This window comes from Acinonyx jubatus, chromosome A3, assembly GCF_027475565.1.
Source record: "Acinonyx jubatus isolate Ajub_Pintada_27869175 chromosome A3, VMU_Ajub_asm_v1.0, whole genome shotgun sequence".
In the NCBI taxonomy this organism is placed as follows: domain Eukaryota; kingdom Metazoa; phylum Chordata; class Mammalia; order Carnivora; family Felidae; genus Acinonyx; species Acinonyx jubatus.
In genome coordinates, this window is record NC_069388.1 from 2,887 (window position 1) to 74,975 (window position 72,089).

At 45.7% G+C, this 72,089-nt stretch overlaps 2 long non-coding RNA genes across 4 annotated transcripts; one reads left to right on the forward strand and one right to left on the reverse strand.

Moving 5' to 3' along the window:
- Nucleotides 1-5,170: 5,170 nt before the first annotated feature.
- On the reverse strand, nt 5,171-58,882 carry LOC113596938 (uncharacterized). 3 transcript variants are annotated; one of them, XR_008288985.1, is made up of 8 exons: nt 56,327-58,882; nt 28,965-29,121; nt 14,344-14,410; nt 10,957-11,049; nt 9,706-9,951; nt 8,343-8,502; nt 6,715-6,877; nt 5,171-6,041 (listed from the first exon to the last, which is right to left on the reverse strand). It is a non-coding gene; the product is annotated as an uncharacterized LOC113596938 (long non-coding RNA). The 3 variants fall into 3 exon arrangements; XR_008288983.1 differs by lacking the exons at nt 5,171-6,041; nt 56,327-58,882 and adding an exon at nt 30,801-35,730 and having other exon boundaries at nt 6,740-6,877; XR_008288984.1 differs by lacking the exons at nt 5,171-6,041; nt 28,965-29,121; nt 56,327-58,882 and adding an exon at nt 14,758-16,738 and having other exon boundaries at nt 6,698-6,877.
- On the forward strand, nt 10,930-13,995 carry LOC113597294 (uncharacterized). The gene is made up of 3 exons (XR_008288990.1): nt 10,930-11,202; nt 11,803-11,958; nt 13,269-13,995. It is a non-coding gene; the product is annotated as an uncharacterized LOC113597294 (long non-coding RNA).
- Nucleotides 58,883-72,089: the final 13,207 nt, after the last annotated feature.

The window sequence follows — 72,089 nt, forward strand, 5'->3', positions numbered from 1 at the left end:
TTTTGCTCCCATGTTCATCATGAAAATTGGTCTATACTTCTACTTTTTAGTGGGATCTTTGTCTAGTTTTGGAATCAAGGTAATGCCAACTCATAGGAAGAGTTTGGATGTTTCCTTCCATTTCTATTTTTGGGACAGCTTCAAGAGAATAGGTGTTAACTCGTCCTTAAATGTTTGGTAGAATTCCCCTGGAGAGCCATCTGGCCCTGGGCTCTTGTTTTTTTGGGAGATTTTTGATTACTAATTCAATTCTTTACTGGTTATGGGTCTGTTCAAATTTTCTATTTCTTCCTCTTTCAGTTTTCATAGTTTGTGTATTTCTAGGAATTTGTCCATTTCTTCCAGATTGTCCATTTTATTTGGTATATAATTGCTGATAATATTCTCTTATTCTTGTTTGTATTTCTCCTGTGTTGGTTGTGATCTCTCCTCTTTCATTCTTGATTTTATTTATTTGGGTCCTTTCATTATTCTTTTTGATCCAACTGGCTGGTGGTTTATCAATTTTATTAATTATTTCAAAGAACTAGCTTCTGGTTACATTGATCTCTTCTACTGTTTGTGTGTGTGGGGGGGGTTGTTGTTTTTGTTTTTGTTTTCAGTTTTGAAAGCATTGATTTTTGCTGTAATCTTTATCATTTCTTGTCTTCTGCTGGATTTGGATTTTATTTGATGATCTTTTTTCCATTACTTTAAGGTATAAGCTTACGTTGTGTATCTGAGACTTTTCTTCCCTCTTTAGGAAGGCCTGGATTGCTAAACTTCCTCTTATGACTACCTTTGTTGCATCCCAGAGGTTTTGGACTGTGGTGTTATCAGTTTTATTGGTTTCCATGTACTTTTTAATTTTCCCTTTAACTTCTTGGTTCACCCATTCATTCTTTTTTTTTTTAATTTTCGTTTTTATTATTTACAATTTACATCCAAATTAGTTACCGTATAGTGCAACAGTTATTTCATGAGTAGATTCCTTAGTGCCCCTTACCCATTTAGTCCATCCCCCCCCACAACCCCTCCAGTAACCCCATGTTTGTTCTCCATATTTATGTGTGCCCTTCTTTTGTACACCTCCCTGTTTTTATTTTTGTTTCCCTTCCATTATATGTTCATCTGTTTTGTGTCTCAAAGACCTCCTATGAGTGAAGTCATATGATATTTGTCTTTCTCTACTAATTTCACTTAGCAGAATACCCTCTAGTTCCAACCATGTAGTTACAAATGGCAAGATTTCATTATTTTTGATTGCTGAGTAATACTCCATCACACACACACACACACACACACACACACACACACACACCACATCTTCTTTATCCATTCATCCATCAATGGACATTTGGGCTTTTTCCATACTTTGGCTATTGTTGATCATGGTGCTATAATCATGGGGGTGCATGTGTCCCTTCAAAACAGCACACCTGTATCCCTTAGATAAATGCCTTGTATTGCAATTGCTGTGTCGTAGGATAGTTCTCTTTTTAGCTTTTTGAGGAGCCTCCGTAGTGTTTTCCAGAGAGGCTGCAGCAGCTTGCATTCCACTATTCATTGTTCCATAGGATGTTCTTCCGTCTACAAGTATTTGTTATCTTTCCAAATTTTTTCTTGTGGTTGATTTAGAGTTTCATAGCATTGGGGTCTGAAACTGTGCACGGTATGATCTCTATCTTTTTGTACTTGTTGAGTACAAGTAAACATAAAATTATTTATGTTTATTTATTTTAGAGAGAGAGAGAAAGGGGCAGAGAGAGAGGGAGACACAGAATCCAAAGCAGGCCTCAGGCTCTGAGCTGTCAGCACACAGTCAGACACAGGGCTCAAACTCACAAACCATGAGATGACCACCTGAGCTGAAGTCAGATGCTTAACTGAATGAGCCTCGCAGGCACCCACTGTAGTGACATTTTAAATGACACCGTTCAAAGTGCACTTGCTACCTTGCAAACTCAGAGAGAGAGAAAGAAATGTGAAGAATCAGGAAGTAGTTAAGAGTTGGCTGCTGAGTTTTACCGTAATTTGGCTTTGGAGGGTTTTTGTTCATTGGGTGAAGTGAGCACAGCATATATGCCTGCCATTTACCACAGTAGACAGTGGGCCTCTGGGAGCCAAAACTCTTTCTGACCAATGAGCTGGAATTTTACTAGCACCGCCAAGATGAGATTTGCTATTTCAAGGACTAGGAGTTATCTTTTATTTTCACAACTCGGTAATTATCACATCATTCAACTCTGCCCTCCAAGATATGTAGAAAATACCCGAATATAGTTGAGAGAGAAAGGGTGATAGCCAAAGTGTATAATCCTTTCCCTTTAAAAAATATGTTTAAATTATGCTTTATGATTTTTTTTTAATTTTAGTGAGGGAGCATGCAAGTGGGGGAGAGGGAAAGAGAGAGAATCTTAAGCAGGATTCACACTCAGTGTGGAGCCCAACACAGGTCTGGATCACATGATCCTACAATCGTGACCTGACACAAAATCAAGAATCTGATGCTCAACTGACTGAGCCACCCAGGTGCGCAATAGTCTCTTTCTCTCTGAATGCTGAATAGTACATTTTCAACGTGAATGGGGGATAAACAGGCATACATACATACATACATACACCACTAAGAAAGCCATGAGTTGTTAGACATGAACTATTTTCCATCATCTTTGTCTTCTAGTTATATTCATGCCTCTAAAGTGTTTGTTGATTGCAATGCACGATCTTGCTGTGTGAGGTACAAATTGTTGTGTGATCAGTTTTCCGTGAAAGTCTTTCCTCATATCTGTCTTAACCACAAGGTGCCAATGTTGAATTCGAGGAGGTAGAGCTAAGAGCCTTGAGGTCCAATAACTGTCAACTAGAAGTTATATTTTCTGTTGAGGAGAAATCCCCATATGATGGCAATGACTTTGCATTGGTAAGGGAAAGAATACTTTCATGCCTTCATGGTTCTTGCGCTTTTTGTGTCTCACCAAAATCCAGACTCAGGTCATGTGCATGTGTATCATGAAAACACCTTTTTTTTTCCCAGAAAATAAAAACGCCCTGGAAGACAAGTGTAATGCATTGAGGTCTGTGAAAGCCACAAAGGAAGCAAAAGTCAAACAGCTGAAAGAGAAAGCACATAACCTGGAAGAATTCTATGAACAAAGAAAAGTGCCTACAAAAAAGGTAAGATGGGGGCGCTTGGGTGGCTCAGTCGGTTGAACGCCCAAATTCGGCTCAGGTCATGATCTCACAGTCCATAAGCTCAAGCCCCATGTCGGGCTCTGTGTTGACAGTTCAGAGCCTGGAGCTTGCTTTGGATTCTATATCTTCCTCTGGCCCTACCCAACTCGCACTCTGTCTCTATCAAAAAATGAATAAACGTTAACAAAAATTTAGAAAAGTAAGATGTTCATGTGAGAACTGTCACAAGGACCGTATTGTATGGGAGAACATGGCAGCCAGTAGAGATAATTGTATTTCTTTTGGAACTGGGTCCAGAGTATTTTTGCCCCATGCATTCAGTAGAATTGGACCTTCCCTTCCTACCTTGCTTTCTGTAATGTAACCTGCATTTTCCTTTCTCCTAAGTGCTTGCCACACACTGTGTCATGTTTTGGGGGCGGCAGAGGGAAGGTACCATCATTAATAACGTTAATACCTGGATCCACTCTGGATCCATCTACACTGTCCTATAGGTTTCAATCGCATCACACTGTTTTGTCACCCAGCAATTAGGTCATTTTTGTTCAGGACCAGACATGGGTCAAAAATGTGTGGGGAAAAAAATGAATTCTCTTGCTGCAGAAACAATGGAAGTTGCTTTATGGAAAGTGGGTAGGGGTACCAGCAGTACTGGATCCCTGCATCCATTCTGCCAGTGAGATTGCTCACTGCAGGCCCAATCCCTAAGAAAGTCAAGTTGTTTCCGGTCCCCTGATTTTTCAAGTGTAACTTTTCTGAGTCTTGGCCAAAGCCCGCAGCTTCACTAGGGATCATCTTTGCTGGCCTCCCCTGAACTACACTTGTTTACTTCTAAGTCTGTGCCCATAAAGTTGTTCAGCTTCTTTGCCATTCACATGTATGCACCCCACATCACCGATGAGTCCTAGGGAGTTTGGGTCCAACTGCCAGGCTGGCTTTGTCCTGGGCTTCCTTCTTCTCCATCTTGGTCTTATGGGTCTTCGTGGGGTTGTCAGATACTTGGTGCATTCAGTCACATGTTTCCTCCTTTGTACAGTATTTCCTTTTGTTCTCAGGAGGATATGGGGGACTTGAGAGTCCCTCACTCGTGTTGGAAAGTGAAGTCTTCTCTTCCCTGGTGACTCACCTTTATGTTCGTCCTTCCCACAGCTGGGGTTAGGGCTTGCTCTCACTGGCATCTTGTTTTTGTTAACTCGTAAGCTCTTTCTGTGAGTGGGTACAGCACCCTGACCACCTCTCTGTCTTCAACCCCTTACAACAGAGCCACTACATTACAACCACTCCAGCAAGCATTTGCTGAAGGACTGCCTGAGAGGCCAGAAGGAAATGCATGGGCCTTTCTCTGTCTAGTGCTTTTGTGTCATTTGTGAAGAGATTTTCAATTTTGCGTATGATTCTTGAGTACATCAAGTGTCAAGTTGAAACCATCTCAGTCAACACCACAAAGAAAATAGTCTGAGGGCAACACAGCAACCCAGCCTTGCCAAGCATTGCCTTCTGCTGCCTTCACTATCCATGGAATGAGTCTTGTTAAAGTAGATTTGGCTCCATGAAGTTGAGAGTTTTCCACCTGAAATCTCTTTCCTGGAAGTAAACCCAGACTGTGTGACAGTTCATATCAGGTTGTACATCAGGAGATGATATTGTTCTAAGAATGGCCTTTTGAAGATGGAGGCAGGGGTTGCAGTCCTGAACGCTAGCAATGTCTGGGAGTGAGCTGCAATGTTAGTGAAACCATATTCTGGAAGGTCGTCTTTCAGGTGATTGCCTGTGTCATGGTACAACTTTTGGACTGAGAATCAGGGCTCCCCACAGAGGTGTAAGACTAGTGATGATCCCTTGATTCATCCTAATGGGTACAGTTGGTCAGATACGGTTTTTCACTCACTGATGAAATGAGTCTTCACCATCTCAAACAAAAGACCAACTCTTGGAAGGCAGAAAGTGCAATATTATTTGATGACTTTATGATAAAGAGAGGAAACAAGAGAACTAGAAAGATAGTTCCAATAGTACAGACGTGGCAGCAGACAGAAGTTGAATTTTCTTGAACTTAAATGGAGTGTTCACTTAATTTCTCTGATTCGGTTGTCAGTCTGTGCATTTATGGGAGAAGTGGGGGAAGGGATATTTGCATAGGCCTTCAAGAGTGCTGGGAGGTAAAAAGGGGGAACTTCTGGACCTTGTTCCTGACTGTGTATGTATCTTTCCCATCTTAGGAAGCTTTAAATGACACTGTGAACTGGCGGCAAAGAAGAATCAGCAGCTGCAGGTAAAATTTGAAAATAGCTACAGAAGGGGCGCCTGGGTGGCTCAGTCGTTTAAGCGTCCAACTTCAGCTCAGGTCATAATTTCACAGTCCGGGAGTTCGAGCCCCGTGTCAGGCTCTATGCTGACAGGTCAGAGCCTGGAGCCTGTTTCAGATTCTGTTACATCTCTCTCTGTCCCTCCCCTGATCATGCATGTGCTCTCTCTCTCTCTGTCTCAAAAATAAATAAACATTAGGGAAAAAAAGAAAATAGCTACAGAAGAAATAAACAAGTACAAGTGAGTTCAGCTACTAATTACCAGGAACTCATGAAACCGCTGTTATTTTTTGGTTTTTAATCTTTTTGAAAAGTTTAAAGTCAACATATGCATAGAGTAGTAACAGATAAAAAAGGTAAGTTTTAGAAAGAGTAAAATAATTAAGTTTCTAAACATTTGCAGATCTGAAGTAGTGACCAGACTATGTGGAAATGTTGTCCATGCTAACATTCCTCAGGGGTGTTGTCAATTGTCACAATCTGTAGGAAAGCAGTGTGTCGTACAATGAATCATACCCATCAACGTGGTAGTGCCATTTCATGGCCCTCGTCTTTGCAACCCTGGGAAACATGGTGAGGATATAAGTTATAGAAGAATAGAGCTTTATGATAAAAGACACTTGTCACATGATGAGTTAGAGAAAGATTGAAAATGGGAAGGAATTCTATGAACTCTGAACCCTACAGGCATGGGATAATGAGTAAGGAAAGGATGTAACAATAGCTTTGATCCTACTGTACATTGATAATCATGGGCAAAGTGTTTCATGTGTAAGAATAAATTGTACCAGGGGACAGATATGAGGTTGTTGGGAACGTGGGCAGCTTATTTAAAATCATACCCAATATTGGGCCTTATCTGACAAGAGCAATTGTAACTCACAGGCAACAAATGGAACAAACACGGGAACAGCTGCAGCAGGCAGAGCTCACCTTTAGATACCAGGTAACCTGAGTTCTGCCTGATATACTGAACCCTTAGCACCTCACGCGGGTGAGTGTAGTGACCCTTGGAATCCCTAACCACGGGCTTTTCATTGTTGGCTTTTTCGCTTGCAGTTCATGAGAAGAATGCTCAGGACAACGAGGTAAGTGTTTTCTTGTTTCCTCCTCTTTCTTTGGTGCACAGTGTGGCACCAGCTTCCGACTGAAGGTGGATGTGCTTTTTCTCCCCCAGATCAAGACTCAGATCTGGGACAGGGAGATGGCAGAGCAGGGCAGGGAGATCGCTTACTTGAAATACAGGTGTGGTCATTTGACTTGCGTTTTTATGGGTGTTTCCAGGGATGACGCCTGCACTGTTAGTCGTCTAGTAGAGGACGTGGTGTTGCAACTCTTCTAGAAGTCCATTATTTTTCTGTATCCAAGACTGGACGGGATGGAACCAAAGAGGCTGCCTGAGGGATACACGAGGCAGAAACCAATCACTGCAAGAACCCTCCAAGGAGAGGTAAGGAGCACGTTGTGATGTGCCGCAGTCCAATTTCTGCTGTGCAGCCTGTTCCTGTGTGTGATCATTGTGTGGTCTGGAAAGAATCACACGCACTAAGGACGGCAGGTGGTCTGAAGGGGTGACAGAAGGGTGTTTTCCTCTGGTGCCACAGACAGTGAGGCACTTGTCCCTGTGACTGGTGGAGCTCATGCCCCTCCTCTGATGGTGACCCTCCCACCTCCTCTAGCATCCCCCTGTCTGAAGAGCCTGGAAACTTTCTTCCCACCCGGATACAATGTGAAGACTTTAGTTTATTTGAGGAGAAGGTCATTTATTCACTAGTTTGAAAAGTCTTTCTTTCTGTTTGTTTTGGGAACTGTAGCCCTACATCCTGCCATTCAAGTTCCATAAAGCTTAGCTTAGTCCTCTGATGGTATCAGTGCAACTCTGCAGCTTCACTGCTAACTTCTCGCAGTTTTCCTTTTCTCAATAGTGTCAAATTAGTCTTTCCTTATATGATAACTGCTGTGGAAGGCAGCTTGTAGATAAGCTGGGAGATTGAACAATTTGCCTGAAGAAATGCACCCTTCTTGAGGACTCATTGAGGATATACACCAAACCAGTGTTCTCAATGTTATTCTTTTTTGTTAAGTTTATTTATTTTGAGAGACGCATAGACAGAATGCCAAGCAGCCGTCACACGGTCAGTGAGGAACCCGACGCTGGGCTTGAATGCACAAGCTGTGAGATCGTGACCTGAGCCAAAATTAAGAGTCGGATGCTGAATCCAAGCATCCTCAGACTAATTCCTGATCTGTAATGAAATCGTGATTTCCCATGATGTATACTGAGAAAACTGTTTTACTGGTGAATTCTAAATTGCTAGTTGCGCCTGACCTGTCCACAGTGATGTGATTAATTATGAAACAACATGACCTAGGGCACCGTGAGGTCTTTCTCAAGGTGAGGGGACGGTTCTCCCCCTTATCCTTGGGGGTCACCTGAGGCATGTAGGATACCCTCTGCCTCTGGTCAGGGACCTGACTGTAGGGAAAAGTTTAAGATATTTGAGGAATGAGTTAAAGGATTGTTTTCATTCCGCCCAGTCCTCTCAAAGCAGAATAAACCTCTGTCCCTTCTAGGGTCTTTAGTAGATCGAGAAACTGCTGAAACCTCTGTGGGTTACAGCGGCTCTGACTGTACCAAGAATGCAGACAAGGGCAAGGTAAATGCCGGGGCCATTCTCAATTGTCACTCTTTTGGCAAACCCTCATCTTTATGTAGAGTATGGTCTCCCGGCCTTGTCTCGTTTTGCATGTTGTGTGATATGTCTGTTTGTTCTTTCTTTTCCAAATGCAGGCTTCTCCATTTTTAGTCTGTCAGCTTCCTGTGGTAAGTTTAGAAGCCAAAAGCGCTTAGAGACTGAGTACCTTAAGGTTTTTCTGTGAGTTTCAGGAAATAATGAGAGGAGGATGACTGCACACTCCAAACAGATGTCTCCCGGCCTGGGTGATCCCTTCCAGACCTCACCTCTGTGGGAACAGTGTGGCTGCTGTGTCTTCCTTTCTTGATTCTGGCTAGGAGATGAACCTGTTAGAAACAACATCATGACTCCAACTTTCTATTATGTGCCCTGTGCCATTTACAGTGGTCCTAGAGAAAGCCAATATCATCACTCATCACCTTTCCGTCTTTGTTGGTAAATGACTTGTCTGGAATCCTCCAGCTATACCTTAGGTAAAAATATTTTGAACACTGTGTCCTTCAGTTGTGTTTCTATGAGCAGTTTCTGGTTGTGTCCCCAGTCACTGTTTGTTAGAGCTGATAGAGTCTCATGACACATACCAGTTTTGTACCAAAACTCTTGCATGAAATCTGTTATGGGAATTTCTCCCTCTTTTTTTCCATTGCACATAATGACTCTGTGTCCTGTAGTATGCTTCAAGTCACAATTCCCTATGAATTAAGATGAACACATCTGAGCTTTGTAGACATTCACCACAAGTAACTCGTTCTTCACAGAAGACTCTCCTTCCCCTGCAAGATTCCAGGCATCCTCCACTCCCCAGAGGTCTCCGCTTTCTCAGGGAGAAGAGCAGAGGAGGCACAGTGAGGGTCCGGCTGCAGAATAATTTGCCAGGAGTGGCTGTGATTCCATGAGCAGAATACCAGCCGTGTATTCCCACTCATTTTTTTGTGTTCTTAATATAGCAAAAGCAGAGCATCTGGAGTCGCTGTAGAGGAGGGATGCAGGGTGAACCTGGACATCGATGGCTGCCTGTCTGGAGAATGCTACTTCTTTAGTCTGTAATTACTTCTGTTAACCCTCTAGGACAGGACCCTTGCCATTTTCTTCCACAGACGTGGGCAGTGATGTGTGGTGGCAGTAGGTTAACCTCTTGCATCTACTACCTCAAGCTGTAGGTGCTATCCAGTGGCAGGGACAGAGTTTTCAGGTACTGATGCTACTCTCTTGGATCCTGGTGGCAGAGAAGGTGGCAGGTGCTGACACATTCTTCTCTGGGTTACAGCTGCTTTTGGTATTGGTTCTCTTGTCTGGCATATGGATGTAGCTGTCACTTCTGTTCTGCAGGGCAGTCTGGATCCTGGGGACCTCCTCCATTAACTGGACGATTCTGCATGCCCTACCCTGGAGACACCCCGCCACCATGGGCTATTAGGCACGTCCACCTCGTGAACCTTAGTGGCCCTGAGGCCACCCGGAATCCCTCCACCTGCAACACTTGGTAAGACGATCTGAGCACTAGGAGTTGACTTGTAAAACACACTCACCTTATGTTGTTACTGTTAGGTCTTGGGCCAAGGTGCAGAGGCGGTACCACAGACCATTGTGATGCAAGGGGAATGTGTCCGCTGCCATTCCCACATTCCTCAAGTTTCTCAGGATCTCATCTTCGTCTTTTCCCCCACCATGGGTTGGTACAGGCGTCTCTTGTAGAGAAGGAATGGGGCCGTATGCCGAAAATCAGACATAGCGCTTCAGCAAAAATGCCCTGTACACAGTCCACGTGCTGGCATCTCTGAGGCATGAGGCACAATGTAACGTAGGTCCATCTAGTTGTGCCCCCAGCCATCCATAGTTGTTCGATGAGTGATGAATACATCTGAGTCAGGGCTTTTAGGAGTCTTCATCAAGTTATAAGGGATGGTTCTTCAAGTTCTTTTTGGGATCACCAGAGGCATGTGGGACACCCTGTGCATGTCATTTGGGATCTCACTGGGACAAAGAGTTTAAGTTGTCGGAAGTATGAGGGGAGGGTTTTTTTTTTGTTGTTTTTGACCTCCAAACAGTCTACTCAAATCAGAATAAACCTGCATCCCTTCTGGGGCTTTTTGCAGATCCAGAAGTAGGTATCACAACCAAGAGTGACATCGACACTGGCTCTGCCAAAACTGCCAAGAAGCACAAAGTAAATGCTGTGCCCATTTTCAGTTCTAAGTATTTACGGACCGCCACATCTTTCTGTACAGGACACTCTCCTGCCATTGTCTCTGGTTTGTGTGAAGTATGGTCTGTCTGCTGTTTTTTCCCAAATGCAAAACCTTTACTGCCGAGTCTACGGGCTTCCCTGTTTCCCAGCTGGCATCTTTTTGTAATAACTTGAGCAGCTAAGCGTGCCTAAAGGTGGGGACCATAGGGCTTTTCTAATGTGTTCCTGGAATAAATCAAGGAAGATGACACCACACTCCACTTGGAAGTCTCCTACCTTGCCTCATTCTTTGTGGATCTCCTCCATGTGGAATCTTTGCTCTTGCTGTGTCTTCCTCTCCTGTTTCCTTCTATTGAGGATTTTAACGTGCTCACAAAAATCTGTGGGTATCGTTACAATATAAAAATGCGAACTGCCTTCACTCCAACTTATATTTTTGTATGTGTCCTTTAGAATGTAAATTTCATACCCATCAGCATTTTGGTAAATATGCTGTCCAGAATCCCTTCAGGTGTGCCCTGGGCACACTCTGAACTATGATAGAAAACATGCACTGAAACTTAAGTTGTGAAGAGAAAAAATCCAAAATTACCTGTGTGGCAAGTCCCCACGGTGTCCTTCACTTGTGTTCACATGAGCACGTTCTCTCGTGTCCCGTGTCACAGGTACAGCTAAAACATGGAAACTTACACCAGACATCAAAGTGCATTTGTGTTAATTTTGTCTTTTAGAATTTCAGCTCATTTTTCCAGAGGACACACTTACCCTCCAAAGTGTACTGCACTCAAGCTGAGAAGTACCTCCGAACTAAAATAAATTAGCTGAACCCAACTAACATGTATAGGTTACCTGTTTCTCTAAGAGCACGCTTTCCCAGGTCCTCTGCAGGCCCTCAGGATCCCCATCTCCCCATGTGTCTTTGTGTCCATGGATAGCACTTCCAGAGAGGAGGAGACCCCATTGTCGGGACAGAAGTAGTTTGGGCAGGGGCTTAGAGGCAGAGCTCTGAGCCACGAGGGTATGACTCCATGTGTGGACACTGGGATTGTCATTCCTTCTCATTCTGTAGTTCTTCACAGACACAATAAACAGCCTCTGTGGTGGAGGGGATGAAGGGTGGAGTGTGATCCTGGACATAGTTGCTTTCCTATCTAGAATATGCTACTTTGTTAATTTAGTATTCAGCCTATAGATCTTCTAGGAAAAGGGCCCTTGCTGTTTCCACGTTTCCAGACATGTGGGACACTAGTTTATCCCAATCACATCCATTCCCCAACCCAAAGTATGGGTAGAGATTTTGGCGCTGCTGTTGCCCTCTTGGAACCTGGTGGTGGGGAAGCTAGTAGGATATGAGCACTGCTGCTTTGGGTTTCCGCTTTTTGCTGGTGTTGGTGCTCTATTCTGTCCTATGAACATACCTCTCATTTCTTCTCCGCAGGCTATTTTGTATGCAAGAGTCCTGGTCCTTTCCCAGGATTGCCTTGCAGGCTGTACCCCGCGGACCACCCTTCACCACCAGTCATGGGCTATAGGCCACATCCCCCTCCTCCATCTACTCTATTTGTTAAGAGGACCTGAACTGGCTGAGTGGCTGGTAAAGTATATTCATCTTCTTCATGATTGACTTTGTGGCAATGATGTAGAGACAGTTGTGAGTCTTGGCAATCCAACTACAAACTGCCTGAGGACACTGTAGCATATCTCAAGTTTCTCAGGACATACATACAATGGGCAGTGGCATGTCCCTGTAATACAGTGCGCTATACGTTTCTCTTGTCAAATGAAAGAGGAGTTTTTACACAAAAGTAGACGTATCAGCAGTACTGGTGGGTATGTTGGAGACACAATGTGTTGGGGTCTGTAATGAATGAAGTGCACCCCTAACTTTTAGAGCATCAGGTGTCCTGTGTGAAAGAGGGACATTCATTACTTGTGATCACCAGTGAGGATCCAGGGCAAAACCGGGGGAGCCTTGAATCATACAGGAATAGAAGGGAAGTTGAGCACAGTAAGCAGAGTTTGAGGAGGTGCAGAGGGGACGGTGTTGGGGTCAGGGAGATGCAGTTGGAGGTCATTCAGGCCACAGCCTGAGCAGGGAGTGTGAGGTCCATACGGAACTGCTATGTGGGATCGCTCTCAGTGCACGCAGGTAATCACCTAAAAAGATTCTCATCTCCCTGGATTTTCCTGAAGGTTCTGGATATTTGTGGGGGGAAAAGAGCCCTGGATATATGGGGTATTTAACTTGGTCTTATGAAAATGCTGTATGCCCAAGTTCATAGCCCTCAAGAGACTAAAAGTGGAGACAGGGTCTAGATTAGCTGAGTCATTCATCCTACGATTCAGGGCTGGCCAGATGACACCACTGCTGGACCCCTGTCATCACCCTGACTACAGCTTTGCATCTCCTCAAACTTCTCTCACAATATTATGACAGCTGTGTTATCTGTGAAAACAGGGGTAATATTTGTTTCTAAGAACAAGAGAAAAAGAAGACATTGAGTGCATAAAGCGTCTGCAAAATCTCTGGGAAGGGTCCCCCCATTAAGATCTCTCCACACAATGATCCTCCAAAAGAGATGGTCATGGGAGTTCATTAAACTAAGACTGTTACCAACTCAGCCCAGGGAGTGGGAATCACTGTTTTAAAATATAAGACAATGTCCCTCGTTTTTCTATTAGAATTCGGGCCCTGTCACACAATGAAAGAAAAGATAATTATGGGAATGTGTACATTCAGAGGCCTAGATCTGAAGACAATCATTTTCTATTACACATAATCTCACAGATGCAGCCACACACTAAAGTGTTCATCTGAGGCCACAGATAAACTACAGAAGACAGAATGCATGTAGGAAAACATAAGACCACAGGGAAATAAACCAAAATCGCTTTGCCTTATAGGACAACTCTGTTGAAATTTGAAGAGGACTGTGCACGGTGACAGACAATCGTGTTTGTATATATTTTAAGAAGGTGTCCGATCTACCTGAATGCTTTCCCTGCCCATCCTGTCCCCTCCACTTTGTCCTTCCTACTGTCCCCTAATCTACCTTTCATTGTTTTGTCTCTGTGTCAGCGTCTGCTTCTAGGGCCATCTACTCTCGCTCCCCATTGAGTGCACACAGGGGGGTTCCTGTACACACAGGTAACAAAGTGCCACAAATGGTGGTGAGGGAGGATAGAAGCAAGATCACACTTTGTGCAGGGGAGCCTGAGGGAGTTTTCCGGGGCGATGGGAACTCCCTATATCTAGATTGATGGGGTGCATATGCTCAATTATTTTGGAAATATCCCCTGACTCCATGGTGCCTTGGGATCAGACAGGTATCTGTCCTTAGGAAATGGCTGAGATCTAATGGTGGAGAAGGATGAGGGACCAGCAGTGACTGTCGAGAGGAGTGAGGGTCAGACCCACGCCCAGGGTGCCAGGTCCCCACAGACAGCACCACGTGTAGGAGGGCTCTGAGGAGCAGAGATTTCTTGATCAGACCCATGAACTACATAATCCTCCTGTAGTTTCCTCACTGAGCGATGGCTAGAGCAGAGGCCAGCAGCTGGAGGACACCCTGATCATGGCTGGAGTGGAGCAGTGGGCCTGGGGGATTGAGTCAGGGAAAGGGACAGGGAGTCTGAAAAACAAATGGAAGAGAAGAGAGGGGACCCTTCTCTGCTGACTTCACCTACATTTCTGTGTGACCAAAACGAGACCCTTGTCTCCCAGGGAAGGGAAGAGGGCTGGCAAAACACCGAGTGACATACTCAGCTCAAGTGTCCACGGTATCTGCCTTGCTCTTGAGTACCTAACACAGGAAGCACGTGCTTTCTGTCATAATTGGAACTGCAGCTCGTACCATTTAGTGAAAATCAATCCAATTATGCATCCCTCAGCATTAAAGTACTGCAACAAAATTAAGTGAACACACTGAAAGATACAACGCAGGATAAAGTCCAAAGGTAGATCGACGGCAATACTTACGGGAATACAGTCTATCCGAAAAGGAGGTAGGTACCCTAGTGCAGGCCTTCAGCCACCTGGCCGATATCTGAAAACGTAAAAAAAAAAAGTCCTTACTCCAAAAGCAACATTAGCGCTAGACACAAAGAGATCATGATTAAGGTTTAGAGAGCAACCATATGACTTCATGGTGCTGTATCCATGAGAACAAGTCTCATCAAATTATACCCTTTAATTTGAGGCTCTTAGTTATATGTAAATTATACCTCATTAAAGAGAGTTTCACAGCACAAAATACTAGAAGCAAACGTGGGAACGTTCCTTTCTAATCCTGAAGTGCACGGGTGAGATGAGTCTGTCTGCCCATGTCTCAAAAATCCAAAATAATACACTTAAAAAATTAATTATACCAGAGGAGGAGGACCCTGTGCTCACCCTGTCCCATGTGTTCAACCGCATAACATCCACATCCAAGTCCATGAACCAGAGAGGGATCCAAGACTGGCACAACAAACTCCACACCTAAATAGAAGCTGCAGCAGGAAGGTTAGAAAGGTCAGAAAGGTGGAGGCTGGCTGCCTGCAGAAGGAGCAGAGAAAGTGAGCCCTCACACGAGGGAGCTGACACAGGGAAGACTAATCTCCATGACATTTGGCATGAAAACCCAGAGCGGCTGAATTCCCTTGAGTTTACATCCTGGTGCTTTGGAGGTCAGCTGACCCAGCACCGGGTGATCCAGAAGGATGAGTGATAGCCAGGTCCCTGCCTGTGTAGAGACGCAACGTAAACATGGCATTTCACACAATGCTTAGGCCACAGGAGACACATGTATTCATGCTGATTCTTGACTCAGCTGGCCTGCCTGGGTCCCACTGACACCACTGAGAGCAAGCAGAGCCCACAACAGACACGCAATCAGTGCAGACCCCTGCACTGAAAGGAAAAGTAACCCAGACACAACAGCAGGGAGTGAGCAATATCCATACGATATCCTCCTGAGGGTCCAGGGCCTATAAATGGAGACGTGCACTGCTGAGGACTCCAGGACCTCTTTTTCATAACGGCATTAATTTCAAGATCAGAAGGCACAGCTGACTTTCTTAACGCAGAGAAATAGAGCCAGAGACACAAAATGCACACACAGAGATGTGTATCCACAATGAAAGACCTAGTCAAAGCCACAGCCAGAGATCTAAGCCAAAGAGATATAAGTAACATACCTGATACAGAATTTAAAGCAATGATCATAAGGATACTCACTGGAGTTGTGGAATGAGTAGAAGAGTGAGACCCCTGAGAGAGTTAAGATATAACATAGACACTGAGGACATAATCAAGGAGAAACATGCTTGCTGGAATGAACAGAGGGATGGAAGAAGCAGCCCAACAAACTAGTGACCTCGAAGACTGAGTGATGGAAATGAATCACATTGAACCAAAGAGAGAGAACAGAATTCTGCAACGTGAGATGAGACTAAGGGAACTCAGTGACTACAGGAAAGATAATAGTATTCGTATTGTAGGAGTCCAGAAGGAAGAGAAAATGGGGAAGAAAATTTATTTGAGGAAACAATAGCTGAAAACTTCCCTAATTGGGGGAGGGACACAAACATCCACATCCAGGAGACTAGAGAACTCCCATCAAAATCAGGCCAACACACAAACTTTTGTAAGCAAACTTACAAATTAGGGTGAGAATAAAGAAAACTCGTAAAAGCAGCAAAACAGTCCTTAACGTAGAAGGGAAGACCCATAAGGCTAGCTACATATTTCTGAACAGAAACTTGGCAAGCCAGAAGTGAGTGACATCACATATTCAAAGTGCTGAATGGAAAAATCAGCAGCCAAGAATACTCTATTCAGCAAGGCTATCTTTCGGGATGAAGGAGACACAGACTTTCCCAAACAAAACCTAAAGGAGTTTGTACCACTAAACCAGTCCTGCAAGAAACATGAAGAGGGATTCTTTGAGTGGAAAGGGGAGACCAACAGTGACAGTATAGAGGTAGAAGACAAATTCAAGTAAAAAAATGAACATTTCTGGAAAAAAAATGTTACAGTACTCAGAGAAATAGATTTGAAATATAATAACATCTGCCAAAAACCTAGGGAGGAGAAAGTAATGGGTTCAAAGGTAAATGACCATCAACTTAATACAAACTGCTAAACGCAGAAGAGGTTATATAAATACCTAACAGTAGCCATATCCTAAAACCAGTCATACATATGCTAAGAATAGAGATAAGGAAAGCAAAATATATCACTAAAGAAAATAAGCAATACATGAAAGAAAGGCAAGAAAGGATCAGAGAAAATCATTAGAAACCACAACAAAACAGGCAATAAAATGGCAATACATATATACATAGCAATCAATATTGAGGGAAATGGAGTGAATGTTCCAAACTAGAGAGGTAGGAAGAATGGATGAAAAAATAAAACAGATGCCTACAAGTGACCCACTTTACACCTCAAGAATGATAGTGAGGATAGAGAAACATCACACAAATGAATGTCAAAAGAAAGCTGGAGTAACAATACTTGTATCAGAAAAAAATACACTTAAAAAAGTACATTACAAGAGACAGAGGAGGACAGTCTATAACAGTAAATGGTACAATCCAAAAAGAAGATGTAACAACTGTAAATATATCCCACAATTGAGTGGGATTTATTCCCAAGCTACAAAGGTGGTTCAATATTCGCAAATCAGTCAATGTGATACACTACATCAACAGGAGAAAGGATAAGAACCAGATGATTGGGGCATCTGGGTGGCTCATCCTTTAACAGTCTGAAATCAGCTCGGGTCATGACTTCATGATTCCTGAGTTCATGTCCCGCGTCAGACTCTGTGCTGAAAGCTCAGATCCAAGAGCCTCCTTCGAATTCTATGTCTCCCTCTCTCTGCCCCTCCCCTGCTCACGCTCTGCCTCTCTCAAAATTAATAAACGTTAAAAGAAAAGAACCATACAGTCATTTCAATACATGCAGAAAGGAACATTTGCAAAGTACAACATCCTTTCATGCATGTAACCCCCTAAAGTAGGTTTACAGGAAACATACATTAACGTCATAAAGGTTAACTATAAAAACCCTGCAGTTATAATCAACCTTAATGGGGAAAATCTGAGAGCTTTTCCTGTAAGGTCAGGAAGAAGACAGGGATGTTTACTCATACCACTTTTAGTAAACAAATTACTGGAAGTCCTAGCCACATCCAGCAGACAAACGAAACAAAACGATTTGCAGATTACATGACACTATATATAGAAAACCCTAAAGAGTCCACCCAATAACTCTTAGAACTGATAAATGAATTCAGCAATGTCACAGGATACAAAATCATTGTACAGAAATCTGTTGCATTTGTAGACAATACAGAAGCAGTAGAAAGAGACATTAAGAAAACAGTCCCATTTACAGTCACATGCCAAAAATAAGATTATCTATGAATAAATCTAACCAAAGTGGTGAGCGACCTATACTCAGAAAAGTATAAAACAGTGATGAAAGAAATTCAAGATGACACAAAGAAGTGGAAGGAAATTCCACACTCATGGATCAGAAGTACAAATATAGTGAAAATGTCTATACTTCCCAAAGCAATTGACAGAATTAATGGAATTTCCATCAAATTACTGACAGCAGTTTTCACAGAACGACAACAGTCCTAAAATTTGTATGGAACCAAAAAAAGCCCGCAATATTCAGAGTAAACAATCTTTGTGTGAAGTGATAATTATGGATGGCACTATGCCTCTGGATCTTCTGCTCCAAAACACAATAACTCTGGCTTAAGCATTTGAACAAATGTTAGGCATATCCCAGCCAAGGATCATTCTACAAAATACATTGTACCAACGTACCCTCAAAACTTTGCACCTTATGAAAAATATGGAAAAATCTAAAAATTGTCATGGCCAAGTGGAGCCTAAGGAGACAGGATGACTGTAATGTGGCAGCTGGGATGAGTCTGGGCCAGGAGAGGTTAAAACCAAAGCAATCTGAATACAAATATAAACTTTACTTCATACTACCATATCTCTTTGCTACCTTGATTGTGATCATGTACCAACCATTATGACATCAATAGTGAGAAAACAGTCTGATGTAGGTGGATACTCAGTATTATCTTCCCAATTTTTTTTGGTAACTAGAAACCCATCATGAGAGAATAGATTATTAGTAATCATGGTTTTTCTACACATAAGATTATATAACCAGTTCCAGTATTAGTTACTAGTGATGGCCATGTACCTATTCTTGTTCTTACTATTGTTTAATTTAAATAATAGCATTCATGGTACAGAAAACTGAATGCATGATAAACACTTCATAGAAACATCTAGCTTTACATATTTTAAGATAATAACGTATGTATACACCACTCTATTATGTGGTTTGTAAATTAAGTGTTTTTCTGATCTTGAACGAGCATGTCATTGAATGGCTTTCCATAAAGGTGGTTATGCTAGATCATGAATGATTCTCAGATTTTACAGGATGTACGTCACATCATGCCTGAACATTGTCAAAAATAAAAACATACACGCGGACAGATGAAGCATTGTGACTGGCTCACTTATTGTAAAAACCCTTGCTTTAATATTTTCACGTATACTTTTAGCAGGAATATAAGAGAATCAAATATTTCCAAATCAAACAGATATTCAAAGACTGGAAGAATGATAGGGAGTTCAAAGGGTCTCAGAAGGATAAGATGTGACCATGAAGGGGGAGTCACAGGCAAGCAGCTTTCTCTGGTCCACACTGACATGTTTGCATGAGGATATGTGACTTGCCAAAGGGTAAGTCCCAGAAGTACCAGAGGGAAAGACAATGCTTTAGGGCGGGGTGATGTGGAAAGGGTGCTTCTGTGCCTAAGAGATGGGTCAGCAACCTGGCTGGGGGTCCCTGCATCAAAGACTTCAAAAGGCCAGCAGTAACCTATACTCACAAAGATCTTAGTAACATAGATCAAAGTAACTTAGAGCCACAAAGATCTTAGAGCCACAGAGTCGATCTTCAACTATGATTAAGAGATGGTCAGAGTTTCACAGGATATGATCTTTGAGCCGGCAGTAGATGGCTAAAATATTATTTAGGGCTATACATTTAATGAAAAAATGTATGTGTAAAAATTTGGGTTTGGAATGTTAAGAAAAATCACAGGCCCATCATGGAGTTACTTACGTTAAGGCCACATGGCACTAAACCTAATTTCATTCCTGCAGGAATGTAACCTTTCACCGGTCAGCAAATAATTTCCTAGTCAGTACTGGAAATTTAACTGATAGATCCCTGCCATTCCCCTCAGAGAGGCAGTCTTGCCTAAATAAGGTATTCCATGCCACTTTTTAAAGTTTATTCAAGTTAGAGGCAAAGAGAGCACATGCAAGAGAGGGGCAAGACAACAGGGAAAGAGAGAATCCCACAACCAAGAGGTCATGATCTGAGCCAAGATCAAGAGTCAGACACTTAACCAAGCCATCCAGGCACCCCGAGAATGTGGAGTTTCAAAGGTTAGCAGTCTTGGCTGGGATACAGCCATGAGGGCACTGGCCTACTCCTGAAAAGAAGGCAGCCAACAACTTGCAGTCAGATGGCATTGAAACAGTGATCTGTACAACGCCTGGTGCACACAGTGGAGAGATTATACACTGATCGGGGAGAACATCCCTGAGAAGCAGTGTTCACAATGAGGGGACAAAGAGCTATGACAGGTGGGCTGCGTGGCACCATTTCCCTGTTCTGCACACCTCCCCCCCCAGCAAAAAAAACACAGAGCCATATGCTGGAAACAAGGCAATCCCCACACTGGGTGCCTAAGCTGCTTACACCAACCCCAACTTCCTGTGTTCTGGCAGGACTGGCCTAGGTCATTGAAGCTTGCCTCTGTCGCAATGGACCTGGGCCATTCCCCAGAACACCAGTGGAAGTCCATGACCAGACCACCTCTCTTGACCAGACAGTTATGCTTCACTTCTAGTGGCAATCGTTTCAAGTCTCATTTAACAAGCAGATCGGAGCAGACCTAGATAAGTCTCACCACATTCTGGCCAAGGACCATACATTGCTCATACAACTGGCTTGAAGGATAGTGCAGCCAGAACATAAAACAGTGCATGCAACACACACCACAGACATTCCGTGATGTGCCAGGCCCTGTACACTTGATGATCTCCTCTTCATAAAGCCATTCATCTCAGAGGCAGGCAACATAATGAGCTTTGGTAACAGAGAAAGCAAATACTCAACCAAAATGCCAAGACAAGAGGAATGCATCCCAAATGAAAGAACAAGATAAGGTCATGGCCAGGGACATGGAAGGAACACTTCCAAACTCATTCTATGAGGTAGGCATGGCCTTGAGTCCAAACTGGACAAAGACCCCACCAGAAAGGAAAACTACAGACCAATTTCCCTGATGAACCTGGATGCAAAAATTCTCAACAAAAAGTACCAAACCGGATCCAACAATACACAAAAAGGATTATTCAGGACAGTGAGGTGGATTTTGTTCCTGGAATGCACAATAGATTCAATATCTGCAAATCAACTGATGTGATACATCACATTGATAAAAGAAAGGATAACAACCACATGATCCTCTCCATAGATGCAGAATAAACGTTTGACAAAATGCAGCAGCATCCTTTCGTGGTGAAAAAAAAAAAAAAAAACCTCATGAAAGGAGGGATAGAAGTATCATGCCTCAACATGAGAATATCCAGATATGAAAGTCCCACAGCTCATATCATCTTCAATGGTGAAAAACTGAGCTTTCCCCCTAAGGTCAGGAACACGACGGGGATATCCACTCTCAGCACTTTTATTCACCATACTGTTGGAAGTCTTAGCCTCAGCAATCAGACATCAAAAAGAATACAAGGTGTCCAAGTTGGCAAGGAGGAATCAATCTTTCCCTGCTCACAGACATGATACTCTCCGTGGAAAATCCGAATGACTCCACCAAAAAACATCTAGGATTGATACAGGAATTCAGGAAAGTATCAGAATATAAAATCAATATGCAGAAGTTGATTGCATTTCTATACACCAGTAATGAATCAACAGAGAAATCAAGGAATTGATGTCATTTATAACTGCACTGAAAACCATAAAATACCCAGGGATAAACCCAACCAAAGAGGGAAAAGGTCAGTACAGTTAAAACAGTAGAGGGTCTCCTGGGTGGCTCAGTCGGTTAAGTGCTGTCTTCGGTTCTGGGCATGATCCTGCATTTGTGGGACTGAGTCCCTTGACGGGCTCTGTGCTGACAGCTCAGAGTCTGGAGCCTGCCTCAGAGTCTGTGTCTCTCTTTCTCTCTCTGACCCCCCCCCCCACTCATGCGCTGTCACTTGCTCGCTCACTCTCTCAAATATAAATAAACATTAAAAAAATGAACAAACCATACAACGTCTATAAAAGAAGTTGAAGAAGACACAAAGAAATGAAAAAAAAATCCCATGCACATGGATTAGAACAAATATTGTTAAAATGTCAATACTACCCAAAGCAATCGACAAATTCAATGTAATTCCTATCAAAATAACACTAGCATTTTTCACAGAGCTAGAGACAACAATCCTAAAATTGTATGGAATCAGAAAAGACCCCAAGGAGCCAAAGTAATGTTAAAAAAGAAAAACAAAGATGGAGACATTACAACTCTGGACTTTATGGTGCATTAGAAAGCCGCAATCATCAAGACAGTATGGTACGGGCACAAGAACAGACACATAGGTCAAAGGACCAGAATAGGGAACCCAGAAATGGAGCCTCAAACATATGGCTGAATAATCTTTCACAAAGCAGGAAAGAATATCCAAAGGAAAAAAGAGTCTCTTCAGCAAATGGTACTGGGAAAACTGGACAGTGAGAAGTATGAACCTGGACTATGTTCTTAAACTTCTCTCTCTCTCTCTCTCTCTCTCTCTCTCTCTGTCACACACACACACACACACACACACACACACACACACACACCTCAAAATGGATGAAAGATCTAAATGTAAGACAGGAAACCATCAAAATCCTAGAGGAGAAAACAAGCAACCTACCTCTTTGAACCTGACCGCAACAACTTCTTGTTTGTCATTTCTCCAGAAGCAAGGGCAATAAAACCAAAATAAACTATTGGGACCTCAAGATAAAAAGCTTCTGCACAACAGAGGACACAATCAGGAAAACTAAAAGGAAACTTAATGGAATGGGAGAAGATATTTGCAGGTGACATATCAGATAAAGGGTTAGTATCCAAAATTTATAAAAAACTGATCCCACTCAACACCCAAAAATCAAATAATCCAGAGAAGAAATGGGCAAAAGACATGAAGAGACACTTTAACAAACAGGACATCTAGATTGGTCACACGTGAAAAGATGCTCAACCTCATTCCTCATAAGTGAAATACACATCAAAACCACAATGAGATATCCCCTCACGCCTATCAGAATGGCTAAAATTAACATCTCAGGAAACGACAGATGTTGGCAAGGATGCAAAGGGAAAGTTTTGCAATGCTGGTGGGAATGCAAAATGGTGTAGCCACTCTGGAAAATAGTATGGAGATTCGCTACAAAAACCAAAAGTAGAACTGCACTAGGACCCAGCAATTGCACTGCCAGGTACTTACACAAAGGATACATTAATGCTGACTCCAAGTGGCACATACACTCCAATGTTTATAGCAGCATTATCAACAATAGCTACATTATGCAAAGAGGCCAAATGACCATTGACAGATGAATGGATAAAGAAGATGTATATTCATACAATGGAATATTACACGGCGATCAAAAGGAGTGAAATCTTGCTATTTTCAACAACGTGGAGTGAAATGGACTTTATTATGATAAGTAAAATATGTCAGAGAAAGACACACATCATATTAAATTCCACAGATGAGAGAATTCATAACACTGAGGAACATAGTGAAAGGAAAGCAAAAATAAGATACAAACAGAGATGGAGTCAAATGATAAGACACCGTTAAATAGAGGGAAGAAGCTCAGGGTTCCTGGAGGGTTACTGAATAGGGGTATGGGCTAAATGGGTGATGGGCATTAGAGACAGCACTTGGGATGAGTACTGGATATATTTTTGTAAATGACGGATCACTAAATTCTAATCCTGAAACTGTATTCCACTATAAGGTAACTAACTTGGGGTTAAATTTTAAAAAAGAAGAAATATTAAAAATAAGTAAAGAAATATACTACCAGTCAAAAGAAAAGAATATATAAATCGGGCTCTTTTAGTGGAAATGAAAGACCAAAATTGTTACCGACAAGAAAGGATCAGAGAAAACATCAAGATACAATGGTAAAACAACTAGTAGGGCACTAAATATATACCTATCAATAATTACTCTAATGTAAATCGACTAAATGCTCCAATCAAAAGACATTGTATAGGGGGTCAGAATGGACGAAAGAAAGAAAGAAAGAAAGAAAGAAAAGAAAAGAAAAGAAAAGTAAAGAAAAAGGAAAAGAAAAGAAACAAACAAACAAAACAAGGCCTATCTAGGTACTGCCTACAAAGCCTTATTTGGATTTAAGTCACCTGCAGATTTAAATGGAGGGAATGAAAAAACATTTTTCATGCCAATAATATCAAAAGAAACCCAGTACCAATACTTATATCGGGCAAAAAAACTTTAAAATCGAGACTGCAGTTTGGTACCCTTTAGGTCAATACCTAGTAGTAAAATTGCATGCACCCAATATTGATAGCAGCTTTATCAACAGTAGCTAAATTATGGAGAGCCCAAGTATCCATCAAGTGATGAAGGTATAAAGAAGTTGTGGGGTCTGTGTATGTGTGTGTCTGTGTATTCATGTATACGCATGTGTGTGTGTATATATATATTCATACATACATACATACATATGTATATACAATCTAATATGTCTCAGCTTCAAAAAGAATGAAATCCTGCCATTTGCAATGATGTGGATGGATCTAGAATATGTTATGCTAAGTGAAATAAGTCAATCAGAGAAAGACAAATATATGATTTCACTCATGTGGAATTGAAGAAACAAAACAGATGAAAACATGGGAAGGGGGCAGGAAAAGAGAAGAGTGGTAACAAACTACATGTGTCTCTTAACGATAGAGAAAAAAAAGTGAAGGTTCATGGAGGGAGATGGGTCAGCGCTGGGCTAGATGGGGCACCTGTATTAAGAAGAGCACTTGTTGTGATGAGCACTGGGTGTTGTATGTAAGGGATGAATCACTGAATTCTACTCACGAATCCGAGAATGCACTGTATGTCAACTAAGACTTAAATTTAAAAAATAAATAAAGCTGTAACAAGAGATGAAGACAAACACTATCTCATACTAAAGGGGACAACCAAACAAGAAGATCCAATGATTATAAATTTTGATGACCCCAACATGCAACCACCAAGTATATAAAACATTTAACAACAACCATAAAAGAACTCATTTATAATAATAAAACGATATTAGAGGACTTTAACACATAACTCACATCGATGGACAGAACCTGTAAATAGAAATTCAACAAGGAAACAATGGCTTTGAATCACACACTGGACCAGATGGGTTTAACAGATATATTCAGAACACTCCATACTAAAATGACAGAGTACACATTCTTTTCAAGTGCACATGGGGCATTCTCCATAATTGATCACATTCTAGGTCACAAAGCAGGCCTCAACAGGTACCCAAAGACAGATCAGACCAAGCATTTTTTCTGACCACAAAGCTAAGAAACTTGAAGTTAACCACGTGTGCGTGCGCACGCGTGCGCGCGCGCACACACACACACACATACACACTAAGGGGGAAAGGCCACAAATAAAGGGAGGTTAAATAACATGCTACCAAATGAATGGGTCAAACAGGAAATCAATGAGAAAATACACTGACACTAATGAAAATGAAAATACACTGGTAAAAATATTTGGAATGCTGCAGAAGCAGTCTATGATGGAAGTATATAGCAGTACAAGCCTACCATAAAGAGCAAGAAAAATCCCAAACAATCCTAACTTATAACTAAAGTAATGAGAAGAACAGACTAAGGAAGGAAAAAATAGAGATTAAGGCAGAAATAAGGAATATAGAAACCAAAAAGACACTAGACCAAATCAATGAAACCAGGGGCTGGTTCCTTGAAAACAGTAATCAACATGAAAACCTCCTAGGCAGAGTTTTCATAAAGAAGAAAGAAAGGACTCAAGTAAATAAAATCACAAATAACACAGGAGAAATAACAGTCAATGCCACAAAAATACAGTTAGAAGATAATATTATGAAAATCTATATGCAACAAATTGGACACTCTGAGAAAAATGGAACAATTCCTAGAAACATACAAACTACCAAAACTGAAATGGGAAGATACATAAAATCTGAAAACAGAAAGAAATCAAATCAGTAATAAAAAAATTTCCCCCCAACACAAGAGTTCAGGGCCAGATGGCTTCACTAATGAATTCTACCATTCATTTAAGGAAGAGATAATATGTATTCTTCTCGAATTATTACAAAAAATAAAAAAAGAAGGAAAACTTACAAATTCATCTTATGAGGCCATCATTACCCTGATACCAAAACCAGTTAAAGCCTCCACTAAAAATGAAAACTGCCGGGGCTCCTGTGTGGCTCGATGGGTTTAGTGTCCAAATCTTAATTTTGGATTAGGACATTATCTTGCAGCGCATGGGTTCGAGTCCCACGTTGGACCCTGTGCTGACAGTGTGGAGCATGGCCAGGATTCTCCCTCTCCCTGTCTCTCTGCCCCTCCCTCACTTTTATGTACTCTATGTCTCTAAGTAAATAAATACTTTAAATATGTTAAAAATTTTTAAATAAAACTACAGACCAATATCCCGACGAATATGTATGCATAAATTCACATAAAAATACCTTCAAATTAAAGTCAATAATACATTAATAGAACCATTTACCATAATCAAGTGGGATATATTCCCGGACTGCAAGGATGGTTCGACATTCACAGATTAATCAACATGATGCACCACAGTAATAGAAGAAAGGATAAGAACAATATGATGCTTTCAAGACATGCAGGGAAATGATTTGACAAAATGTCACATCCATTCATGGTAAACCCCCCTAGCAAGTATATTGGTACTCAACCTACCTGCAGATAATAAAGGTCATCTATGAAAAACCCACAGCTCATCTCATCCTCAATGGGGAAAAATTGAAAGTTTTTCTTCCAAGGTCGGGGACAAGACAGGGATGATCCCTCTCACCACTGTTATTCCACATAGTACTGTAAGTTTTAGCCACAGCAATAAGACAACAAAAAGAAATAAGAGGCATCCAAATTGGCAAGGAAGAAATAGAACTTTCACTATTTGGAAATGACATGATGCTCTCTATAGAAAACATGAAAGACTCCCCCCAAAATTGTTAGAATTGATATATGAATTCGACAAATCAAAATATACAGAAATCAATGTACATAAATCTATTGCATTTCTGTAGACAAATAATGAATTAACAGAAAGAGAAAGTAATGGATCAATCCCATTGACAGGTGCACCAAATACCCCAAGATACCTGGAATAAACCTAACCAAAGAGGTAAGAGATCTGTACTCTAAAGGCTGTGAAACACTGATGAAAGAAATGGAAGAGGACACAAAGAAAAGGAAGTACATTTCATGTTCACGGATAGGAAGAACAAAATACTGTTAAAAGGTCTACACTCCACAAAACAATCTACACATGTAATGAAATCCCTATCACACAAACAACACATTTGACACAGAACTAGAACAAATAGTCCCAAAATATGTATGGAGTGGCCAAGACCCCAAACAGCCAAAAGAAATTGAAGACCAAAACTAAAGCTGGAGACATCACGCTTCTAGACTTTAGGTTATATTACAAAGCTGTACTGAACAGAACAGTATGGTACTGGCAACCAACAACAACAACAACAACAAAAAAAACACAGACGCAGAAACCAATAGAATGGAAACCCAGGCATGAACTCATACATATATGGTCAATTAATTCTCAACAAAGCAGGAAAGGATGTCCAATGGGGAAAAAAAAGATACTCTTGGGACACATGTGTGGCTCCACAGCGTGTGACTGTGGATTCAGCTCCGATCATGATCTCAGGGCAGTGCAGAGCATGCGTGGGATTCTCTCTCTCCATTTCTCTCTGCCCCTCTTCTGCATGTTCTCTCTCTCACTCTCTCTCTGTCTCTCTCTCTCTTTCTCTCTCTCAAAAATAAATACATAAACTTAAAAAAAGTCTCCTCAACATGTGGTTTTGGAAAAACTAGACAGCAACCTGCAAAACAAAACAAAAACACAAACGGACCACTTTCTTACAACATACACAAAAATAAATCCAACATGAATAAAGAACTATGTGTGAAACCTGAAACCATAAAAATCCCAGAGGATACCTAACACAGGCCGTATCTTATTTGACATTGGCTGTACAAACATCTTTGTAGATATATCTCCTGAGGTAAGGGAAACACAAGCAAAAATAATGGGACTTCATAAAAATAAAAAGCTTCTGTCACAAAGGAAATAATCAACAAAACTAAAACACCTACAGAATAATATTTGTAAACGACATCTGATAAAGGGTTACTGTCCAAAATATATAAAGTTATACAGCACCCAAAAAATGAGAAATCCAATTCAAAATGGGCAGATGACATGAATGGACATTTTCCCAAGGTGGCATAAACATAGCCAAGAGACACATGAAAAGATGCTCAGCATTACTCATCTTCAGGGAAATACAATTCAAAAGTACAATGAGATAACACGTCACATCTGTGAGAATGACTAAAATCAATGAATGATGAAACAGCAGGTGTTGGCAAGGATGTGGGAAAAGAGAAACCCTCTTGCATTGTGGGAAGGAATGCAAACTGGTGCAGCCACTCTGGAAAACATCATGGAGATTCGTCAAAAAAAAAAAGGAAATAGAAATATGTTACGATCCAGCAATTTCACTACGAGGTATTTACAGAAAGAATACAAAAATAATTCTTCAAAGGGATACATGCACTATGAGTTTGCAGCAGCATTTTCTACAAAAGCCAAATTACGGAAACTGACCAAGCATCCATCAACTGATGAATAAACTGAGATGTAGTATATGGAATGTAATATTATTCAGCCATAGAAACATGAAATCTTGTCATTTTCCACGAGGTGGATGGAGTGAGAGAATGTTATGCTGGGTGAAATAAGCCTGTCAGAGAAACACAAATACCAGATGATTTCACTAACACATGAAAATGAAACAAAACAAAGGGGGGGAGGAGACAGTGACAAACACTCTTAACTAGAAAACAGACTGAGGGGTTCCACAGTGAGGTGGGAGAATGGATGAAACAGCTGCTGGGGATTACCAAGTGCACCTGGGATGAGCACCAAGTGACACATGGAAGTGTTGCTCTATATTGTACGCCTGAAACTAATATTACACTGTAGGTTTCCTAAATGCAATTTAAAGTAATAGATAACATAAGGTTAAGACACCTACCTACCGGGTTTTCTGTAGTTTTCAATCACTTCATTAGGTTAGAAAAATAACCATAAATTTTTTAAAAAAGCATGTATGATGTGGGGGACAGTTTGTGCCCTTACCTTGGTCACTGGTTCCAGCAGGACTCGGAAAGTGGGTCCCAGCTCATTCTTGTAGAAGGTCCTGAGACGAACATTTCGTGTATTCAAGTCCTAATGGAATGCAGCTCCCGTTCTTCTGAATTTCTGTCAGCGTTTCTTACCGGAAACAAGCCTGAATCTGTAAGAAACCATAGACTGCATCTATGAGGGGAAGTCATGGAACCCCGCAATCCACGAGTCCTTTAGTAAAATACGACTTGTTCAAATACTGTCCAGGAATTTGAGGAATTAAACACGGGAACAACCCAGAAAATGCAAGGGCCTATGCTGTTTAGCAACCAGCATGCCCAGGGAAGCCACCCAGGGCCCCCTCCCCAGTACTCAGTACAACAAGGCAGCTTCTCTCTGGCGACTCAGGAGATGCCAAGTTGCTGCAAAGCTCCCAAGGTCTCCCCTGGGGCGGGCGGCAGAACCCGCTGGAAACACAGCTCTGCTCTCTGTCCTGAGACAGCGGTAGAGGCCCTGTGTCCTCTGGGAGCAGCAGCAGCCCTTCCTGCTCTGACGTGCCCTGGGTCAGAAAAGCCGATGGTGCGCCCTCTGCTGGCCATCACTGCCTAGGCAGAGGAGCCCGCCCCTCCAGGTCTGTGGTGCTTGAGCTCTCTCTGCTGGCCACCATGGGAATTCCTGCAATGTTGAAGGCCCCGGTCGCTCAGCTGAGGGACTGAAGGTGCTCTGGGCAACTCCGCCTGTTCTCCACAATGGGAAGGGTCTTAGTGACAGGGCCTGGGGCACAAAGAAATCTTTTCCTTCTCCTTTTTTTTTGAGTGAAGAATGAAACAGAATTTATTAACATAATGACATCATTTGTAATGTTTTAAGCAATGTCCACAGAAAAATAGACTGCCAATTTACACATGCTGAGCAAGTAATTGTGTTTACCACCAGAGTATTTAGGTTAGATAAAGAATTGACACCTTTGAGAGAGAGATAACTGCTTCCAGCTATGGAACGAATGAGTCCTAGGCATACAAGAGACAGCCAATGGAATAGAGTCAATCCTGTAATAATATTGTTGCATGCTTTCACAGGATAGCTACACTTGTGCTGAAGTACAACATAATTTATAGACATATGGAAGGACTACAATGTATGCCTAAAACTAATACAACAAATGTGTGAAGAATATTTCAATGAAAAGTTGACATCCTTTACGCTATCTTTAATTTATCTTTTTTTGCCAATGAACTATCATTCCTGGGGATCTTGGGTGGCTTAGTCAGTTAAGCATCCGACTTCCCATCAGGTCATGATCTTGCAGTCCATGAGATTGAGCCCTGCGTCAGGTTCTGTGCTGACAGCTTAGAGCCTGGAGCTTGCCCCAGATTCCGTGTCTCCTGCTCTATCCCCCCTCCCTCCCTCAGGCTCTCTCCAAAAAAGAAAAACAGAAACATTATAAATTAAAAAAAATCATTCCTAATTTAGAATCTGTGAAATTCCATTTATACTAGATTCTCTAACATCACCATCTTGATGTAGAGAGCTTATCTGAATAGTCACTAATAATATCTTTGATGACACATATGTGGCAGGGAGAGAATGCCACTTACAGGGAGCTACACATCTGTTATGAATTTACTGTATGTATCCTTGGCTAATATTTCCAATAAAATGTGCTTTAGTGATACAGATGTATGAAATAATGTCCATCAGTCTTATAGGTCAAATTCCTATAGGACCATTCATTATGCCTTCAATTACTAATTGCCATCTCTTCAAAATTAAAAGAAAGCTGGGACAAGAAAATGTCTTTGAATTTGATGTAAGAGAAGACTATGGTGTTTTAAAAGGTTCACCTACCATCTGGCATCCTCAGTTTGGCAGTGGACAGGAGGATAAAAACCCACGATCTTGATGCACACCACTAGCTCCAGAGGGAGAATATGGACCTTCTTGTCAAATACTTTTTATCAATATCGGCAGTTCAACTCTGCCAGGTCCAGACTGCCGGATCTGGGGGCAACACAATGCCTGATGCCTGGGTTCAGAACATGAGGAAGACCAGCTGGTAGGAAGCGGCGGGGAAATCCAACAGGGCCTGGGGAAGTGAGGGAGATGGGTTCGGGTTCCCTCCCCACAGGGCGGCTCTAGTGTTTACCTGCCAAAGAGCAGCACACTCTCCCTCAAGACATCCCTCTCCATGACAGAACATGAGGCTGTGCCCCCACAATTCCAGGAGAAATGAGGGATACCAATCTTTTCAAATGCAATAGCCTCTGCAAAGCTTGGCCCCAGGGATGTTGGAGTCTCGGAGTCACACAACACTGATGCCCATGATACCTGCCATTTCTGCCCCAGCACTCAGAGACACTTCATACATCCCCTCTCCCCTGGCCCATCTCACCCCGTCCACATTCCTGGACCAGGTCTCTAGTTTCTCCTTGTACTTCCTCTTTGTCCCTCGTTATCTCTAACCACATCACTCTCTATTTCTTCCTTTCACTCTCTAGGACTTGCCCAATTCCCCTATCACAAATTCAATGTCTCTCTCCCTGCCTGTCTCTTTCTCCACTTCTCCCCAGGCTTCAGGATATCTGCTCTGTGCATGCAGCCCTGTCCAGGAGCACAGGGCACTCCTGTCTCTCCCTCTCTCATGTCTTGTTTTGTCCCAGGCCCTGATCACAATGGAGGAGAATCCCCTGTACAGCAGCTGCTCATGTTGACATTTGCTAGAGCAATGCTGGCAGCATGTGTACAGCCAGACATTTACCCTTGGTGGCTAATCCATGACCCAAAAGCTTCTGGAGGGCTGGCTGCTTCCCTAAGCTGGGAGGAAAAAGGGGCTCAGAGGTTTCGGGGTGCCTGGGGCAAAGTGGATTGGCTTGGCCAATGTAGAAGGAGCCATATGCTTACCCACAACTCTCCTGGGTGGTGTCCAAGGAACCTATCTCAGACCATGGAGCTCTGCCCTCCCGATTCCTCAATAAGGCAACAGGGGAAGCTTTGTGGGACATCATGTGAGACTCACCACAAAAGCTGCGCCATTTGCCCCCTTGAGGCCACCTAGATTGGTGCTATTGGGGGAAGCTGGTAAGGTGCACAAGGGCACAAGAGCTGAGTTAATGCAGGGCCTCCTTACCGGTCTCCTGAATCCATTCCTCACCATCGGAAGAGAACCTTTCCTGGAGACAGATACCTGCCCTCCTCATCAGCACGAACCCCATCAACTAGCACGCACGCCATGTGCTCATGAGTATCTATCTACAGATATAACAACTATCACCAGATCTCCCTAAAGGATGTATCCAACTCCTCAGATGGAACTATAGGTCCCTTCCAGGCATTACAACCCCAAAGAATGATCTGTCTTCTTCCACCAATCCTGTACATACTATGTGTTGGCTGACTGCATATACAGGAACCCCAAAGTGTACGCTTGATGGGGAATGAGTGTTGATTTTCCTGGAAGCTGACGCTGACACAGAAACACAACTGTGACAAGTGTATTAGGGGACATTAGGAAGGACAAAGTGGAGTGGGCAGGGTGGGCAGGGAAAGCATTCAGACCAAGGGGCAGATTAGACACCATCTCTAAATATATAATAACCATAGCTGGTTTGTAATGGTTCAGTGTCCTCTCCAAATTTCAAACGGATTGTCCTCTACGTCAAAGTGATTTTGACTTATTGCAAAGGGATCTTCTGTTCTCCTCTATGCATTTTGTCTTCTACAATACATCTGTGGCCTTGGATGAGCACATATTTGTGTGGCTGCATTTGTATGTCTACCTCAGATCTTAGATGTAGATGCCTGAATATACACATTCTCATACTTATCTTTTCCTTCTTTGTAAAGTAGGACCTGAATTTTAATAAAAAAAACACAGGGGTCGTTGTTGTATCTTTGGAAACAGGAATTGCCAATCTCCCAACCTCAGGCATTATACCCTTAGTTTCATGAAACTGAATGAACATCTGTTGATGATCTTCTGTGTGCAGATACATTCATTTCCACCCTGAGAAGGGTGAATGCCCACTCATCCCATACATTTTACAAATTCCTTATGTGCTTAACCACCTCTTCATCGCACTGACCTCAGAGACCAACATTGTTCCTGCTTCTCAGATTACAATGCTGAGGCTCTGAGATGGCCCCACTGAGAGCTGGCATTAGGGCTGAGACAGCAGGATCACAGGCAGTGCCTCTGGAAATTTTGAGGGAAGTTTCAGAGATGTACACCTTCATGCAGGGTCATGACAGTAGGTTCAGGGGTGCGGTGACAAGATTCCAGCAGGGGCGTTTCCTGGTCAACCCTGATTTCCCTGCTAAGAGTCTGATTCAGGCTGAAGGCCAAGGAAGCCACACAGCTAATCTACAACCTTTCATCACATTTAGTCTCACAGAGGCACACAAACTTAGGCAGACAAGCATCCCATAAGAACCAAGGAAAACTACAAATCTCCAGGGCATTCTTTCACAAGGATCCAGAATCTTCAGGAGAACCTCCAAGAGAAACAACAGTCTTTATTTAGATAATGAACTAGGTGCCCTTTGGCCACAATGACATTTCAGAGATGATACCTGCATGGACTATCCTTGAACCCATACAGCAGCTCTGTGTGGATGCCACTCTGCGCTCACTATCCCTGCCCAGGTTGTGGGCCCTGCCACAAATGGCCTCCAACTCCATCTCACTGAGTCCAACACCCTCCTCTCTGTAGCATCTCAGCTCTCCCTTCTCATGCACAGTCTCCAATTCATTTCCATGAGTTTCATGTCTCCGTCTCTTGTACTTGAGGACCCATTACTGGAGCTGCCATTATTGTAGACCAGAAGCTCCATGTAATTTAACGCATGTGACTCTCTCCCCATTAGGACAGTTGAAGCCCCTGATGGTAAGGGTTTGCCTCATCTCTCACAGAGCCAGGGACATGGACTGTGTGCTGGGCACATCTGCAGAACTGATATGCCTGCTTTTCTATTAAAAGACTCTTTCCTTCTCCACAAATGATATATGCAGCCCAGCTCAGTAATGGAAATGACACAGCCCAACATATGTATGTCCTGAGAAACTTGAGGAATCTTAACAGTGTCCACATCCAGCAGCACCATTGCATTACAAAGCGTGTGAGGCCATCTCTCCATCTTCTCAAAGACTCAACAACATAGAAGCTGAACATGCTGAACAAGTCAACTCATACAGCTCAGTTTATCTCACAAATAGTTGAGGTGGAGGTGATGGGTACTGTCCCACCATCAAGGAGCTGGAGGCAGCCCATAGAGCCCATGAACAGTGATAAATTGTATCTGTGCAGGGTGGACCTGGGAAAGGAGGTCCCCTTGCATCCATAGGGACCTACAGAAGTGACAGGTGTGTTGGTATGACAGACAGAAGCAGAACGCCCACAGGAGCTGAAACACAATGAAGCAGGTGTCAGCACCTGGCCCCTTGTTCATTCAGGGGTTCTAGTAGAACAGAGCATCAGTGTCAGAAAACTCTACCCTTCCGTGAGGTCCCACCTATAGCCTGAAAGTACCAGATGCCACAAGGAAAAACAACTGTCACCACACGTCACTGCCCATGTTTAAAAATGCAGAAAGCCAAGGAGTCCTGTTCTAGAAGATTGATGGCAGTAATGCCAGTCTAATAAAGGAAAGTATTCCAGAGAGGCAGGCATCTGTGTCCAGGATCTCTCTGGTGTCCTCTTCCACCAGATCTGCAGACTTTTTCTTTGCACATTGAGAACAGACAGAACATGAAGGAATGAAAGAAATGACCAGAACCACACAGAGATCCAGGGCCACCCCAAGGTCAAAGCTCTAACTGCGATCCCATGCCTGTCCTCACTCTGCTTCCCTCCCTTACAAACACATCTTCTGTGCAAGGCCACAAAGACCTCTGAGGAGATGGGGATTCCTGGAGTCCAGCATTGGGGCCTGGATATGAGTTTTCTAAGGGAAACACATTACCTGTGCATATTCATTGGTCTCAAGTATGTTTATCTTAATTCACAGGTAATTCAGCTTTTAAATACAACATGAGTTGCAGAGCTATTTTGTGCCATTGTAAAAGGGAGGTAGAAATTCTGCGTAAAAGAATGAACACAAACATGTCTCAATTTCAGGTGAAAAACTCCCATAAGGTATCATGAGACAAAGTACCAATTACAAATGCTCCCGGGACACAAGAGAACCTACCCATATAAACACAACTGGAGAACTCTGTGAGGTATTGGCCCTGCAAGTAATCACTGATTATCTGCAGTTCCACATACATTTTTTATTACACATGCCACTTCTGAAAATTCAGAGTAGTTCCACCTAGGGGACAACTGGAGAAATTCTCTATCGTACATTTGCCAACACAGAAGGACCAGTAATGAATTCTGAAATTTTTCTAGGAACCCTCAGCACTGCACAAAGCACACAATATAATGTTGGAAAGAGTTTTTATCAATTCCAGTCATGAGGCTCATAGCAGACATTCTGAACACATTCATGGCCTACACTGAAAAAGGAAAAAATGAAAATAATCAGGATAATCCCGTGTAAAGAAGGTGTGGAAGGAGTCAGACGCTCCAGAAGACTTGAGGGTGCAGTGAAGTGTCATCCTCCTCAAGTTACTTCCACAAACACTAAGTGAGAGCCACGTGGTCCTCAGCCTCTATGCACTTGTGGCGTCCAGAGGCACTAGCTAACATGATGATGTTACATTGGAGAAGCCTGGAGGCTTGTGAGGACATAAATCAAACAGTAAAGACACCAGAAGACCAAAAAAAGACAACAACAACAACAACAACAACAACAAAAAAAAAAAAACAGACAAGGCCAGATAAAATTTTCCAGAAAGTATTGCAACTGAAACTGGCAATAGAATTTCCCTTGTCTTTTTCTGCATCCTTGGTAGAGACACAACTGATATTTCCCATTGGAGCTGCATCACGTCTTAGGTCTCATAAAGGATGGAGGCAGATGGAGGTTGATTCTGACTTGCATTGACTGTGTGGAAGAAAAACAAACCATCCTGAACATGTTTCATTATATTCAACTCATTCACACTCTCGGGTCCCTTACCCGGGACAGAGCGTTTTCCACGTGACTCGGGTGACCCTTGAGGACAAGAGGGAGATCTGATCCTGTCCCTTGAGGAAGGTTTACAGGGCCTTGGTTCAGGTGTTTTTTAACTAATCAAGCAGCTGTGAACAGCTCAGGTCTCAACTCGCTAGAAAGTATGTTAGGGGTGTGTTTCATCCCTCAGAGAGCCCAGCACATGGTCTCTGTACAAGCTACATCCTAGGGAATGCTATGTCTGTCAGCACGTATAAGGCCTCTTTCCTTCTCTATCAGAGACACGTGTTGCCCAGCTCACTATGTGGAAATGACTGCCCATTTCATGCATGTCCTGAGAAACTTGAAGAACCTTACAACGTCCTCACTCAGGCTGACCTGAAAGCCCTGTGGTGCCATCACTGCATCTCCTCCAAACACATAACAAGTAAAAGACACAACGTGTTTTATAAGTCAACTCATACTAGTCATATCATCTTTCCACATGGTGGAGGAGGAAGGTGAGGTCCCAGAGGACCCCAGTTTGGAGAAGGTGGGGGTGGTCCAAAGCCCATGGGTGGTGATAAATGTCAGCCCATGGGGTATGACATGGAGGGCACTTCTGGGAAAGGAGGAAATATCCTGGAAACCACGTGGACCTGCAGGACAGAAATTAAACTTTTGAGATGTGTTAGGGTAAAAGGTGAAAAATTCAACACCAACACCAACACTAACATACCTGAACCCCAATGAAGCCGAATGGCACCTGTCTCCTTCCTCTCCACCTGGTTTCAACAGGGCAGCATCAGTGCTTCTAAACTCCACCCTTCCCACTGGGTCCCACCTAGAATTTCTAAGAGTTGGAGGAGGCAAAGCAGTGCATTGCTGGCAGCATGGTACTAGCTGTGTCTGCAAATGTGGGGAAGGAAGTGGCTAGTCTTAAAGAATCAGAGGGATAATTCCAGACTACTAAAGAAAGTCTGTTCCACACACACAGTCTTCTATGTCCAGGACTACTCTCCACCCAGCCCTTCACCACCTCAACAGCTCCGTCTTGGCATAGTAAGAGTGGAAACGATGAGGAAGAATTTTGTTTCCGTACTATTCATTTACATCTTTAATCCATTTCAAGTTAATTCTTGGAGTGGTATAACATAAGGTGCTAAGCTTTATTCTTATGCACATGTATATCCAATTTTCCCAGCCCCAGTTATTCAAGAGAATACCCTTCTCCACTATGTATTCTTGACTCCCTTGTCAAATACTAGTTGACTGTTCATGCAAGGGTTTAGTTTGGGCTCTCAATTTCCGTTCCATTGTCTTGTGTGTGTGCTTATGCCAGTGACATAACTGATTTCTTTGTGTTAGAATGCAGCTAGAAATCGAGAAGTGTGATGCCTCCTATTTTGTTCTTTCTTGCGTTGGCTACTTGGGGTCTTTTTGTGGTTCCAAATACATTTTAGGATATGTTTTTCTAATTGCATAAAAATTGCATTGGAGTCTTGATAAAGATTGCAATGAATCTCTAGATGGCTTTGGGTAATATGGACATTGTATCTATATTAATTCCTCTGAAAGACAGACGTGGGATGGCTTTTCACTGACTTGTGTGTTCTCCTGTTTCTTTCATCCAAATTGAATTTCTTCCATTTCAGTACATGGGTGTTATAGTTTTCTGTAGAGAGATCTTTCACTTCCTTGGCTAAATTTATTCCTATACAGTTTATTGTTTTTGATGCTATTGTAAATGGATTGTTTTCTTTTCTTCTTAGATAATTTGGTTAGTGTATAGGAAAGCTACAGAATGTGATATAGTGACTTTCTAGTTTGGAACTTTAATGTATTTCTTGATTAGATATTAACAAGTTCTTTTACACTGAACTTTACTTCATTCTTTTACCTTTTTAAAAAATCATGTTATTTGGGAATAGCTGATACAGTATGTTAGTTTCAGATGAACAACATAGTGATTGGACAAGTGTATACATTCTGATACGCTAACACAGGTGTAGCTACAATCTGTCACCATGCATCACTATTCCAGTACCATTCTCAATGTTCCCTATGCTATATCCTCTATCTGTAATTTATTATTCCATAACCAGAAGCCTGCATCACCCAACCCCTTCACATATCTAGGGCATCCTTGTCTTGTTCCTGATCTTAGAGGACAATCTTTCACAATTTCACTATAGAGTATGATGTTAGATATGGGCTTCACATACATGGCCTTTCTTATGTTGAGATATGTTCCCTCTACGGGGAATTTTTAAAGAATTTTTTAGCACAAATGGATACCAAATTTTCTCAGAACTTTTTTGTGTATCTATTGACATAGTCACAGCAGTTTTCTTTTTAATTTTTAAAATGTATGGGGCGCCTGGGTGGCTCAGTTGGTTGAGCGTCCGACTTGATTCACGTCATGATCTCACGGTCTATGGGTTTGAGCCCCGCATCAGGCTCTGTGCTGACAGCTCAGAGCCTGGAGCCTGCTTCGGATTCGGTGTCTCACACTCTCACTACCCCTCCCCTGATCATGCCCTCTCTCTCTCTCTATCTCTGTCTCTGTCTCTCTCTCTTTCTCTCTGTCTCTCTCTATCTCTCTCTCTCTGTCAAAAATAAACATTAAGAAAAATTTTTTAAATGTATTTATTTTGTTAACTTTAAATGTATTTATGTATTTCTTTAGTATATTTTTTTCATGTTTTTATTTAAATTCTAGTTGGTTAACATACAGTGTAATGTTAGTTTCAGGAGTACAATGTAGTCATCCATCACTTACATACAACATCCAGTGTTCCTCACTACTAGCGCCCTCCTTAGCCGATCACCCATTTAACCCATCCCCCTGCCCACCTCCCTTCTAGTAATCCTCCGTTTGCTATTTATAGTTGAGTCTGGTTTCTGGACGATTTTTCTTTCATTCAATTATGTGAGGGGTCATATTTATTGATTTTCATTTCTGAAACATCCTTCCTTTACAGGGAAAAACCCTACATCGTGGTCAATGATCCTTTTTATGTGATGGTTAATTTGGTTTGCCTGTATATCACTGGGAATTATTCATCTATATTCATCATGGGAATACTGGCCTATAGTTTTCTGTTCAGGTAGTATCCTTTTCTGGCTTCCTACCAGGGTAATTCCAGTCTCATGAAATGAGTTTATGGTGTTCATTCCTTTTGAATCAGTGAGAGGACTGCTGTTATTTCTTCTACAAACGTTTGGTCACATTCACCAGTGAATCTACCTGGTCCTGGGCTTTTCTTCCCTGAGACAATTTCGATTACTGATTCAATTTACTTCCATTGGTTATCTTCTTGTATTGATGCAGTCTTCCTTTAATGGGTCTGTGCAAACCTTCTATTTCTTCCTGATACAGTCTTGGTAGGTTGTGTGTTTCTAAGAACCTATCCACTTCTTCTATGTAGGTGGTTTGCTGGCATCTAATTTAGCCATGGTCGCCTCTTTGTCTCCTTTATGTTTCTTTGGTATCAGGTGTAATGTCTGCCCTTTTATTTATAATTATTTTGAGTTGGGTCCTCTCTCTGTCTTAGCATAGTCTACGTATAATCTTGAAATTTTTGTTTCACTCTTCAGAAAACCCACTGTTGACCTTCTTCATATTTTCTATTGATTTCATGGTCTCCGTTTCATTGGTTTCCACTCTCATATGCATTACTTCCTCCCTTTTGAGAACATTGGACATTGGTAGATTGTTGTTTTTTTCTAGTTCTTTTAAATTAAAGGTAGGTTGTTCATTTGAATCCCAAATCTACCCTCCACACATGCAAAACCAGTGACTCATCAGAGAACCTTCAATAGGTCTCTTCTGCCCTATTTCTCATTCTCCAAACTCTGAGAAATGGAACCAGAAAATTTATTTGAAGACACAATAGATGAAAATGTCCTTAATGTGGGGAATGAAACAGATCCAGAAGTAGACGGCACAAAGAACCTCCAAAATATTCAACAGAAGCAGATCCACATCAAGTCATATAGGAATTAAAATGCAAAATGTCGTGATAAAGAAACAATTTAATAGCAGAAAAACCAAAAGATGACAATTACCTTCAAGAGAAGCCCCATAAGGTTATCACTGGATGTTTTTCAGAAGAAACTTTGAAACCGTAAGTGAGCAGCACGGTATGGTACAGGTGCTGAATGGATAACATCTGCAGCCAGAGAGTCTATCCACAACACTATCATTCAGATGGAAGGAGAGATGAAGAGGTTCCCAAATAAATACTCAGCGAGTTCACAACCAACAAACCACCCCTGAAAGAAATGTTAAAGCGGACTCTTTAAGTGGAAAAGAAACACCTAAAGTGACACTATTAACGTGCGAAACGCAAAAGCAATAAAAATGAGTACATCTATAAAACATCAGCCAAAGTATTCGCGATATGAAAGGTTTTGAAATATGACACTACATATCTACAACACAGGGAGGAGAGGAGTAAAGAACTGGTTCAAACTTAAACAACTATCAACTAAATATAGACTTCTATATGCACAAGTGGTTAGGTACAAACCTAATAATAACCACAAATCAAACACCACCAATACATATGCAGACTATAAAGACAAGCAGTTTCAACTGTGGTACTAAAGAAACCCAGCAAACCATAAAAAAGAGAAAGAGAAGAAAGTATCAGAAAGATTCAGAAACAACAATCATCAAGTAATAAAAGGACAAGTATATGTCTATCAATTACTTTGAAAGGAAACAGGATAAATGCTCAAATCAAAGGCACAGGGTAACAGATAGGGGCGCCTGGATGGCTCAATCACTTGAGATTTCAACTCTTGACTTTGGATCAGGCTATGATGCCAGGGTCATCGGACTGAGACCTAATTGGGCTCTGCACTGAACAAGGAACTTACTTAAGATACATACTGAGTCTCATTCTCTCTCTTGCTCTCTGTCTTCCCCCATTTCCCCCAACCAGCCCTCCCATACCCGAACTCTCTCTCCTCATAAAAAAAGGCACTGGGTGAGAGAATGAATGAAATATAGGACCTATCTATTCTCTACCTACAAGAGAGTAATTACAGAAGTAAATTATCAAAAGAAACAGCAGTAGCCATACCTATATCAAACAAATACATTTAAAAATAAAACTCTAAGAAGAGAGAAAGAAGGAAATTATAATGAAAAAAGGTATAATCCAACGAAAGATACAGCAATTGTAAACATATATGTGGTCAACCTGAGAGAATCCAATACACAAAACACTGAAAACCTAAAGTAATAATTGATACTCATACAATCATAGAAGAGCACTTTAACACCGCAAAGACATCAAGGGAGATATCATTCCATCAGAAAATACACATTTGTATATTTTCTAATAACAGCATGCACATGGGTTCCAGAATTGATGAAGAAATACTCGACATGGAACGTGGAATATCACCATGTCATTTCCAAAGCGAGACGGCAGCTGCACTGGAGGATTCCTGAAGCCTACAGTAAGGGTGGCACATACATATGTCTAGCCTAGGAACACATAGAATAATTTTGACCGGCACACACCCTTGTGACTCCACTCAGCCCTTTGGAGATACACCTGCTATGCTCTGGGGTAACAACCCAGAGCATCCAGGGAGCTAACCCTAAACCTAATGGTAACCCTAACTAGAACACTCACCCTACACCTAACCCTATATATCACACTAACTTTACAACACATCCATGTCGGAGCATGTGCCCTCATTTCAGCCTTCCATGAAATTGAAAACACTGATGTCGCTTCGACCCTGGCGACTTCCCTGAACCGAACTATAAACCTCTGACAACACCACGTGGCTGGGGTCCAGAAGCAGTAAAGGGTCACTCGGAAAGGAATGTGGAACCTCACCATGACATTTCCCGGGCCCGACCGCAGCTGCCCGAGAGGATTCCTGAGGCTTACCCTACAGGGGGCCATAGATTTGTGTGAAATAGGAAGCCAAAGACTGGTCTTGATCAGCACCCTCCCTGTACCCTCAACTCCCACCCTAACCCCACCACAAAAGGGGACCCTCCAACGAAACTAAAGGGGGCCTAGAACCCTACCCTACACTTGAGCAGCCCCGTGTCATAGGCCCTCACTTCAGCCCTCGAGGGATATCACCAGACCGGAGTCGCTTCGGCCCTGGCGACGTCCTTGGACCGAACAATAACCCTAGCTAAGGCACTCTCCCCATGGGGACCTAATTCCAACGTCTGACAACACCACGTGCCTGGGGTCCAGAAGCGGTGCAGGCTCACAAGGCATGGAACCTGGAAGCTCAGCATGTCGTTTCCCAAGCCGGGCTGCAGCTGACCCAGGGGATTCCGGAGGCCTCCTCGACCAGGGGCCCATTGACGTGTGTGATCTTGGCAGCCAAAGACTGATACTGACCCGCACGCTCCCTTGTGCCCTCAACTCAGCCCTTTGGGGAGACCACTGCCCTACTGTGGGTTCAGCGCCTGGAGTCTCCTGGGACCTAAAACTAACCTTACCCAAAACCAGGACCCTGCTCTGAAAACTAAGCCAACCTCGATCCCTAACCCTACATTTGAGATGCCCCGTTGCATGGGCCCTCACTTCAGACCTCGAGGAAGAATATGAGACTGGAGTCGCTTTGACCCTGGCGACGTCCCTGGAAAGGAACCTAACCCTAGCTAAGGCACTCTCCCCAAGGGGACCCAATACCAAAATGTGACAACACCACGTGCCTGGGGTCCACAAGCGGTACAGGCTAACTGGGCATGGAACCTGGAAGCTGTCCATTTCGTTTCCCCGGTGGCTGCAGCTGCCCGAGAGGATTCCTGAAGCCTCACCAACAAGGGGCTGATTGACGTGTGTGGCCTTGGCAGCCAAAGACTGATCCTGACCGGTAGTCTCCCTTGTGCCCTCAACTCAGCCCTTTGGGGATACCACTGGTCTGCTATGGGTTCGGCGCATGTAGACTCCTGAAACTAACCTAACCCTAACCCTACCTCAAACCGGTTGCCTCCACTGAAAACTAAGCCGGCCTTGTAACCGAACCCTAAACTTGAGATGCCCCGTCGCATGGCCCTCACTTCAGCCCTCAAGGGACATAACGAGAGCATAGTCGCTTCGGGCTGGCGACGTCCCTTGACCGAACCCTGACCCTAGCTGAGGATCTCTCCCCATGGGGACCCAATACCAATGTCTGACAACACCATGCGCCTGGGGTACACAAGCGGTGCAGACTCACTTGGTATGGAACCTGGAAGTTGACCATGTCGTTTCCCAGGCTCGGCTGAAGATGCCCGAGATGGTTCCGAAGACCTCCCCGACCAGGGCCTGTCAATGTGTGTGGCCTTGTCAGCCAAAGACTGAATCTGACTGGCACCCTCACTTGTGCCCTTAACTCAGCCCTTCGGGGAGACCACTGCCCAGCTGTGGGTTTGGCGCCTGTAACCTACTAGGACATATCCCTAACCCTAAAACTACCTCGATCCGGGAACCTCCAATGAAACCTAAGCGGGTCTCGAACCCTAAACCTACACTTGTGTCACCTGGTCGCATGGGCCCTCACTTCAGCACTCGAGGTAGGTCACGAGAACGGAGTCCTTTCGGCACTTGCGATGTCCCTGGACCGAACCCTAAACCTAGCTAAGGCACTCTCCCCATGTGGACCCAATACCAAAGTCTAAAAACACCACGGGCCTAGGGTACACAAGAGGTGCAGGCTCACTCAGCATGGAACCTGGAAGCTCACCATGTCTTTTCCAAGGCCTGGCTGCAGCTGCCCGAGAGGATTCCGGAGGCCTCCTTGACTAGGAGCCCATCGACGTGTGTGGCCTTGACAGACAATGACTGAACCTGACCGGCAAACTCATTTATGCCCTCAACTCAGCCCTTCGGGGAGACCACAGCCCTGCTGTGGGTTCGGCGCCTGGAGCCTCTTGGGACCTAACCCTAAATCTAACACGACCCTTAACTGGGAGCCTCCACCGAAACGTAAGGCTGCCTTGAACCCTAACCCTGTACTTGAGCCGCCTTCTCGCATGGGCTTTCATGTCAGCCCTGGAGGGATATCACGAGGCCTGAGTCGCTTCGGCGCTGGAGACGTCCTTGGACCGAACCCTGATCCTAGCTAAGGCTCTCTCCCCATGGGGATCCAATTCCAACCTCTGAACAAACCACGCGTCTGGGGTCCAGAAGCGGTGCAGGCTCACATGGCATGGAACGTGGAAGCTCAGCATGTCATTTCCCAGGCCGGGCTGCAGCTGCCCCAGAGGATTCCAGAAGCCTCCTCGACCAGGGGCCCATCGACGTGCGTGGCCTTGGCAGCCAGAGACTGATCCTGGGTGGCACCATCCCTTGTACCCTCAATTATGCCCTTGAGGGAGACCACTGCCCTCCTGTGGGTTCGGCGCCTGGAGACACCTGGGACCTAACACTAACCCTAATCCTAGCCCGAACCGGGACACTCCACCGAAACCTAAGCCTGCCTCGATCCTAACCCTGCACTTGAGCCGTCTTGTCCCATCATCTCTCAATTCAGCCCTGGAGGGAGATCACGAGACCGGAGTCGCATCAGCCCTGGCAATGTCCCTGAACCGTATCCTAACCTTATCTAAGGCTATCTCTCCATGGGAACCCAATTCCAAGTCTGACAACACCAAGTGCCTGGGGTACAGAAGCGGACAGGCTCAAACGGCATGGAACCTGGAAGCTCAACATGTCGTTTCCCAGGACGGGTTGCAGCTGCCAGAGAGGATTCATAGGCCCCCTCGACCAGAAGCCCATCGACGTGTGTGGCCTTGGCAGCCAAAGACTGATCCTGAACGTCACCATCAGTTGTGCGCTCAACTCAGCCCTTCAGGGAGACCACTGCCCTGCTGTGGGTTCGGCGCCTGGAGCCTCCTGGGACCTAACCCTACGCCTAAACGTACCCCTCATGGGACCATCCACCGAAACCTAAGCCTGCCTCAAACCCTAACCCTGCACTTCAGCCACTTTGTCGCATGGGCCCTCACTTCAGCCCTCGAGGGAGATCACGAGACCAGAGTCGCGTCAGCCCTGGCGACATCCCTGGACTGAACCCTAACCCTAGCTAAGGCTCTCTCCCCATGTGGACCCAATTCCAACGTCTGACAACAGCACGTGCCTGGGGTCCAGAAGTGGTACAGGCTCACACGGCATGGAACCTGGAAGCTCACCATGTCGTTTCACAGGCCGGGCTGCATCTGCCCAAGAGAATTCCGGAGGCCTCCTCGACCATGGGCTGATCGACGTGTGTGGCCTCGGCAGCCAAAGACTGATCTTGACGGTCACCATCCCTTGTGCCCTCAACTCAGCCTGTCGGGGAAACCGTTGCCCTGCTGTGAGATCGGCGCGTGGAGCCCGCTGGGACCTAACCCTAACCGTACCCTTAACCGGTATTCTCCACTGAAACCTAGCCTGCCTCGAACCCTAACACTGCACATGAGCCACCTTGTCGCATGGGCACTCACTTCAGCCCTCGAGCGAGATCACGAGACCGGAATCCCTTCGGCCCTGGCGACGTCCCTGGACCGAATCCTAACCCTAGGTAAGGCTCTCTCCCGAAGGGGACCCAATTCCAACGTCTGACAACACCACGCGCCTGGGGTGAAGAAGTGGTGCAGGCTCACTCAGAATGGAAACTGGACGCTCAGCAGGTCGTTTCCCATGGTGGGCTGAAGCTGCTTGAGAGGATTCCGGAGCCCTCCTCGATGAGGGGCCCATCGACGTGTGTGGCCTTGGCAGCGAACACTGATCCTGAACGTCATCATCGCTTTTGCCCTCATCCCAGCCCTGCGGGGAGACCATGCCCTGCTGTGGGTTTGGTGTCTGGAGCCTACTCTGTCCTAACCCTAACCCTAACCGTACCCCTAACCGAGACACTCCACCAAAACCTAAGGCTGCCTCGAAAACTAACACTGTACTTGTGAAGCCTTGTCCCATGGGCCCTCACTTCCGCCCTCGAGGGAGATCATGAGACCAGAGTCGCTTCGGCCCTGGAGACGTCCCTGGACCAAAACCTCACCCTAGCTAAGGCACTCTGCCAATGGGAACCCAATTACACCGTCTGACAAGACCACGTGCCTGGGGTCCAAAAGCGGTGCAGGCACACCAGGCTTGGAACCTGGAGCTCACCATGTCATTTTCCAGGCTGGGCTGCAGCTGCCTACGAGGTTCCCGGAGGCCTCCTCGACCAGGGGCCCATTGACGTGTGTGGCCTTGGAAAACAAAGACTGATCCTGACCATCAACTTCCTTGGGCCCTCAACTCATCCCTGCGGGGAGATCATTGCCCTGCTGCGGGTTCGGCGCTTGGAGCCTCCTGGGACCTAACCCTAACCCTAACCTTACCCCTAACCGGGACCATCCACCCAAACCTAACCCTACCTCGAAACCTACCCCGTATTGAGACGCCTTGTCACATGGACCCTCAATTCAGCCCTCGAGGGAGACCAAGTGACCATAATCGCTTCGGTCAAGGTGACCTCCCTGGACCGATCCCTAACCCTAGCTAAAGCCCTCTCCCCAAGAGGACCCAATTCCAACGTTTGACAACACCACGTGCCTGGGGACCAGAAGCGGTGCAGGCTGACTCGGCATGGAACCTGGAAGCTCAACATGGTGTATCCCAGGCCCGGCTGCAGCTGCCCGAGAGGTTTCCGGAGGCCTCCTGGCCCAGGGGCCCAATCACGTGTGTGGCCTTGGCACACAAAGACGGATCCTGACAGGCACCGTCCCTTGTGCCCTCAATCAGTCCTTCGGGGAGACCACTGACCTGCTGTGAGTTTGGCGCCTGGAGCCTCCTGGAACATAACACTACCCTAACCCTACACCGAACCGGGACCCTCCACCGAAACCTAAGCCTGTCTCAAACCCTAACCCTGCACTTGAGCCGCCTTGGTGCGTGGGCCCTCACATCAGACCTCGAGGGAGATCACGAGACAGGAGTCGCTTCGGCCCTGGTGAACTCCCTGGACCAAAGCTTAACCCTAGCTTAGGCTCTCTCCCCATGGGACCCAATTCCAACGTGTGACAACACCACACGCCTGGGGTCCAGAAGCGGTGCAGGTTGACTCGGCATGGAACCTGGAAGCTCACCATGTCGTTTCCGAGGCCTGACTGCAGCTGCCCGAGAGGATTCCGGAGGCGTCCTGGACCAGGGGCCCAAACACATGTGTGGCCTTGGCAGCCAAAGACGAATCATGAAAGGCAGCCTCCCTTGTACCCTCAACTCAGCCCTTAGGGGAGACCACTGCCCTGCTGTGGGTTCGGCGCCTGGAGCCTCCTGGGACCTAACCCTAACACTAACCGTATCCCAAACCGGGACCATCCACTGAAACCTAAGCCTGCTTCGAACCCTAACCCTGCAATTGAGCCGCATTCTGGCATGGGCCCTCACTTCAGCCCACGAGGGAGATCACGAGACCAGAGTCGCTTCGGCCTTGGCAACGTCCCTGGACCATACCGAAACCTAGCTAAGGCTCTGTCCACATGGGGACCCAATTCCAACATGTAAGAATACCAGGTGCCTGGGGTCCAGAAGCGGTGCAGGCTGACTCAGCATGGAACCTGGAAGCTCACCATGTCGTTTCCCAGGCCCGTCTGCAGCTGCCCGAGAGGATTCCGGAGGCCCCCTCGGCCAGGGGCCCAATCATCTGTGTGGCCTTGACTGACAAAAACGGATCCTGACCGGCACCATCCCTTGTGCCCTCAACTCAGTCATTGTGGAGACCACTGCCCTGCTGTGGGTTCAGTGCCTAGAGCCTCTTGGGACCTAACCCTAAACCTAACCCTACCCCAAAATGGGACCCTCCACCGAAACCTAAGCCTGCCTCGATCCCTAACCCTGCAATTGACCGCCTTCTAGCATGGGCCCTCACTTTAGCCCTCGAGGGAGATCACGAGACCGGAGTCGCTTCTGCCATGGCGACGTCCCCGGCCCGAAGCCTAACCCTAGCTAATGCTGTCTCCCCATGGGACCCAATTCCAACGTCTGACAACACCACGCACCTGGGGTCCAGAAGCGGTGCAGGCTGACTCGGCATGGAACCTCGAACCTCCCCATGATGTTTCCCAAGCCCGGCTGCAGCTGCCCAAGAGGATTCCAGAGGCCTCCTCGACCAGGGGCCGATCAACGTGTGTGGCCTTGGCAGCCAATGACGTATCCTGACCGGAACCGTCCCTATGTCCTCAACTCAGCCCTTTCGGAGACCACTGCCCTCCTCTGGGTTCGGCACCTTGGGCCTCCTGGGACGTAACCCCAACCCTACCCTTAACCGGACCCTCTTCCGATTCCTCAGCCGGCCTTGAACCCTATCCCTTCATTTTAACCTCACCTTCGCATGAGCCCTCATTTCATCTCTCGAAGGAGATCTCAAGACTGGAGTCCCTTCGATCCTGGCTACGTCCCTGGTCCAAACACTAACAGTAGTTAAGGCTCTCTCCCCTTGGGGACCCAATCCCAAGGTCTGACAACACCACGCGCCTGGGGTTCCAGAAGCGGGGCAGTGTCCCTAGGCATGGTGCCTGAAACCTCACAATGTCATTCTGCAGGCCCGGCTGCAGTTGTCTGAGGGAATTCCTGAGGCCTACCCAACCAATGGCCAATAGATTTGCGTGGCCAGGAAGCCAAAGACTGAACCTTACCGGCCCTTTCCCCTGTGCCCTCAACTTAGCCCATTCGGGTGACCACTGCCCTGCTGTGGGTTCAGTACCTGGAGCCTCTTGGGTCCTAACCCAAACCCTACCCCTAACCGGAAACCTCAACTGAATCCTAACCCGATCTTGAAACCTAATCAAACACTTGACCCCCTCTGTCTCCTGGTCCCTTACTTCATTCCCCTAGGGAGATCACGCGACTGGAGTTGCTTTGGCCCTGGCAACGTCCCGGACCGAACCCTAACCCTAGCTCAGACTCTCTCCCAATGGGGATGTAAGCAACAAACTATAAATCGTCTATTAGAAAAATTGAAGAAACCCAAAGAAATGGAAAACATTCCATGCTCATGTATTAGAAGAACAAACATTAAGATGTCAATACTACCAAAGCAATCGACACACTCAATGCAATCCTTATCAAAATAACACGAGCTTTCTCCACAGAGCTAGAACAAACAACCCTAAAATGTGTAAGGATCCAGAAAAGATACCCAAAGCCAAAGTCATGTTGAAAAAGAACACAAAGGTGGAAACATGACTATTTTGGATTTATGGTGTATTAGAAAGCTGTATTCATCAAGACAGAATATACAGGCACAGAAACGGAGACAGACGTCAATGGAACAGACTATGGAACCCAGAAATATACCCTCAAACATATGGTGAGTAATCTTTGTTAACACAGAAAGAATATCCAATGGAATCAGAGTCTCTTCAGCAAATGGTACTAGGAATACTGGACAGTGAGAATGATGAACCTGGACACTGTCTTTAACGACACACACACACACACACACACACTCTCACACACACACACACACACACACACACACACACACACCTCAAAATGGATGAATTATCTAAATGTAAGTCAGGAACCATCAAAATCCTAGAGGAGATAACAGGCAATGTACCTCCTTGATCCTGGCCGCAGCAACTTCTTGTTTGTCATGTCTCCAGAAGCAAGGGCAATAAAAACCACAATGAACTATTGGGTCCTGAAGATAAAAAGCTTCTGCACAGCAGGGGACAAAATCAGCCAAACTAAAAGGCAAGTGAATGAAATGGGAGAAGATATTTGCAGGTGACATATCAGATAAAGGGTTAGTATCCAAAATCTATAAAAAACTGATCCCTCTCAACACCCAGAAACCAAATAATCCAGTGAAGAAATGGGCAAAAGACATGAAGAGACACTTTAAGAAAGATGACATCCAGATTGGTCACACATGAAAAGATGCTCAATCTCACTGGTCATCACTGAAATACAAATCAAACCCACAATGAGATATCCCCTCACACCTATCAGAATGGCTAAAATTAACATCTCCGGAAACGACAGATGTTGGCAAGGATGCAGGGAAAGGGAACCCTTTTGCAATGCTGGTGGGAATGCAAAGTGGTGTAGCCATTGTGGACAATAGTATGGAGATTCGTCACCAAAACAAAAAATAGAACTACACTAGGACCCAGCAATGGCACTCCTAGGTATTTATCCAAAAGATACACGAACGCTGACTCGAAGTGGCACGTGTACTCCAATATTTCTAGCAGCATTATCAACAATAGCTAAGTTATGCAAAGAGCCCAAATGACCACTGACAGATGAATGGATAAAGAAGATATGGTATATTCATACAATGGACTATTACTCGGCGATCAAAAAGAATGAAATCTCGCTCTTTGCAACAACGGGGATGGAACCGGACTTTATTAAGCTAAGCAAAATATGTCAGAGAACGACACACATCCTATGATTTCTCTCATCTGTCGAATTTAATAAAACTAATGAACATAGTGCAAGGAAAGCAAAAATAAGATACACACAGAGAGGGAGTCAAATGATAAGAGACTGTTAAATAGAGGGAAGAATCTCAGGGTTCCTGGAGGGTTACTGAATAGGGGTATGGGCTAAATGGGTGATGGGCATTAGGGGTGGACCTTGGGATGAGTATTGGGTATATTTTGTACTTGATGGATCACTAAATTCTACTGCTGAAACTGTATTCCTCTATAAGGTAACTAACTTGGGCTTAAATTGTAAAAAGAAGAAATATTAAAAATAAGTAAAGAAATGTACCACCAGTCAAAAGAAAAGAATATTTAAATCGGGCTCTTGAGTGGAAAGGAAAGACTAAAAGTGTTACAGACAAGAAAGGATCAGAGAAAACATCAAGAAACAATGACAAAACAACTAGTAGAATGGGACTAAATATAAACCTAGCAATAATCACTCTGATGACAAACGGACTAAATGCTCCAATCCAAAGACATTGGATAGGGCGTCAGAATGGACAAAACAAACAAACAAACAAGCAAACAAAAAACAATGTCTATCTAGATGCTGCCTACAAAGCCTTATTTGGACTGAAGTCTCCTGCAGATTTGTTATTTGTTTTTAATTTTTTTTAATGTTTATTTATTTTTGAGACCGAGAGAGACAGAGCATGACGGGGGAGGGTCAGAGAGAGGGAGACACAGAATCTGAAACAGGCTCCAGGCTCTGAACTGTCAGCACAGAGCTTGACACGGAGCTCGACCTCACGGACCGTGAGATCATGACCTGAGCCGAAGTCGGCCCCTTAACCGACTGAGCCACCCAGGCGCCCCACGTCTCCTGCAGGTTTGAAGTGAGGGAATGAAGAAATATTTATCATGCCAATAATGTCAAAAGAAAGCCAGTAGCAATACTTATATCAGGCAAAATAAACTTTAAAACGGAGACTCTATTTTGGTACCCTTTGGGTAAATACCTAATAGTGACATTGCATGCACCCAATATTTATAGCAGAATTATCAACAGTAGCCCAGCTATGGAGAAAGCCCAAGTATCCATCAACTGATGAAGGTGTAAAGAAGTTGTGGTGTGTGTGTGTATGTATACGTATGTATATGCATATGGACATATGTGTATGTTCATATATACACACATACGTATGTACAATGAAATATAACTCAGCTTCAAGAAGAATGAAATCTTGCCATTTGCAACGATGTGGATGGAGCTCGAATGTATTATGCTATGTGAAATATGTCAATCAGAGAAAGACACATATATGATTTCACTCATGTGGAAGTTAAGAAACAAAACACATGAAAACTAGGGAAGGAGCCAGGACAAGAGAAGCGTGGTAACAAACCACAGGAGTCTCTTAATGTTAGAGAAAAACAAAAGTGAAAGTTGATGGAGGGAGATGGGTCAGCGCTGGGCTAGATGGAGGACGAGTATTAAGGAGAGCACTTGTTGTGATGAGCACTGGGTGTTGTATGTAAAGGATGAATCACCGAATTCTACTCCTAAACCCGAGAATGCACTGTATGTCAACTAAGACTTAAATTAAAATACATACATACATACATACATACAGCTATAACAAGAGATGAAGACAGACACGATCTCATACTAAAGGGGACAGCCAAACAAGAAGATCCAATGATTGTAAATTTTGATGCACCCAACATGCGATCACCAAGTATACAAAACATTTAGCAACAACCGTAAAGGAACTCATTTATAATAATATGATGATAGTAGAGGACTTTAACACATCACTCACATCAATGGACAGAACCTAGAAACAGAAAGTCAACAAGGAAACAATGGCTTTGAATGACACACTGGACCAGAAGGGTTTAACAGATATATTCAGAACACTCCATACTAAAATGGCAGAGTACACATTCTTTTCAAGCATACCTGGGGCGTTCTCCAGAATTGATCACATTCTAGGTCACAAATCAGGCCTCAAGAGGTACCCAACGACAGAGATCAGACCAGGCATCTTTTCTAACCACAAAGCTAGGCAACTTGAAGTCAACCACAAAAAGAGGGCGGGGGGGGGGGGGCGGGAAGGCCACAAATAAAGGGAGGTTAAGTAACATGCTACTAAATGAATGGGTCAAACAGGAAATCAATGAGAAAACACACTGAAACAAATGAAAATGAAAATACACTGGTAAAACCCTTTGGAATGCGGCAAAAGCAGTCTATGATGGAAGTATCTAGCAATACAAGCCTACCTTAAAGAGCAAGAAAAATCTCAAAGAATCCTAACTTACACCTAAAGGAATGAGAAAAAGAGCAGCAGAAGGAAGGAAATAATAGAGTTTAGGGCAGAAATAAGGAATATAGAAACCAAAAAGACACTAGACCAAATCAAGGAAACCAGGGGCTGGTTCCTTGAAAGCAGTAATCAACTTGAAAACCTCCTAGGCAGACTCTTCACAAAGAAGACAGAAAGGACTCAAATAAATGACATCACAAATAAGAAAGGAGAAATGACAGTCAACACCACAAAAATACAATTAGAAGATAATATTATGAACAACTCTATGCAACAAATTGGACACTCAGAGAAAAATGGACAAATTCCTGGAAACACACACACTACCAACACTGAAACAGGAAGATACCTAAAACCTGAAAACAGAAAGATACCCCATCAGTAATTAAAAAAATCTCCCCCCAACACAAGAGTTCATGGCCAGATGGCTTCATTGATGAATTCTACCATCCATTCAAGGAAGAGGTAATATGTATTCTCCTCGAATTATTACAAAAAGTAAAAAAAGAAGGAAAACTGACCAATTCATCGTATGAGGCCATCATTACCCTGATACCAAAACGAGATGAAGCCTCCACGAAAACCGAACACTGCAGCGGCGCCTGTGTGGGTCGGTCGGTTTACTGTCCAACTCTTCATTTTGGATGAGGACATTATCTTGCGGTACGTGGGTTCGAGTCCCACGTTGGGCCCTGCCATGACAGTGTGGGGCATGGCCAGGATTCTCTCTCTCCCTGTCTCTCTGCCCCTCCCTCACTTTTATGTACTCTATCTAAGGAAGGAAAGAAGCATTGAAAAAGATGTTGAAAAAATTTTAAATAAAACTGCAGAGCAATAGCCTGATGACTATGTATGCCGAAATACTCATTAAAATACCTTCAAATGAAAGTCAACACTACATGGATAGAATCATTTACCATAATCAAGTGGGATATATTCCTGGGCTGCAAGCGTGGTTCCACATTCACATATCAATCCACATGCTGCACCACAGTAATAGAAGAAAGGGTAAGAACAATAGGATGCTTTCAACAGATGCAGGAAAACTATTGGATAAAATGTCACATCCATTCATGATAAAAACCCTCAGCAAAGTACATGGAGACTCAACCTACCTGCACATAATAAAGGTCGTCTATGAAAAACCCACAGCTCATCTCATCCTCCATGGGTAAAAATTGAAAGTTTTTCTTCCAAAGTCAGGGACAAGATAGGAATGACCCCTCTCACCACTGTTATCCCACATAGTACGGGAAACCCTAACCACAGCACCCCGACAATAAAAAGAAATAAGAGGCATCCAAATCGGCAAGGAGAAGTAGAACTTTCGCTGTTTGGAACTGACATGATAGGTTCTATAAAAAACATGAAAGGTTCCCTTAAAAATGGCTAGAATCGATATATGAATTCAACAAGTCACAATCTACAGAAATCAAGGAACATAGATGTATTGAATTTCTAACAAATCATGAATTAACACAGAAATAAAGTAAGGGATCCATCCCATTGACAGGCTCACAAATACCACAAGAAACCAGGAATAAACCTAACCAAAGAGGTGAAAGACCTGTACTCTAAAGGCTATGAAACACTGATGAAATAAATGGAAGAGGACACAAAGAAATGGACATACATTTCATGTTCATGGATGGGAAGCACAAAATACTGTTAAAATGTCTACACTCCTCAAAGCAATCTACACATAAAATGAAATGAAGTGTGATAGGGATATCACACTAACAAAAACATTTGTCACAGAACAAGAACAAATCATCTCAAAATTTGTATGGAATGACAAAGTCCCCAAACAGCCAACACAAACTTGTAGACGAAAAGCAAAGCTGGAGACATCACAATTCCAGACTTTAGGTTATATTACAAAGCTATACTGATCAGAACAGTATGATCAGTATGTCCGTACTGAACAGTACTGACAAAACAACAACAAAAAATAACAACAACAACAAACTCATACGCATAGATCAATAGCATGGACATCCAGAAATAAACTCACACCTCTATGGTCAATTAATTCTCAGCAAAGCAGGAAAGAACATCCAATGGAAAAAAAAGATAGTCTTGGGACACATGGGTGGCCCAGTCACGAAAGCGTGTGATGGGGGGTTCAGCTCAGGTCATGATCTCAGGGAAGTACAGAGCATGCGTGGGATTCTCTCTCTCCGTATCTCTCTGCCCCTCTTCTGCATGCTCGCTTGCTCTCTCTCTCTCTCTCTCTCTCTCTCAAAAATAAATACATAAATTTAAAAAAAGGCTCCTCAACATATGGTTTTGGAAAAACTGGACAGCAATCTGCAAAACAAAACAAAAACAACGGACCACTTTCTTACAACATACACAAAAAGAAATCCAACATGGACAAAGACCTATATGTGAAACCTGAAACCATAAAAATCCCAGAGGATGACACGGGTAGTATCTTACTTGAACATTGCCTGTACCAACGTCTTTGTAGATATCTCTCTAGAGGTAAGGGAAACGCAAGCAAAAATAATGAGACTTTATAAAAATTAAAACCTCCCGTCACCAAGGAAATAATCAACAAAACGAAAACATCAACAGAATGATATTTGCAAACGACATCGGATAAAGGGTTAGTGTCCAAAATATATACAGTTATACAGCACCCAAAAAATGAGAAATCTGATTTAAAATGGGCAGAAGACACGAGTGGACATTTCCCGAAGGAAGACATATACATGGCCAAGAGACCCATGACAAAATGCTCAACAATACTGATCTTCAGGGAAATACAATTCAAAAGGACAATGAGAGAACACATCACATCTGTCACAATGACTAAAGTCAATGAAGGATGACACAGCAGGTGTTGCCAAGGATGTGGGGAAAGAATAAGCCTCTTGCACTGTGGGTAGGAATGCAAACTGGTGCAGCCACTCTGGAAAACCACATGGAGATGTCAAAAAACACAACAAAACTGGAAATAGAAGTACCTTACAATCCAGCAACTTCACTACAAGGTATTTCCACAAAGAATACAAAATCTTCAAAGGGATACATGCACCGTGGTGTTTACAGCAGCATTTTCTACAACAGCCAAATGACAGAAACTATCCAAGCACCCATCAACGGATGAATAAATGGAGATGTGGTCTATGGAATGTAATATTATTTAGCCGTAAAAACATGAAATCTTGTCATTTGCCACGAGGTGGACGGAGAGAGAGAATGTTATGCTGGGTGAAATAAGCCTGTCGGAGAAAGACAAATACCCAATGATTTCACTAACACATGGCAAGAAAACAAAACAAACGGGCAGGGGGAGGAGACAAACGGACTCTTAACTAGGAAACAAACTGAGGAGTTCCACAGCGAGGTGAGGGAATGGGTGAAGCAGCTGATGGGGATTAAGAAGTGCAGCTGGGATGAGCACCAGGTGACGTGTGGAAGTGTTGCTCTATATTGGACCCCTGAAACTAATATTACACTGTGTCTTCACTCAGTGGAATTTAAATGAAAAGATAACATAAGGTGAATGAGACTTACCTACCGGGATTTCTGTAGTGTTCAATCACTTCACTAGGTTGGAAAAATAACCATGAAATTTTTAAAAAAGCATGTATGATGTGTGGGACAGTTTGTGCCCTTACCTTGGTCTCTGCTTCCAGCAGGACTCGGAACATGGGTCCCAGCTCATTCTTCTAGAAGGTCGTGAGACGAGCATTTCATGGATCCACGTCCTAATTGAATGCAGCTCCCGTGCTTCTGAATTTCTGTTAGGGTTCCTTCCCGGAAACAAGCCTGGATCTGGAACCAACCATCGACTGCATCTATGAGGTGATGTCGTGGGACCCCGCCATCCACAAGTCCTTTAGTAAAATACGTCTTGTTCAAAAACTGTCCGGGAAGGGGTGGCATGACACACGGGAACAGCCCAGAAAATGCAAAGGCCTGTGCAGCTCAGCAACCAGCTTGACCAGGGAAGCCACCCGGCACCCCCTCCTCAGCACTCAGTACAACAAGGCAGCTTCTCTCTGGTGACTCAGGAGATGCCAAGTTGCTGCTAAGCTCCCAAGGTCTCCCCTGGGGCGGGTGGCAGAACCTGCTGGAAATGCAGCTCTGCTCTCTGTACTGAGGCACCAGCAGAGGCCTGAGTCCTCTGAGAGCAGTCTAAGCCCTTCCTGCTCTGAGGTGCCCTGGGTCAGAAAAGCAGATGGTGCGCCCTCTGCTGGCTATAACTGCCCAGCAGAGGAACCCGCCCCTCGGGGGTCTGTGGTTCTTGAGCTCTCTCTGCTGGCCACCATGGGAATTCCTTCAATGTTGAAGGCCCTGGTTGCTCAGCTGAGAGACCGAAGGTGCTCTGGGCAACTAAGCCTGTTCTCCTCGTTGGGAAGGTTTTAGAAACAGGACCTGGGACACAAAATCTTTTCCTTCTCTTTCTTGTGAGTGAAGAATGAAACCGAATTTATTAACATAACGACATCATTTGTAATGTATGAAGCAATATTCACAGAAAAATAGACCACCGATTTGCACATGCTGAACAAGAGGTGATTTTGTTTACCACCAAAATACTTATGTTAGATAAAGAACGGACACCTTTGAGAGAGAGAGATACCGGCGTCCAGCTATGGAGTGAATGAGTCCTAGGGATACAAGGGACAGCCAATGGAATGGAGTCAATCCTGTAACAATATTGTTGCATGCTTTCACAGGATAGCTACACTTGTGGTGGAGTACAACATAATGTATAGACATATGGAATGACTACAATGTATGCCTAAAACTAACACAACAAATGTGTGAACAATAGTTCAATTAAAAATAGATATCCTTTACACTCTCTTTAATTTCTTCTTCTTTGCCACTAAACTATCCTTCCTGGGGCGCTTGGGTGGCTTAGTCGGTTAAGCGTCCGACTTTGAGTCAAGTCAGGATTTTGCAGTCCATGAGTTTGAGCCCCGCATCAGGCTCTGTCCTGAGAGCTCAGAGCCTCGAGCCTGCCTCATATTCAGTGTCTCCCACTCTATCCCCCTCCCCAGCTCGGGTTCTCTCAAAAAAAGAAACATTAAAAATGAAAAATCATTCCTCATTTAGAATCTGCAAATTTCCATTCATACCAGATTCTCTAACATCACCTTCTTGGTGTTGAAAGCTTATCTGAAAAGTCACGAATAATATCTTTGTTGACACATAGGTGACAACGCCAGAATGCAACTTACAGGGAGCTACACATCTGTTGTGAATGTACAGTGTGTATCCTTGGCTAATATTTCCAATGAAATGTGCTTTAGGGATACGGATGGATGAAATAATGTCCATCCGTCCTATAGGTCAATTTCCTATAGGACTATTATGCCTTCAATTACTAATTGCCATCTCTTCAGAATTAAAAGAAAGCTGGGTCAAGAAAAAGTCTTTGAATTTCATGTAAGTGAAGACTAGGGTGTTTGAAAGGGTCCACCTACCTTCTGGATTCCTCAGATTGGTTGTGGAGAGGAGGATAGCAACCTATGATTTGGATGCACACCGCTAGTCCCAGAGGGAGGATGTGTACCTTATTGTCAAATATATATATATTTTACCAATATTACTAGTCCACCTCTGCCAGGTCCAGACTGCAGGACCTGGTGGCAACCGAATGCCTGATGCCTGGGTTCAGAACTTGAGGAAGGCCAGCTGGTGGGGGAGGGGGGAAATCCAACAGAGCCTGGGGCAGTGAGGGAGATGGCCCTGGGACACCTCCCCACAGGGCAGGCTATGGAGTTTACCTGCCAAAGAGCAGCACATTCTCCCTCAAGACATCCCTCTCCATGACAGAACGTGAGGCTGAACCTCACAATTCCAGAAGAAATGAGGGCTACCCATCTTTTCAATTCCAATGGCCTCTGCAGAACTTGGACCCAGGGATGTTGGAGTCTTGGGGCCATGGAACTCTGATGCCCATGATAGAAGCCCTTTCTGCCCCAGCACTCAGAGCCACTTCCTACATCCCCTCTCCCCTGGCCCATCTCACCGTGTCCACATACCGGACCAGGTCTCTACTTTCCTTCTTGTACTTCCTCTTTGTCTCTGTTTCTCTCTAACCACATCTCTCTCTATTTCTTCCTTTCACTCTCTAGGGAGGGGTGTATTATACGGTGCTAAACTTTGTTCTTACACTTGTGAATATCCAATTTTCCCAGCACCAGTTATTCAAAAGACTACTCTTCTCCACTGTGTCTTATTGACTCCCTTGTCGAATACTAGGTGACTGTGATGCATGGGTTTAGTTTGGGCTCTCACTTTCTGTTCCATTGTCTTGTGTGTGTGCTTATGCCAGTGACATAATTGATTTCTTTGTGTTAGAATGACGCTTGAAATCAAGAAGCAGGATGCCCCCTGATTTATTCTTTCTTGCATTGGCTCCATGGGGTCATTTTAGGATATGATTTTATAATTGCATAAATATTGCATCGGAGTCTTGACAGAGATTGCACTGAATCTCTAGATGGCTTTGGGTAATATGGACATTGTATCTGTATTAATTCCTCCGAAAGTTGGACATGGGATGGCTTTTCACTGACTTGTGTGTTCTCCCCTTTCTTTCACCCAAATTGAATTTCTTCCATTCCTGCACACAGGTTTTATACTTTTCTGTAGAGAGATTTTCGTTTTCTTGGCTAAATGTATTGCTATAATTTTTATTGTTTTTGATGCTATTGTAAATGGGATTGTTTTCTTTACTTCTTCTTAGATAATTGGGTTAGTGTATAGGAATGATACAGAATTGGATACGGTGACTTTCTAGTTTGGAACTTCACTGCATTTGTTGATTAGATATTAACAGGTTCTTTTACATTAAACTTTTTATTTCAGTCCTTTACTAGTTTTAAAAAAAAAACATGTTATTTGGGAATAGCTGACACACTATGTTACATTAGTTTCAGAGGAACAACATAGTCATTGGACAAATGTATACATTCTGCTACGCTAACACAGGTGTAGCTATCATCTGTCACCATGCATCTCAACTCCAGTACCATTCTCTATGTGCCCTATGCTATATCTTCTATCTGTGATTCATTCATTGCATAACCAGAAGCCTGCATCACCCAATCCCCTTCACATATCTAGGGGATCCTTCTCTTGTGCCTGATCTTAGGGGAAAATCTTTCACAATTACACTACTGAGTATGACATTAGCTGTGGGCTTCACATACATGGCCTTTGTTATGTTGACATTTGACCTGTCTACACAGAATTTTAAAGAGATTTTTACCACAAGTGGATACCAAATTCTCAGAACGCTTTTTCTGTGTCTATTGACATCATCACATGAGTTTTCCTTTTCCTTTTTAAGATGTTTTTATTTAGTTTGGTTTAAATGTATTTATGTATTTCTTTAGTATTCATTTTATGAATTTTTTATTTAAATTCCAGGTGGTTAACATACAGTGTAATGTTAGCTTCGGTAAAGAATGTAGGCATCCATCACTTACATACAACACCCAGTGATCCTCAATACTAGTGCGCTCCATAGCCAATCACCCATTTAACCCATCCGCCTATGCCACCTCCCTGGCGACGTCCATGAACCGAACCCTAACCCTAGCTAAGTCTCTCTCCCCATGGTGACCCAATTCCAACGACTGACAACACCACGTGCCTGGGGTCCAGAAGCGGTGCAGGCTGACTCGGCATGGAACCTGGAAGCTCACCATATCGTTTCGCAGGCCCGACTGCAGCTGCCCGTGAGGATTCCGGAGGCCTCCTCGACCACGGGCGGATCGACGAGTGTGGCCTTGGCAGCCAAAGATGGATCCTGACCGGCACCGTCCCTTGTGCCCTCAACTCAGCCCTTCGCGGAGACCCCTGCCCTGCTGTGGTTACGGCGCCTGGAGCCTACTGGCAGCTAACCCTAACCCTAACCCTACCCCGAACCGGGAACCTCCGCTGAAAACTAAGCCTGCCTCGATCCCTAACCCTGCAATTGAGCCGCCTTCTGGCATGGGCCCTCACTTCAGCCCTCACGGGAGATCACGAGACTGGAGTTGCTTCGGCCTTGGCGACGTCCCTGTCCCGAACGCTAACCTTAGCTAAGGCTCTCTCCCAATGGGGACCCAATTCCAACGTCTCACAACATCACTCGTCTGAGGTCCAGAAGCGGTGCAGACTGACTCGGCATGGAACCTGGAAGCTCCCCATGTCGTTTCCCAGGCCCAGCTACAGCAGCACGAGAGGTTTCCGGAGGTCTCCTTGACCAGGGGCCGATTGACGTGTGTGGCCTTGGCAGCGAAATACGGATCCTGACCAGCACCGTTCCTTGTGCACTCAATTGAGCCCTTCACGGAGACCACTGCCCTGCTGTGTTTTCGGCGCCTGGAGCCTACTGGGAGCTAACCCTAACCCTAACCCAAACCCGATCCAGGACCCTCCACCAAAACCTAAGCCTTCCTCGACCATTAACCCTGCAATTGAGCCGCCTTCGGGCATGGACCCTCACTTCAGCACTCGAGGGAGATCATGAGACTGGAGTCGCTTCGGCCTTGGCGACTTCCCTGGACCTAACCCTAACCCTAGCTAAGGCTCACTCCCCATGGGGACCCAATTCTGCCGTCTGACAACACCACGCGTCGGGGGTCCAGAAGCGGTGCAGACTGACTCAGGATGGAACCAGGAAGCTCCCCATGTCTTATCCCAGGCCCGGCTGCAGCTGCCAGAGAGGTTTCCGGAGGCCTCCTCAACCAGGGGCGGATCGACGTGTGTGACCTTGCCTGCCAAAGACGGATCCTGACCGGCAACGTCCCTTGTGCCCTCAACTCAGCCCTTCGGGAAGACCACTGACCTGCTGTGGTTTCGACGCCTGGAGCCGCCTGGGAGCTAACCCTAAACCGAACCCTACCCCGAACCGAGACCCTCCACCGAAACCTAAGCCTGCCTCGACCATTAACCCTGCAATTGAGCCGCCTTATGGCAAGGGCCCTCACTTCAGCCCTCAAGGGAGATCACGAGACTGGAGTCACTTTGGCCCTGGCGACGTCCCTGGACCGAACCGTAAACCTAGCTAAGGCTCTCTCCCCATGGGGACCCAATTCCAACGTCTGACAACATCACTCGTCTGAGGTCCAGAAGCAGTGCAGACTGACTCGGCATGGAAGCTGGAAGCTCCCCATGGCGTTTCCCAGGCCCGGCTATAGCTGCCCGTGAGGATTCCGGAGGCCTCCTCGACCAGGGGCTGATCGACGAGTGTGGCCTTGGCAGCCTAAGACGGATCCTGACCGGCACCGTCCCTTGTGCCCTCAACTCAGACCTTCACGGAGACTACTGCCCTGCTGTGGGTTCGGCGCCTGGAGCCTCCTGGGAGCTAATCCTAACCCTAACCTACCCCGCACCGGGAACCTCCACCGAAACCTAAGCCTGCCTCGATCCCTAACCCTGCAATTGAGCCACCTTCTGGCATGGGCCCGCACTTCAGCCCTCAAGGGCAATCATGAGACTGGAGTCGCTTCGGCCCTGGCGACGTCCCTGGCCCGAACACTAACCCTAGCTAAGGCTCCCTCCCCATGGGGACCCAATTCCAACCTCTCACAACATCACTCGTCTGAGGTCCAGAAGCGGTGCAGACTGACTCGGTATGGAACCTGGAAGCACCCCATATCGTTTCCCAGGCCCGGCCAGAGCAGCACGAGAGGTTTCCGGAGGTCTCCTCGATCAGGGGTCGATTGACATGTGTGGCCTTGGCAGCCAAATACGAATCCTGACCGGCACCGTTCCTTGTGCACTCAATTCAGCCCTTCACGGAGACCACTGCCAGGCTGTGGTTTCGGCGCCTGGAGCCTACTGGGAGCTAACCTTAACCCTAACCCAAACCCGATCCAGGACCCTCCACCAAAACTTAAGCCTGCCTCAACCATTAACCCTGCAATTGAGCCGCCTTCGGCCATGGGCCCTCACTTCAGCACTCGAGGGAGATCATGAGACTGGAGTCGCTTCGGCCTTGGCAATGTCCCTGGACCTAACCATAACCCTAGCTAAGGCTCTCTCCCCATGGGGACCCAATTCTGACGTCTGACAACACCACGCGTCGGGGGTCCAGGAACGGTGCAGACTGACTCAGCATGCAACCGGGAAGCTCCCCATGTCTTTTCCCAGGCCCGGCTGCAGCTGCCAGAGAGGTTTCGGGAGGCTTCCTCAACCAGGGGGGATCGACGTGTGTGGCCTTGTCTGCCAAAGACGGATCCTGACCGGCAACATCCCTTGTGCCCTCAACTCAGCCCTTCGGGGAGACCACTGACCTGCTGTGGTTTCGACGCCTGGAGCCACCTGGGAGCTAACCCTAAACCGAACCCTACCCCGAACCGAGACCCTCCACCGAAACCTAAGCATGCGTCGACCATTAACCCTGCAATTGACCGCCTTATGGCATCGGCCCTCACTTCAGCCCTCAAGGGAGATCACGAGACTGGAGTCGCTTCGGCCCTGGCGACGTCCCTGGACCGAACCGTAAACCTAGCTAAGGCTCTCTCCCCATGGGGACCCAATTCCAACGTCTGACAACATCACTCGTCTGAGGTCCAGAAGCGGTGCAGACTGACTCAGCATGGAAGCTGGAAGCTCCCCATGTCGTTTCCCAGGCCCGGCTGCAGCTGCCCGTGAGGATTCCAGTGGCCTCCTCGATCAGGGGTGGATAGATGAGTGTGGCCTTGGCAGCCAAAGATGGATCCTGACCGGCACCGTCCCTTGTGCCCTCAACTCAGCCCTTCGCGGAGACCACTGCCCTGCTGTGGGTTCAGCGCCTGGAGCCTCCTGGGTGCTAACCCTAACCCTGACCCTACCCCGAACCGGGAACCTCCGCTGAAAACTAAGCCTGCCTCGATCCCTAACCCTGCAATTGAGCCGCCTTCTGGCACGGGCCCTCACTTCAGCCCTCGAGGGAGATCACGAGACCGGAGTCGCTTCGGCCCTGGCGACGTCGCTGGCCCGAACCCTAACCCTAGCTAAGGCTCTCTCCCCATGGGACCCAATTCCAACGTCTGACAACATCACGCGCCTGGAGTCCACATGCGGGGCAGGCCGACTCGGCATGGAAGCTGGAAGCTCCCCATGTCGTTTCCCAGGCCAGCCTGCAGCTGTCCGAGAGGATTCCAGAGGCCTCCTCGACCAGGGGGGATCGACGTGTTTGGCCTTGGCAGCCAAAGATGGATCCTGACCAACACCGTCCCTTGTGCCCTCAACACAGACCTTTGCGGAGACTACTGCCCTGCTGTGGGTTCGGCGCCTGGAGCCTCCTGGCAGCTAACCCTAACCCTAACCCTACCCTGCACCGGGAACCTCCGCTGAAAACTAAGCCTGCCTCGATCCCTAACCCTGCAATTGAGCCGCCTTCTGGCATGGGCCCTCACTTCATCCCTCAAGGGAGATCATGAGACTGGAGTCGCTTCAGCACTGGCGACGTCCCTGTCCCGAACGCTAACCTTAGCTAAGGCTCTCTCCCGATGGGGACCCAATTCCAACGTCTCACACATCACTCGTCTGAGGTCCAGAAGCGGTGCAGACTGACTCGGCATGGAACCTGGAAGCTCCCCATGTCGTTTCCCAGGCCCAGCTGCAGCTACCCGTGAGGATTCAGGAGGCATCCTCGAACAGGGGGGATCAACGAGTGTGGCCTTGGCAGCCAAAGACGGATCCTGACCGGCACCGTTCCTTATGCACTCAATTCAGCCCTTCACGGAGACCACTGCCCTCCTGTGATTTCGGCGCCTGGAGCCTCCTGGGAGCTAAACCTAACCCTAACCGAAACCTGATCCGGGACCCTCCACCGAAACCTAAGCCTGCCTCGACCATTAGCACTGCAATTGAGCCGCATTCAGGCATGGGCCCTCAATTCAGCACTCTAGGGAGATCATGAGACTGGAGTCGCTTCGACCTTGGCAACGTCCCTGGACCTAACCCTAACCCTAGCTAAGGCTCTCTCCCCAAGGGGACCCAATCCTGACGTCTGACAACACCACGCGCCTGGGGCCCAGAAGCGGTGCAGACTGACTCATCATGGAACCGGGAAGCTCCGCAAGTCTTTTCCCAGGCCCGGCTGCAGCTGCCAGAGAGGTTTCCGGAGTCCTCCTCGACCACAGGCGGATCGACGAGTGTGGCCTTGGCAGCCAAAGACGGATCCTGACCGGCACCGTCCCTTGTGCCATTAACTCAGCCCTTTGCAGAGACCACAGCCCTGCTGTGGGTTCGGTGCCTGGAGCCTCAAGGGTGCTAACCCTAACCCTAACCCTACCCCAAACAGGGACCTTCCACCAAAACCTAAGCCTGCTCGATCCCTAACCCTGCAATTGAGCCACCTTCTGGCATGGGCCCTCACATCAGCCCTCGAGGGAGATCACGAGAACGGAGTCGCTTCGGCCCTGGCAACGTCTCTGGCCCGAACCATAACCCTACTAACGGCTCTCTCCCCATAGGGACCCAATTCAAACTTCTGACAACATCACGCGCCTGGTATCCAGATGCGAGGCAGGCTGACACGACATGCAAGCTGGAAGCTCCCCATGTCGTTTCCCAGGCCAGGCTGCAGCTAACCAAGAGGATTCCAGAGGCCTCCTCGACCAGGGGCGTATCGACCTGTGTGGCCTTCACAGGCAAAGACGGATCCTGACCGGTACCGTCCCTTGTGCCCTGACCTCAGGCCTTCGTGGAGACCACTGCCCTGCTGTGGGTTCGGCGCCTGGAGCCTCTTGGGAGCTAACCCTAACCCCTAACCCTAACCCTAACCCTAACCCCTAACCCTAACCCTAAACCCTAACCCTAACCCTAACCCTAACCCTAAACCCTAACCCTAACCCTAACCCTAACCCCTAACCCTAACCCCTAACCCTAACCCTAACCCCTAACCCTAACGTGTGGTGGACGGGTTCTTATTGGCGTGGATGCGAGCCCTCGTCCTCACGATTCCTCTGTAGCAGATCCTGAGGAGACCTGGTTCCTGCCCCTATGTTTGCGGCCCCACGTCCTCCAGAAACCTCCACAGCTGGTCCTGAAGAGGTGACCCCACGCCTCCTGAAACTTTCACAGCTCTTCTGAGCAGGCGGGGCTCCTGTAAGCATGGACGTGGCCCCACCTCCTAGGAAGCTTTCATAGCAGGTCCTGAGGAAGCTGAGGAGAGAGGTGCCAAGATTCCTTCACAGACATAACTTCTAGAAAGCAGATGATCCTTTCTACTCAAGGAGGTTCATATATGTTGTCTACCTTGGATTGGCTGCCTCTACCTGTGGTAACTTCTATATATAAATACCTTCCCCAACTGACCAATGTTGACCCATAGGTAGGGACGTCTCTATGCCCCTATTCAGCAGAAAGAAGTTACAGAAGAGAAGACCTTCCTCTCTCAGGAACCCTAAAGATTTTAGGGCAAAACTGGGCAGGGGGGAATCATGTGGGAAACAGAGGCAGACGGAAATGGCAGATAACATTAAATTTCCTTATAACCTGCAGCCCAGCCCATTGACAAATACTTGAGGCTGGCAGGGTGTCTTTATGTTACTGCTTTGCTAGAGGGGAAAACAACCTTAGCTTGACAATAGCTAGGCCTCCAGTATCCTGTGAATCTTCTTTAGCATATGAAAACTTCTTTGGAAACTTCCCCTGGACTTTACCTCCCCCAACTCCCAAGTATATAACCAGTCTCTCCTCAGCGTCCCTTGGTAGCTCTTCCTGCCCATGGGTCCTGTCCCTATGCTTTAATAAAATCACCTTTTTAGGACCAAAGATGTCTCAAGAATTGTTTCTTGGCCGATGGCTCTGGATCCCGCCATCATGCCAAAAAACCCTCATCACTCAGGGGTGCCTGGGTGGCTCAGTTGGTTAAGCATCTGGCCTGGGCTCAGGTCATGATCTCATGGCTTGTGAGTTAAAGTCCCATGTCAGGCTCTGTGCTGACAGCTCAGAGCCTGAAGCCTGCTTCAGATTTCAGATTCTCTCTCTCTCTCTCTCTCTGTCCCTCCCTAACTCACACTGCCTCTCTCTCTCAAAAATAAATAAACATTAAAAAAACTAAAAACGTTTTTTAAAAAAAGAAAAAACACCCTCATCACTCAGAGGAAGAGATATCTCATCTCCATCATCAATCAGAAATTAGAACATGTGTTTGATACCCCTGGGTTCAGCCTCTCTGATCCTTTCCAGGGAAGGATTGTGTTACTACATCTGACTCCTCAGTGCTTCGCAGTGGGCCTGGGAAGTATACCTCAAAATGGGAAAACATACAAAGATTGCCTCGGGGAACCTAGAAATCTGCTCAGGGGAATCTTTCCCCTGTCATGTGAATTCCTGTGCCTCCCCACAGTCAAAGCTTCCTGAGAGGATGCCAAAATCCTAAACCTTTCTTAACTCTTACCAGCCTAATGCTGTATGCTTAGTGCCTTATTGACGGTATAATAAGCAACTCAGAACTGTAAAGTTAAAGGCTACTGGTGAGTGACTCTCCACATCACTGTTGTACTTCAGCTTAGGACACAGGGTGAAGGGAGCACAGATTGGAGATCCCACTGGGTTCTTTTTGTGCTCCTGAAACCACCACTGTAGGCTGTTACCCTGACAAGATGATCCTGAGAATGTGTTTAGTGAAAAGGCGGGCCTACGCCGGCCGACTCCATCTTGTTCTGTGTCCTTCACCTTGACCACACCTCCTCCCCTTGAGTAACCCCCCCCCCACACCTGCCTAACAGGACTCGGACCCTTCCCCAGGACCCTTCCCCAGCCAATCGGCTAAGGCCATAGCCATTACCTCACCAACTGCCCCCAGGCCCCAATAAAACCTTTGTCCTTTTGAAACTCGCTCTCTTTCCCTGGCATCTCACCACTGCGTCGGTGCAGGTAGGGGATTGAGCTCGAGCTAACTCGAATAAAGGCTCTTTGCTTTTGCATCGGACTCGGCTCCCTAGTGGTCTTTGGGGATCACGAATTCTGGGCATAACATTTGGGGGCTTGGCCCGGGATCCCCAAGACCCCCAAGGGACCCCCGACCCGGAGAGCCTGACTGGCCAGCCTGACTGGTTAGTGTCTGTTTGTTCTGTCTTTTCTGTGTGAGCTCATTTCTGGAATTCTGGTAGTGCCCGACGCGGTCTAAGTGGATGCACTGGAAGACCACGGGCCGGGAGTTTTGGAAGACGTTCTGATTCTCCCTTCTGGAGGGACGTGGAATCCCCTCAAAGGTCTGAGACGAGGCGGGTCGCTCCCGCTGGTCGGCGTGAGGCCGTCGTCTTTGGAGGGACGTGGAATCCCCTCATCGGTTTTGGAGGGACATGGAATCCCCTCAAAGGTCTAAGCTAGCTTGCAGTTTTGCTTCCATGGAGTTGGAAGACTTTCTAGGGGCCCTCTGTTTGTTTTTGTGTTTCTCTGTTTTGTTCTGTGGACTTACTGGACGGACGTTATGGGACAGACTCAGACTACTCTAAGTATTATGATTGATCACTTTAAGGATGTGAGGGGAAGAGCTAACAACCTCAGTGTGGAAGTCCAAAAGGGTCGGTTGCAGTTTTTTTGTTCTAGCGAGTGGCCAACTTTCAATGTCGGATGGCCACCAGAGGGGACCTTCGACCTCCCTACCATCCACCGAGTCAGGAGCATCATCTCTCAGCCCAAGACGGGCCATCTGGATCAGCTCCCTTACATTATCACTTGGCAGGACCTTGTAGAAGACCCACCCTCTTGGCTTAAGCCCTTCCTAACCCTGCTCCCTCCGGAGCCAAAACCCATTCTTGCTTTGCAGGAGACAGAGAAGAGGAAAAGTCTTACCCAGCCTTCAGCACCCCTCTACCCTGTCCTACAGGGGGGGTACTGAAGAAGAATTAATTTTTCCTCCCCCGTATAACCCCTCTAGGATGCCGGAAGAACACCATCCTCCCCCTCCAGGGGAGGCAGACGCTGTTCCGAGAGCGGGAGGTGGAAACGCTCCAGGGGGAAGCCCGCCCTTTACCAGACAAAGGGCTCAGAGGGAGCAATCCGCCTCCACCACCGACTCCACTATTCTGCCCCTGCGGGCCACCGGACCCCCAGACGCGGAGGGGAATCAGCCCCATCACTATTGGCCTTTCACCACTAGTGACCTCTACAATTGGAAAGCTCAGAATCCTAAGTTTTCCGAGAAACCGGCAGGGCTTATTGATTTATTAGACTCTGTTCTTTTTACCCATCAGCCCATGTGGGATGATTGCCAGCAGCTTTTGCAGGTCCTGTTCACGACTGAAGAAAGAGAAAGAATCCTCAGTGGGGCCTGAAAACTAGTTCCGGGCGCAGACGGGAATCCCACCACCAACCAGGCTCAGATAGATGCCTCCTTCCCCTTAACTCGACCCCAGTGGGATTTCAACACGGCAGAAGGTAAGGAGAGGCTCCGGGTCTACCACCAGACTCTAATGGGGGGTCTCCGAATGGCTGCTAGAAAGCCAACCAATTTGGCCAAGATAGGAAATGTACAACAGGGAAAAGATGAATCTCTGGCTGCCTTTTTAGAATGGATCATGGAGGCATTCCGTACCTATACCCCCATGGATCCAGAGGCTCCGGAAAGCAAGGCAGCCGTTATCATGGCCTTTGTAAACCAATCGGCCAAAGACATTAGGAGAAAATTACAGAAAATAGATAGACTAGGAGAAAAAAGTCTGCAGGACTTACTGGTGGTAGCCGAAAAGGTATATAATAACCGGGAGCCTCCTGAGGACAAGCAGGCTCGCGCCATGGCGGCTGCCAGCAGTAAGCAGACTCGAGACCTGGCCAGAATACTACTAGCTACCACTGCTGACTTCCCCGAGGAACGAGACCACCGTCTCCGGCAGCTGGCAGACGACGCAAGAAAAGGTAAAGGAACCACCAAGGGGGGGAAGCAGAGGCTGCAGAAGGATCAGTGTGCATACTGCAAGGAGATAGGGCATTGGGCTCGAGATTGTCCAAAAAGGGCTGGCGGGAAGGGAAGCAAGACTGATCGAGTAAAAGTCCTAGAGCTAGATGAACTAAGTGATTAGGGGAGTCGGGGTTCGGACCCTCTCCCCGAACCCAGGGTAACTCTTAAAGTGGAGGGGACCCCTATTGACTTCCTTGTTGACACCGGAGCACAACATTCGGTCCTCCGCACCCCACAAGGAAAACTAGCCAGCAAGAAGTCCTGGGTACAAGGGGCAACTGGTATGAGCCAGTATTCATGGACTACCCGAACAACAGTAGATCAGTAGATTTGGGAACGGGCCGGGTATCCCACTCCTTTATGGTAATACCAGAATGCCCCTACCCGCTGTTAGGACGGGACTTACTGACCAAGATTGGAGCTCAGATAACTTTCAGACAAGGGGGGCCTCAGGTCACCGATGGCAAGGGCCACCCCATCCAGGTCCTGACCATGAAACTGGAGGATGAATACCTCCTCCACCAGGAGGCGCTCCCGAGAGAGGATAATATAGACAGATGGCTACAAGAATTCCCCTCGGTTTGGGCAGAGACAGGGGGGATGGGACTAGCCACTCATAGGACCCCAGTCCTGGTAGAGCTCAAGCCAGGAGAGAGTCCGGTAAGGATCAAACAATACCCCATGTCTCAGGAGGCCCGGAAGGGGATCCAGCCACACATCTGGAGACTACGAAGCCTAGGGGTACTAGTTCCTTGCCAGTCTGCCTGGAACACCCCCTTACTGCTGGTCAAAAAGCCTCACACAAATGACTATCGACCGGTACAAGACCTCTGGGAAGTAAATAAGAGGGTCGCGGACATACACCCAACTGTTCCCAACCCATATACTCTCTCGAGCTCCTTGGCGCCCTCCAGGGTCTGGTATACTGTACTAGATTTAAAGGACGCCTTCTTCAGTCTGCCGCTGGCACCCCAGAGCCAACACTTGTTCGCCTTTGAGTGGCATGATCCGGAGGAGGGCTACAGTGGGCAACTCACCTGGACACGGCTACCTCAGGGATTCAAAAATTCACCCACCATCTTCGATGAGGCACTACACGAGGACCTGGTATTTACAGACACCTTCTCTGGCTGGGTGGAGGCATACCCAACCAAGCATGAAACGGCTCAGACGGTGGCTAAGAAGCTACTAGAAGACATCTTACCCAGGTATGGTTTTCCTGCCATGGTAGGATCAGACAATGGACCAGCTTTTATCTCACAGGTAACACAGGCAGTAGCCAAGGCGGTGGGGGCAAACTGGAAATTACATTGTGCTTATAGGCCCCAGAGCTCAGGACAGGTAGAAAGAATGAATAGAACCCTAAAAGAGACCCTTACCAAATTAACCATGGAGACTGGCGGGGACTGGGTGACTCTCCTACCGTACGCCCTTTACCGGGTTAGAAACACTCCTTACACTCTGGGTTTTACTCCCTACGAGATCATGTTTGGCAGGCCACCCCCTGTTATTCCCAGCCTTCGAGCTGAACTTATTGCTGAGTTTAAAGATCAAGAACTTTTTCTTTCCTTGAGCGGGCTCCAGAGGGCGCACGAGGACATTTGGCCACGCCTCCGTGCCATCTACGAGGCTGGCCCGATCCCGATACCTCATCAGTACAGGCCGGGAGACTGGGTCTACATCAAGAGGCACCACCGAGAGACTCTCGAGCCGTGCTGGAAGGGACCCTACATCGAGGTGTTGACAAACCCCACCGCTCTCAAGGTAGACGGCATCGCGACCTGGGTCCATCACACCCACGTTAGGCCAGCAGACCCCTCCTCGATCCGGAAGGACGTCGTCACGCGATGGGCCATCAGTCGGGACCAACACAATCCGCTCAAGCTCAAGCTACAGTGCATTCGACCTACCTAATATTGGTAACTCTGTTAACTCTGCTTGTCATTGCTCATGCTGCCAGGAGTCCCCACGCCCCCCAAAACATCACCTGGCAGATCATAGACACCATCTCGGGGACAATACTTAATCAGACGTCCCAGAGCCACCCCAGGGACACTTGGTTCCCAGAACTTTGCATAAACCTCCAAACTCTGTTCCCCTTGTCACCATAAATGCAGCCAGTCCCATGATGGGGTCCCTAAGCTACATGGCAAGGGGGGAATGAAAAGGCGGGCCTATGCCGGCCGACTCCATCTTGTTCTGTGTCCTTCACCTTGACCACACCTCCTCCCCTTGAGTAACCCCCCCCCCCCCCACACCTGCCTAACAGGACTCGGACCCTTCCCCAGCCAATCGGCTAAGGCCATAGCCATTACCTCACCAACTGCCCCCAGGCCCCAATAAAACCTTTGTCCTTTTGAAACTCGCTCTCTTTCCCTGGTATCTCACCGCTGCGTCGGTGCAGGTAGGGGATTGAGCTCGAGCTAGCTCGAATAAAGGCTCTTTGCTTTTGCATCGGACTCGGCTCCCTAGTGGTCTTTGGGGATCACGAATTCTGGGCATAACATTTAGTTCATGTTTAAGATTACAAA